Source organism: Schistocerca piceifrons, chromosome 8 (genome assembly GCF_021461385.2).
Source record: "Schistocerca piceifrons isolate TAMUIC-IGC-003096 chromosome 8, iqSchPice1.1, whole genome shotgun sequence".
Lineage (NCBI taxonomy): Eukaryota > Metazoa > Arthropoda > Insecta > Orthoptera > Acrididae > Schistocerca > Schistocerca piceifrons.
In genome coordinates, this window is record NC_060145.1 from 461,030,275 (window position 1) to 461,102,363 (window position 72,089).

Sequence of the window (72,089 nt, forward strand, 5' to 3'; positions counted from 1 at the left end):
TAAAGGATTCCCCTGCTGTGTCTTGTGAACCCTCAATATGTACATAATGAATTATTAGAGACTTTTATTCTGTCTGTGATACAAATTAGGTACTATCAAACATGATGCAAAAAAATTTAGTTTTAGAAAAGTTCTTAATATCTCTATTGTGAGATGATCGCCAAGTAGTTTGATTTCACTCATTTTCGCTTCATGGAGGAAGACAACATACAGCATAGCCGTCTGTCTGCTGAACTTTGTTAAGAGAAGGATTCGCAGCTCCTGTCACGGACTGCGTCGTGGCTCCTTCTGCCGGAGGTTCGAGTCCTCCCTCGGGCATGGGCGTGTGTGTTGTGTGTTGTTCTTAGCAGAAGTAAGTAGTGTGTAAGTCTAGGGACCGATGACCTCAGAAGTTTGGTCCCTTAGGAATTCACACACATTTGAACAACTGGATCACATTTGGCAAGTAGGTTGAAAGTTTCAAGGAAATTTCCACAGTTATTACTTCCACAAAGAACTCCGAGGGGGGGGGGGGGGGAGAGATTATCTGGCTAAATACAACACATAATCAAGAATCCTCGTTAATAGAGCTTTCCATTTCTCAAATGACTTACGTTGTTGTAAATGAGCACCGTCACCGATTGTTTCACATTACTTTAGTCGCATTTCAGGCTCTTTCCAGTTTTCAAATGATTCATCACAATGACAACTTTTTTCATGATCTAATACTCTCGGGCTAAGCATTTTCCATGTTTTAAAGCCATATGGTTGTACAAAAAGAACTTTCCCATTTTTTCTTTTAAGAGTGCAAGGAAAGAAATATATACACATTTCACAGGAGAATACAACGACCGTGTCCTCAAAATTCGCTCTCCATTTTCTAACTTCATATAAAACGAATGTTTACAAAAAGGCTCTGCCAATAATATCTGTTGGACAAAAAAGTATATTTATTCTGTAGTTCACAAGTTGCTCTCTTAACAAATTCATTTTTCAAAGTCTCCCTTACATTTTCTGGCCAATAACTGATATCACTGAAAACTTTCAAAACAACCTGCTCTGAGAGAGTGGTTTTCTGCACAGGCCTTGAAGCATTTCCAGGTCTCTGCTTCTACCGTAGAGGGAGAACAGCGTACTCACACACCTGGTGCCATTATTAGTTTTCACAATAAATCTGTCGAGTTCTCCAGCTAGTTTAGAAAGCTCTTCCTGTTCTAATTTTCGCCTTTCTCTGCATTAGGCACCAGATTCCGTTCTTAAAGACATTATCGATGAGGAAAAATGTGAAGAAACATTAAATAATTTTAAAAAATGCACGTAAAAAGCTAATAAATAAGCAAAGCTAATAGGTAACTGTTGTAACCAGATGAAACTAATTTCGTCCGGCCACAACTATGGGTTCTGTGACTGCTGTGAGAGAAGGCTCATCAAATCAGAAATAATGAAAAATTAGTTTGCTTTATTAAATACATGAATAAAATATTTACTTAACTTTAACACAGTTCTTTGCCACAGGATTGTTTGATAATTTACAACTGTCTTTAACGCACTAGGTAGCAGACTGTTTTCTTGAGTTAGGACTACAATGTTCGCCATTTACAACAGCACAATTTAACGTCTAGTTAGCCCCACATTAACGTGGACTGCCGTAGCTGAGGTTTCGATCTGTGGTTGAACTCCTGCATGCGCGACACGTGGGGGCGCTGCCATGCTGTGTCTTCAGGAGTGCCTCCCGTACGTCGTCGTAGATTGCGGCGAGCCTTCGCTAATGTCTGTGGTCTCGATTCACATTATGGACTTTGGTGTGGCACCCCTGTCTCTGGATGATGCCACAGTAAATACTGTAGAAACTTTTTAGTCGTCATAGTGGCACTACTGAAGGCAAAGAGGTAACCGATGCTACAGAAGTACGCGGTACACATGTACGAATCAGGATAGGAATGGCAAACAGGACAAGATGTGCATAATAAGACCTGTAGCTAGCCAGAAATCATTGTTTGCAGGAATACTCAGTGGGGTATTTACGCTACTACAGCTTACTTCTTTAGATTATTTATTTTTCTGGTCTACATAGCCGTAAATTCAACAAAATACCTAGGTAGTACAATTACGAACAATTTAAATTGGAAGGAACACACAGAAAATGTTGTGGCGAAGGCTAACCAAAGACTGCGTTTCATTGGCAGGACACTCAGAAAATATAACAGACCTACTAAGGAGACTGCCTACACTACGCTTGTCCGTCCTGTTTTACAATACTGTTGCGTGGTGTCGGATCCTTACCAGATACGACTGACTGAGTGCATCGAAAAAGTTCAAAGAAAGGCAGCACGTTTTGTATTATCGCGAAATAAGGGAGAGAGTGTCACAGAGATAATACAGGATCTGGTATGGACATGATTAAAAGAAAGGCGTTTTTCGTTGCGACGGAATCTTCTCACGAAATTCCAATTACCAACTTTCTCCTCCGAATGCGGAAATATTTTGTTGACACCGACTTACATTGGGAGGAACGATCACAAAGATAAAATAAGGGAAATCAGAGCTCGTACGGAAAGATATAGGTGTTCATTCTTTCCGCGCGCTATACGAGATTGGAATAATATAGAATTGTGAAGGTGGTTCGATGAACCCTCTGCCAGGCACTTAAATGTGATTTGCAGAGTATCCATGTAGATGTAGATGTATATAAAATTACAGAAAAAAGTCTCTTAACAAACATTCAATGGACAAATACAAAAAATGCAGTCCATTATCTGCAAAAACTAATTAATTACTAACAAAAGAACTTGCTTCAGGTAACTCGTATACCCCTCTCAGCTACATTGACAATTAAAAAAGCTGCTGTTTCCACAATTCAGAATCAAATTTATCAACAAACGATTTCTCTTCTGTATCGTTCTGTAATACAGAAATATTGTTTACCTGTGTCTTGTATCTAAAACCCACATTTTCTGACGTCTTTTAGGTCCTTATGTAGGCTGCTAGGCAGAATCTTTATTTCAGAACACAAAGAAAACTTAGGGTCGTGTAGCTATGAAGAATTCTTGTTTTGCACGTGCATCATGAGCGAAAGCGAGCCACTCCAGACGCGCCCACGCATCCCCCGATCGGACTACGGCTGTGGCTGCCCGGGATACTGCCCACATTGAGGCTGGCCCCTCACCTGTGGTAGAGTGGGAGGTCGTCTCGAGGTGTGGCAGGGGGCGGAAGACGTTCCGGAGGGCTGAACGGAAGGCCTCTCCAGTTTGTCTGCCGAACCGGTTTCAGGCTCTGTCTCCGGCTGATTCTGATCTTCGGCCGGACATGGCTGCTTGTCCTGTTCCAAGGGTTGCCCCTCAGATCCAGGCGGTCGCAGAGGGTGGGCTTACTGGTAGTTGGGAGCTCCAACGTCAGGCGCGTAATGGGGCCCCTTAGGGATATGGCAGCAAGATAGGGGAAGAAAACCAATGTGCACTCCGTGTGCATACCGGGGGGAGTCATTCCAGATGTGGAAAGGGTCCTTCCGGATGCCATGAAGGGTACAGGGTGCACCCATCTGCAGGTGGTCGCTCATGTTGGCACCAATGATGTGTGTCGCTATGAATCGGAGGAAATCCTCTCTGATTTGGTGAAGACTGCCAGTCTCGCTAGCGGGATGAAAGCAGAGCTCACCATCTGCAGCATCGTCGACAGGACTGACTGCGAACCTTTGGTACAGAGGCGAGTGGAGGGTCTGAATCAGAGGCTGAGACGATTCTGCGACCGTGTGGGGTGCAAATTCATCGACTTGCGCCATAGGATGGTGGGGTTTCGGGTTCCGCTGGATAGGTCAGGAGACCACTACACGCAGCAGGCGGCTACACGAGTAGCAGGGGTTGTGTGGCGTGGACTGGGCGGCTTTTTAGGTTAGATGGCCTCGGGCAAGTACAGAAAGGGCAACAGCCTCAAAGGGTGCGGGGCAAAGTCAGGACATGCGGGGACCAAGCAGCAATCGGTATTGTAATTGTAAACTGTCGAAGCTGCATTGGTAAAGTACCGAAACTTCAAGCGCTGATAGAAAGCACCGAAGCTGAAATCGTTATAGGTACGGGAAGCTGGTTGAAGCCAGAGATAAATTCTGCCGAAATTTTTACAAGGGCACAGACGGTGTTCAGAAAGGATAGATTGCATGCAACCGGTGGTGGCGTATTTGTCGCTGTTAATAGTAGTTCATCCTGTAGTGAAGTAGAAGTGGATAGTTCCTGTGAATTATTATGGGTGGAGGTTACACTCAACAACCGAGCTAGGTTAATAATTGGCTCCTTTTACCGATCTCCCGACTCAGCAGCATTAGTGGCAGAACAACTGAGAGAAAATCTGGAATACATTTCACATAAATTTTCTCAGCATGTTATAGTCTTAGGTGGAGATTTCAATTTACCAGATATAGACCAGGACACTCAGATGTTTACTACGGGTGGTAGGGACAGAGCATCGAGTGACATTATACTGAGTGCACTATCCGAAAATTACCTCGAGCAATTATACAGAGAACCGACTCGTGGAGATAACATCTTGGACCTACTGATAACAAACATACCCGAACTTTTCGACTCTATAAGCGTAGAACAGGGAATCAGTGATCACAAGGTGGTTGCAGCATCCCTTAATGTGGAAGTAAATAGGAATATAAAAAAAGGGAGGAAGGTTTACCTATTTAGCAAGAGTAATAGAAGGCAGATGTCAGACTGCCTAACAGATCAAAACGAAAATTTCTGTTCCGACACTGACAATGTTGAAAAAGGTCAAGGCAATCGTAAAATACGTTTTAGACAGGTACGTGCCGAGTAAAACTGTGAGGGACGGGAAAAACCCACCGTGGTTCAACAACAAAATTAGGAAACTACTGCGAAAGCAAAGAGAGCTTCACTGCAAGTTTAAACGCAGCCAAAACATCTCAGACAAACAGAAGCTAAACGATGTCAAAGTTAGCGTATGGAGGGCTATGCGTGAAGCGTTCACTGAATTCGAAAGTAAAATTCTATGTACCGACTTGACAGAAAATCCTAGGAAGTTCTGGTCTTACGTTAAATCAGTAAGTGGCTCGAAACAGCATATCCAGACACTCCGGGATGATGATGGCATTGAAACGGAGGATGACACGCGTAAAGCTGAAATACTAAACACCTTTTTCCAAAGCTGTTTCACAGAGGAAGACCGCACTGCAGTTCCTTCTCTAAATCCTCGCACAAACGAAAAAATGGCTGACATCGAAATAAGTGCCCAAGAAATAGAAAGGCAACTGGAATCATCAACAGAGGAAAGTCCACTGGATCTGACGGGATACCAATTCGATTCTACACTGAGTTCGCGAAAGAACTTGCCCCCTTCTAACAGCCGTGTACCGCAAGTCTCTAGAGGAACGGAAGATTCCAAATGATTGGAAAAGAGCACAGGTAGTCCCAGTCTTCAAGAAGGGTCGTCGAGCAGATGCTCAAAACTATAGACCTATATCTCTGACGGATCTGTTGTAGAATTTTAGAACATGTTTTTTACTCGCGTATCATGTCGTTTCTGGAAACCCAGAATCTACTCTGTAGGAATCAACATGGATTCCGGAAACAGCGATCGTGTGAGACCGAACTCGCTTTATTTGTTCATGAGACCCAGAAAATATTAGATACAGGCTCCCAGGTAGATGCTATTTTCCTTGACTTCCGGAAGGCGTTCGATACAGTTCCGCACTGGCGCCTGATAAAGTAAGAGCCTACGGAATATCAGACCAACTGTGTGGCTGGATTGAAGACTTTTTAGCAAACAGAACACAGCATGTTGTTATCAATGGAGAGACGTCTACAGACAAAGTAAGCTCTGGCGTGCCACAGGGGAGTGTTATGGGACCATTGCTTTTCACAATATATATAAATGACCTAGTAGATAGTGTCGGAAGTTCCATGCGGCTTTTGGCGGATGATGCTGTAGTATACAGAGAAGTTGCAGCATTAGAAAATTGCAGCGAAATGCAGGAAGATCTGCAGCGGATAGGCACTTGGTGCAGGGAGTGGCAACTGATCCTTAACATGGACAAATGTAATGTATTGCGAATACATAGAAAGAAGCATCCTTTATTGTATGATTATATGATAGCGGAACAAACACTGGTAGCAGTTACTTCTGTAAATATATCTGGGAATATGCGTGCGGAACGATTTGAAGTAGAATGATCATATAAAATTAATTGTTGGTAAGGCGGGTACCAGGTTGAGATTCATTGGGAGAGTCCTTAGAAAATGTAGTCCATCAACAAAGGAGGTGGCTTACAAAACACCCGTTCGACCTATACTTGAGTATTGCGCATCAGTGTGGGATCCGCACCAGATCGGGTTGACGGAGGAGATAGAGAAGATCCAAAGAAGAGCGGCGCGTTTCGTCACAGGGTTATTTGGTAACCGTGATAGCGTTACGGAGATGTTTAGCAAACTCAAGTGGCAGACTCTGCAAGAGAGGCCCTCTGCATCGCGGTGTAGCTTGCTGTCCAGGTTTCGAGAGGGTGCGTTTCTGGATGAGGTATCGAATATATTGTTTCCCCCTACTTATACCTCCGAAGGAGATCACGAATGTAAAATTAGAGAGATTCGAGCGCGCACGGAGGCTTTCCAGCAGTCGTTCTTCCCGCGAGCCATACGCAACTGGAACAGAAAAGGGAGGTAATGACAGTGGCACGTAAAGTGCCCTCCGCCACACACCGTTGGGTGGCTTGCGGAGTATAAATGTAGATGTAGATGTAGATGTAGATTGCAGAGCGATATGAAGTGGGACAAGCATGTAATGGCAGTTGTGGGGAAGGCGGATAGTCGTCTTCTGTTCATTGGTAGAACGTAGATGTAGATTTAGATGTAGAGATCTCACAATCCGCCTTTTAGAGGGCTGGGACGACCCCACTACCAACGCTGAACATGTAAAGTAACTGTTGGTATAACATTCATATAGGACATCAGTTATGATGCGGACTATATGTAAGTCCTGAAATATCGTATTTCATTGTATGATAAAAACTTTTATCTTACAAGTTTTTGCGCCCCTATAAATTTTACGCCACAGGCATACGCCCCACAGCCCCCCCTCCCCCCCTTATTGTATACTGTATGCCACTGGATGTACCTTCCTTGCAATGTATCCGCTCATAACTCCATATGACTTTCTTCGATCCTTATCTACAGATGGCAGTTATCAGCGGAACAACGAGTTTTCGATTCCACCGGTTCTTTACTTCTCCAGTTAAACCTGAGTGTTAAAACAGCTCGCCGGCCTGGGTGGTCGAGCGGTTCTAGGCGCTACATCTGGAACCGCGCGACCGCTAAGGTCGTAGGTTCGAATCCTTCCTCGGGCATGGATGTGTGTGATGTCCTTAGGTTAGTTTAATTAGTTCTAAGTTCTAGGGGACTGATGACCTAAGAAGTTAAGCCCCATAGTGCTCAGAGCCATTAAAACAGCTCAAAATAACCGGTTTCTGAAATAATCGATTTTCCGTTTTTTATAGCTATTACTTACAGTAACAAATATGAACTTCGAACAAAGGCTGAAAAATTCTGATCAAGGTGAAGGAGTAAGAAATATGGCGTTGAGGTTATGCCAGAAATCGGTCTCATTTTTTCCAGCAAAGATTTCGAAGGTGAAGGAGTGGTGACAGCGAGAGCGAAAGTTGCAGGCTGATGACTTCTTGCATCGTCAGTTTTGGATGGTATCAATTTTTCACTCTGAAGGTACCACAAAATTAACGGTTCAGTAATTATTACCAGTTTCTAGCTCATCAGTAAAATAATAGACATATCAAAAATACCTTCTCTGCCAAGGAACAGAACGAAACTACCGGTAATAGTTTTGACCGGTCGGTTCTCCCCGCCCCCAGGTGACGGCCACTGTGGAGGTGCACCGGCCCCGCGAATGCGCACAGGGTATGGCGTGCTCCGACTCGCCGGCCGCCTTGTCCCTGCCGACGCCCGCCAGGTGTTTGCAGCCTTCACCGCTGCCACCAGCCGGCGCCACCGTCGCCAGGATCGCCTCCGCCGCTGACGTCACGGCGCCCAACTCTGTCAAACAGGTCAGTTTCCGGTTCCTCTCCCTAGTCCGGCTGCAGTTATAGACACATCACCGACGTGTCATTATCTTCTGCACAGTCACCCAATCCATCGTTTTCAAGAATCTCGTTCATTTCCCAGGTGTATTCATTGCTTGCTCCCCGTCCCAAACCACCACCTGCTCCTGGCCATAGTCCAGGTAGAGAATTCGAAAATTATGGCGGAGGAAGTTGTGCGGGAAATAAATTCTGACCCTGATCAGGAGATCTGTACTGTCCTCTGTATCTGCAACAGTGTTCCCACCTACACAACCGGCCATTAAATTTGCCACACCAACAAGAGATGCAGATGATAAACGGGTATTCATTGGACAAATATACTAGCACTGACATGTGATTACATTTTCACCAAATTTGGGTGCATAGATACTGAGAAAACACTACCCAGAACAACCACCTCTGGCCATAATAACGGCCGTCATATGCCTGGATATTGAGTCAAACAGAGCTTGGATGGTGTGTACAGATACAGCTGCCCATGCAGCTTCAACACGATACCACAGTTCATCAAGAGGAGTGACTGGCGTATTGTGATGAGCCAGTTGCTCGCCCACCATTGACCAGACGTTTTCAGTTGGTGAGAGATCTGGAGAATGTGCTGCCCAGGACAGCAGTCGAACATTTTCTGTATCCAAAAAGGCCTGTACAGGACCTTCAACATGCGGTCGTGCATTATCCTGCTGAAATGTAGGGTTTCGCAGGGATCAAATGAAGGGTAGAGCCACGGGTCGTAACACATCTGAAATGTAACGTCCACTGTTCAAAGTGCCGTCAATGCGAACAAGAGGTGCCCGAGACGTGTAACCAGTGGCACCCCATACCATCACGCCGGGTGACACATTTGTATGGTGATGACGAATACTCGCTTCCAATGTGCTTTCACCGCGATGTCGCCAAACACGGATGCGACCATCGTGATGCTGTAAACACAACCTTGATTAATCCTAAAAAATGACGTTTTGCCATTCATCCATCCAGGTTCGTCATTGAGTACACCATCGCAGGCGCTCCTGTCTGTGATGCATCGTCAAGGGTAACCGCAGCCATGGTCTCCGAGCTGATAGTCCATGCTCCTGCAAACGTCGTCGAACTGTTCGTGCAGATGGTTGTTGTCTTGCAAACGTCCCCATCTGTTGACTCAGGGATCGAGACGTGGCTGCACGATCAGTTACAGCCATGCGGATAAGATGCCTGTCATCTCGACTGCTAGTGATACGAGGCCATTGGGATCCAGCACAGCGTTCCGTATTACCCTCCTAAACCCACCGATTCCATATTCTGCTAACAGTCATTGGATCTCGACCAACGCGAGCAGCAATGTCGCGATACGATAAAGTGCAATCGCGATAGGCTACAATCCTGCCTTTATCAAAGTCTGAAACGTGATGGTACGCATTCCTCTAACTCTAACGAGGCATCACAACAACGTTTCACCAGGCAACGTCGGTCAACTGCTATTTGTGAATGAGAAATCGGTTGGAAACTTTCCTCATGTCAGCACGTTGAAGGTGTCGCCACCGGCGCCAACCTTCTGTGAATGGTCTGAAAAGCTAATCATTTGCATATCACATCATCTTCTTCCCGTCGGTTAAATTTCGCGTCTGTAGCACGTTATCTTCGTGGTGTAGCAATGTTAATGGCCAATAGGTTCCCACCTACATTCTCCACCTGTTTACCTAATGAACTTCCACCATCGAACACCTTGTTCGAGAAGAGGGAATTTATTTATCTCCAACGCCATAATGTTGAAGTCTCGAAATCTGAACCCCAAGTCACGCGATGCCTCTGCCTCCTCCGGTACAAGGAGGACCAAATGCATGAGTGAAACGATCCACCCATCTGCCATAGCGAGGATCACTGTCTCCATAGGCACTGCTCGAGTCTCAAATCCGTTGCTGCGTCTAATGTTCCTCACTCCACATATTCCCACAGATGCAAGCCATACTCCCACCAATAAAGCAAGTACTCACCTTCTAGTCCAACCAGTCGACAGCCCAATCCATTCCAAAAATTCTTTCCACCCACATTTTAAAAAGAAGATATCCTCCACTTGTCAGTTTTGTCACAGTAGTCCTCGAAAACGTCAGTTCTTCCCAACATCCTCATTCTCTCCAATAAATTTCCATAGATGCCTTCCACCTCAACATAACACCAGCCCACTATCAGGGAACATCTTCTTCTACCATATATCCATCCTACTCTAACCTACTGACCCTCACACTCTACTCTCCCAATGCTACTAATGCAGCAACAGCTATTTCTTTCCTCCCAACCTCTCAGATTCTAAACTACCTCTGGAACCCAGTCAGTCTATTACACTTATCTTTCACATCCAATGTAGGTTCCAACTTTCCCTCTACTCAATCACATTACCAACCACAATTTTGATTTCCAATATCCTATCCATTAGGTCCCTTCTCCTTGCATGTCTACCAACACTAAACATTAAGCTAACCACAATGAAGATGAGTTTAGGTTCTGAAGAAATTTAGAAACACATGAGGCACTTAGGTTGTGCAGATATTATTCGAAGTTTTTAAAGTATAAAGAAACTGATCACCTATCATAAACATTTTGATACAAACACAAAGAATGTAAGTACCAATAAAGCCACATTTATAGCATTTGTAGATTTAGAGAAAACGTTTGACAATGTTCACTGGAGTATACTCGTCGAATCTATGAAGGCGGCTGGCATAAAATAAAGAGAACGAAAGCTTATCTACAATGTGTACATAAACTAGACACAACTCTGTAGCTGAGTGGTCAGTGTGTCCAGCTTCTATGCAGAGGACTAGAGTTCGATTCCTTGTACTTCCAGGGAGTTTTACCTACTGCACCAGCTCACTCAGTATCGTGATGCTAATTAAGGAGCGACTTGAGCCAGTAGTAGTGGTTGTAAGGTCAACAAAAATGACAGCGGCCAGCAGTGCTGAGTGATGATCCTATGTCTCTCCATACTGCATCCGAATGACGGCACTAGCAGAGGATGACACGGCAGTCGATCGGTCCCGACTGGCCCGTCTAGGCCAAAATGTGCAGAGTTTACTTTGCTTTGTATGGTGTTATAAGAATCAATGGACATGAAAGGGAAGCAGTAGTTGAGAATGGAGTGAGGCATGCTTGTAGCCTAATCCAGATATTAACACATCTCTACACTGAGGAAGCCGTGAAGGAAATAAAATGAAAATCTGGTAAGGAAATTAAAGTTCGACGAGAACACACAAAGAATCTGAGGTTTGCTGGTGACACAGTAATTCTTTCATGGACTTTCTAGGACTTGGAAGAGCAGCTGAATGGAATGGATTTTACCTTGGAAAGAGATTATAAAAGAACATTACCAAAAAACAAAGGTAACGGAATGTAGTTGAAACAAATCGGGCAATGCTGAGGCAATCAAATCGGGAAATAAGACGCTAAAAGTAGCAGGTGAGTTTCGCCATTTGGGCAAAGAATTAACTGTCGATGGCCAAAGAAGAGAGGATATAAAATTCAGAATACCAACAGAAAGAAAGAAAAGCGTTTCTGAAAAAGACACATTTGTTAACATTGAATATAAGTTTAAGTGAAAATGTGAACCATAAATAGTTGGGACAAAAAGTTCTGGGAATCGGAGTGATTCAAAACATTTTTTGGTTTGTGTATATTCCTGAGGCCACGAGTATATTTGTTTTTAGAGTGTTTATGCAAGTATCAGCCAAGTAGTTGTTCGAACCAAAGTGAGGACATGCGACAGAGTGAAAGAGACGTTTGAGACGACCCGGAGTACAATTGTAATTCTTTACTAATCAAAGTCATCTGAGAATTTGATTTCCGTAACTTGTAATTATTCCTTATTGTTTTACGTACCTTACTCACCCTTCTGTTCCTTTTAAATTAGAATTGGGAAAAAAATTCTTCTAGAAAAATATGCGTTTGCTGATCACATATATTACGATGACAAATTCTCAGTTTTCGATTACCTATCGATCCCGTCAATATTGAGTCGATTGCGCGTCATGAAATTTAGAGTGGTTCTCACAAAAACGATAGGATGATGAGTCAAAATATCTTACGAGTCTTTCATTTTAGGCTGCACACGAGCGAGCTGTGATATACACAGATGGAAAAGAAAATCGAAACACCAAAAGAAATTAATGTGGGCTAATGAAATTTCGCGAATGCATTTATCTAGGTAACATATTTAGGTGATTAACTTTGCAAGATCGCAGGTTTATGTAAATGCGAGACAAGCCTTTGCAGGTGTACTGGTATATTAATAACAGGTGTAGCCGCCAGAGAGCCGGCCGATGTGGCCGAGTGGTTCTAGGCGCTACAGTCTGGAACCGCGCTACCGCTACGGTCGCAGGTTCGAATCCGGCCTCGGGCATGGATGTGTATGATGTCCTTAGGTTAGTTAGGTTTAAGTAGTTCTAAGTTCTAGGGGACTGATGAACCATTGTTTAACCGTCAGAATGCTAGCATGCATGGATTGTGTTGTACTCGGGCAGGATGCCAGTTTGTGGGCTGGAGTTCCACGCCTGCTGCACCGTACATTCTGGTAACCACCGCTACCAGCAATCGTGTACCGTAGTTACGTTCCTGGCAAGTCTTTCTGCAGTATCGCAGAAGAAACATCCAACTTCTCGTAGGCGTATTACACGACCGTGTTCAAACTCAATGAGGTGTTGACAATGGCGTCTTTCTCGCGATAAATGTATTCTTAATTAACATCAGCTCGGTACGTCCAATCTGAAAGGTAACTAATGCTCACGACCGTTACAGCGTGTATTTAAAGCAACCTGATTCGCATACTCATAATGGAGCTACCAGCGTCAGTCTTATGCGACTGGAGCAGAAATTTCAATAGACATGATCTTTTAGATGAAGAAACATGCATATCAACTTTCGTTTATGCCGCACAAGTCCTTCTTCGTGTTGCGTTTTTTTTCACCGTCAGTGTAACAGCCGAAGGCGTTCCCTTTGCCCACATTCTGATTCTGTTCATAGAGTTTCAACAAAATAGTTGGTTCTTAACTGGTTTCTTTCGCTTTGTTTCTAGCACGTTTCATGATCTTACAGTACAACTCCCTGCTTTAAGATCGACAACCTTCAGATCTGTTCGCCGGACGTCCTCCGTGTGAAATCGACGTTCATCCCAACAATGTTTCCGACACGCAAAAGTTTCTTACAAGTCTACACAAGTCCTTATTATAGATGCAAAATATTGTTCCGCTGGTTCTTTAGATATTTATTAACACACAACAATTTTTACACAGTGTATATCTCCAACAATTCATAATCCTTCTTATTACATTTACGTTGATTACAGTTCCTCGTTGTTCTATGGAATTTGAGACTGCCGACTACTGAAATCCGTTCTGGACATTCCAGTTATCGGAGATGCTGTCGCTTTATAGCATCTCCAAGAAAACTAATCCTTCAGCTATGGTTGTCCTACCCGAAGGAAACGCTATTAGAATTTTCTTGTTTATTTGTCAACTTTGTTAGTTCGTCAGACACCTTTATAGATTTCAGTTCCCAAAATGCGCAGCCTTGTTACGCAAAAGGACAAGAAGGTAATGTGCCGCAGATGAGAGCATATAATAAAAGGAACACGTGAAAGAACGTAGAAACAGTGCAGAGCTGAATTTGCTGTCTAAGTATAGTGTTTAGTTCCACGGGAAAGAAAAAAACATAAAAATCGTACGAAATAGTTTTAATTATTTTCCACTAAAATTTTATCATCTTAGCAAAGCAATTTTTCAAACCCTTAAAAAGTAATTACGACACTCATCATAGCTATGTTTTAATGTTAAATGTACCTTCCGTACTTTTAGATTTCAAAGATGCTGTAAGATCGTTATCTTTTCCATGTCTATGCAGGATTCACTCATATTTCTAAACTATGTATGCTGTAGACAAAATCTGCACAATTTATTTGTCCATGGATGGATATCGACTTCCTAAGGGGTACCGAGATTTGCTCTAAGCCATTTACAGAAAGTTTCTTCCTCCTCCAGCTTTTGCGAGAGCGTAAAATCGTCATTTAAGCGTAGACAGCTTTCTGAAACGCTCTACATTTTTGTTAGCTGATTCACTTTCTAAACAAATGTAGTTTATCATTGTCACATCCTTAACGCCGTATGCCAAACACAGAACGGCGGCGCGCTGTCCAGCTCGATAGGCGTGTCTGTATCGCTATTGGGCGGTGAGCCGTGGCGTCATGTGACGCGATGCGCCGAGTCAACCAACTAGCGTTGCAATACGATATCGCCGTCCCTGGTCGCAGACTCGGCGCGAATCGAGTTCAGCGGCCACAATCGATACATCGACTGCAACAGCTACGAGATGTCGAGAAACAAAAGCGGCAGAACAGCTGTGGTTCGGTGTAGTCATGGCCGGACCGAAGCTGTGCGTGCTTGCCTTCGCGTTAGCAGCGTGTGTTTCCGGAGGTTTGTCGACATGTTCGCAGTCGTCCTGCCCAAGGGATGAGACGTGTTGCACACTACCAGAAGGCGGGGAGGGCTGCTGTCCTTACAAAAACGCCATCTGCTGCCTCGATGGCATCCATTGCTGCCCTTTCGGTACCGTGTGTGACGAAGAACATCGCCGCTGCATAAGTGTTCTAGAGGAAGGGGACAGGGAGACCGCTCTCCTCGAGTTAATCGCCGCCCCAAACATCAGTGTGTCGTCCAACGAGCACTGCCCCGACGGAAGTACCTGTCCTGACGTTTCGACGTGCTGTATGACGACAACGAAACACTACGGCTGCTGCCCGTTCCAGCAGGGAGTCTGCTGCAGGGACTTGATCCACTGCTGCCCCTACGGAACCCACTGCATCGGGGGCGGTCTGTGCCGTCGCCAACAAACAGAGAACGACATTGAGGGAGCGGAAGCTGCACACACAAAGCAGGCTGTAATCGAAACGACAGCACGTCGCGGGGGCGTGTCTACCTGCACAGACACGACCTGCCCGCAGGATCAGACGTGCTGCGAACTGTCAGGGGGCGGAGAGGGCTGTTGCCCGTACCGGAACGCCATTTGCTGCCTCGATGGCATCCACTGCTGCCCCTTCGGCACTGTTTGCGACGAGGAGCACGGACGATGCATTGACGTTCTACAAGAGAAGAAAGAGCGTGTCGTTTTCGTCGAGCTGACCCCCGCCACCTCAACGAACGTCAGTGAGTCAAACGAGCACTGTCCGGACGGAAGCACCTGCCCCGGCGTCACGACATGCTGCATGATGCCGACGAAACATTACGGCTGCTGTCCGTACCAGCACGGAGTCTGCTGCAGGGACATGACCCACTGCTGCCCCTACGGAACACACTGCATCGGGGCTGGTCTTTGCAGTCGCCAAGAAAGCGAGAGCACCTTGGAAGCAGCCCGTGTGCAAGAGAAGGAGCAAGTTGTCGTCGCTGAAGGATGCAGTGGAAGACAACAGAGATGCGGAAGTGACCAAACGTGCTGCGTGAAGAGAGATGGTTCAGCAGGATGTTGTCCAATGAAAAATGCCGTGTGTTGTCACGGGATCGATTCTTGCTGTCCAGAAGGATTCGTATGTAGCATCTTCGGGTGCCTGAAAGTGTAGGCTATCCGGGCTTTCATATTTCTGTATTAATTTTTGTATATACAATTTACACAGAAAGCTCTATTTCGCCTCATACAGTGCCGAATTTTGAATTAACTTGAAAAGGAGTGCGAAAAATATATGCGAGAGAGGCTGCTGCAGACGAAATTGCGTGTGTAATAATGATACACAAAGTCAGGACCTTTAGGCACGTTTTCAGTGTATAAGTTATCCTATAATTCTTGTGATTATTGTATCACAAACTGTTTTTTGAAATTGTTAATCCAAGCCATATCAGCTTTATACATTCAGAATAGAAATAAAATGTTTTCTACAAACTGAGTTTTTTTCTGAGCGTTATCCTCTCATTTAGACAACTAACTCCGTCATTCTGTGGCAACATGAAGTTGAAATTCGGTTTATATATTTTTTTCTCATACTGGTTAGGGTTATATTTTAGTAGTCTACAATTTAAATGGAGTACCGAAAAAATTTAGCCACATTGGAACGTCTAAAAATAGATTATAATCGTCATTTAAAGTATCCCAGCATATCACAATACGAGAAATTATTCAATGTTATTTATTTAATGCAATTCGGTAATAAACTGTCAGTTGCACTATAAAAAAAATTGTGAGGAAAGAATGTGATAACCAGAAAAAATAATAAGTACATTCACCTAGAGGGCAGTTGTTCATATTTAACACAATATGTAGGAGAGTAATTTTTTTGGTATAGTTTTAATGAAACGGAAAATACAATAGCTTTTAGTTGTTTACAGGTGCACATGGTAGTCCAGTTTGGTGCAGTGCTGTACACTTTTTTTATTCCTTAGTGGACAAAATTCATTCTCATGGGCCACATACACTATACACATTTATAGTACATGTACAACTTCACTCATTGATGTCATTTCATTGTGCAGTTGCCATTATTGTGAAGTGCATCTCTGAAATGGCAGTTTTTTTTTTTGCTTCTGTTTCTTTTACTACATAACAATGCATATCCTAGTTAGACAATACAATGTCACTTTCATTCCATTCTTGTGTCTATAGTAATCACATTACAAATACATATGTAGAATTAATCAAATATTTTATAATCAAGACATGTTAATATGTATGTAGCGATCTGTTGGAAAGAAGCAGTTGCTCGAAAGCCAGTTAAGTCTGTGCTGTTATGTTTTGTGTGCTGCATGTCTGCTATTAGTGAGTGGTTAATTCCTCATTCTTATAGTTTGACCTGGAGTTTTAGGTATGCTGAATCCATAATGATTTACCTTGCTGTATTTTCTTACATCTTCATTTAATCTGTAGCTTTATGTGCTGAAAAGAACTTTGAAACTGTGTGAATCAGTTTGTACAAAGAGAATCAAGATATGAAAATGTCACAGTTTAATATATTTTATGCTCAAGTCTTCCACAGCAGATCACTTCCTGTCAGTTTACTAGTAGCAGGACTTCATCCAGACCTGTACGTTCATCATAACATGTTACATAGAAATGGTTCAAATGAAGTATGCAATAATGTTTCTCTACATACAAAAGGCATAATATAAAATTTAATGTTATTTTTACAGAAGAGCATATAACCACCAATTTTCAGAACAAATAAATGGGATCACTGTAATCAACCAAGCAGAAAAAGAACACTGAAAGTATTGATTCTGGAATATTACTCAGTAACCAATTAGTTCCTAATCTGCAGTTCTAATGGGCCAAAAGCAAGAAGTAATGTGGAACTGTAGTTGCTTGTTGGTGACCTTGTCTGTCTTCTTTTACACATTCTGCTGTTTGATAGCAGGACAGTCTTGTAGTAGTGCTTAGATACTTTCCAATGCAATTGACCAGCTTTTGCCCTAGAACTGTCTCATGATATCACAGGTAACTAGTGTTTTTTTCTTTTATAAGGTAGTGCATTCTGTGTTGGTGAATTACGATGAACAAATATTTATGAATTTGTTTGTTTGACATTTCTTGTGCTTGAGATATATTATCAGATGATAAACACCTGTCAGCTTGGTACTAGTCCTATGAGGTTTTAACACAAGATTCACCATTTAGGATGGTTCTCTGTAGCAGGAAACCTTGTGTGGTGTGTCCTTCATGAATGGGGTTAGGACGGGCAATTACATTCTACTGACAAATCAGCACACCCATTAAGTGTGATAATGCACAATGTTCTTTAGAATTATTTATCAAATGGTGTTTGTAGGCTATAAAAAATTGAAACCAAGTTGTAACTACCAGAAAAAAACATGCTTAAGTGAAACAAACAGTAATACTAAAAAGCTTAGGATGGTCTTCTTGCAGGGCTACCATTCTTGTTTTGGTCACATATATTTCCTTGTTTAGTTTCATGTGTTAACAGTTCATAGTGTATTCCTCATGTTGGCAGATCTGCATCTGCATTTCTTTTTGTAGCTTCCAGCATTTTTACTTCTGATCAAGTACATCAAAAATACTAAAATAATAGCCAAAACAAAGGTAAGAAAGATAATTGCATTAAGTTTAATTTCTTAACCTTTAAATTGAAATGCATGTGTTGGCAAATAAAGCAAAAAAATTGGTTTTGTGATTATTAATAAATGAAATACACACAAACTCAAAATACAACATACTACAGACTTTATTCACTTGATTAAATAATTAAGTATGACTTCTATAGTAACACCATAAAACATAATTAGGGGAAAATATGAATTTATTTCAACAAATTAATGTAAACCTAAAACAGAACAGTTTTATGAACTACAAGGTGGAGTCATGGGATGGTGAGGTTAGGTTTCCTGAAGAGAGATGTAGTGAATAAGACGACTTATTTATCAATTTATTTAGCTCTCATATTATCACATTCATTATATTGGACTTGTCATTGTACAGAACAGTATAAAATTATATATTAAATATTTACATCATGTACAAAATCTTATTGGTATCAACGCATCTCTATAACAAGAACATTATTCTGCTTATGTACACACAGATAGAATAAAAGCTTGCAAAACCCCTTGGTCGATTTTACTAAAACTATTAAATACCAGTTCTTTAGTTAACTGGGCATAGTAACACAGAGCACAAAAGTGAGGTGCTGGATTACATACATACATGGATGAAAGAAGTTTGGTTTTATCTTGGAATGGTTGATAATTATGAATTTTTGTTTGGAGAGTTATGAAAGACCTACAGATTTGAGAAAAATTCCAGGTATTCATTAATGCTGTAGAAGCTGTTGTTTATTAGTAGATTTTCCAACTTTAATAGTGATGTACGATTTATATTTGTGTAATCACAGATTAAAGTATTAGTAATCAAGTAGTTCATTATTAGTCATTGCCTGTTGTTGGCACAGATATAGGGGTTGTTTTTGAAAATTATGCATAATTAAGTAATGAACATGATCTGTTGGTTAAATTATGCTCAGTGGAATGTCTCTGAATAACATAATAAAATGATCTGAAAGAATTACACGAGTTTCATTAATTATGGGATAAATTACAGACTTTGCTTTGTTGACAGAATAAAGACAGTTTAAAGTTCTTATACATTGTACATAACAGTCCCAGTAAGAAGTATTTCATCATGAGTATTGCTCAAAATATGGTGAATATGGATTGGCTGCAGCAGATTGTACTGGCTGGGGACTGGACTGACTCACTAACGTGCAGCCTTTACAAAAATGTTGGATAAACTAATTCGGAGACAGAGTAATGGTTAGTTGGAACACCTTAAGAACAAATCATCAATGAAAGATTTTGAAATACTTTTTCATTTTATGTGTGGCAGATTTTTACCCTGATGACGAGCTGCAATTATTCATAGCATACATGGAAGCAAGTGAAAAGCTGTTTTTTCGTCAACTAATGAAATTTTATTTTATATGACCCTGTGTTTTGACATCATTGTATTTAATATGTTGTTGTATGGGAATGACTGTGTTTGTCAGTAACAAACTATGCTTTTGATGGGGTAAATAATGACTTTTTTGACACAAAAATTACTGGAGTCAGTTTGTTGTATTTACTTTGTCCTTACCTCAGCTGTCAGGCACACGCAGTTCACAGTGTGATGCAAGGAATGGAAAATTGTACTGTAGACACATCGCCTGTTAGTACTATCTGGCACGGGTCCCACATATTAGAGCAATATTCTGGAACCAGTTTCATGAGTGATTTGTAAGCAATCTCCTTTGTAGACTGTTGTCAACTGCTGACATGTATGTGATTCTGAGTCTATTTTATGAATAATGCAGTTTTGTTAACTAGTGAAACAGTTTCTAGTTGTAATAGCTTACACTGTTCAAAATCAGTGTATTAGTTAAACTTCCTAAACTGGAATGATTGTCACAATTATCACAACTAACTATTGTTACATTAGGGTTCCTCATGCCAGTATTGTTGTACAAAATTTATCTGAAGTTGAAACTGTACCACATTTGAGTAGAAACTCAAATTTTCAAAGTTAATCTCCATGGTCATCATCTGGAAATGATTGTGTGCTGAGAGTGAAGGGAGCCTCTCACACAGTTCTGGTCTGTAACTGAAATGTATCTCGTACGCAAAGAGGCGTCACATGAAAATTATGAAAGCAAATGCAGGGAATTGGGAGTGACAGTGGCACTGTTCTCCTCTCCCCATGTGGACTGGAATCACAATGTGACAGGGGGGAACAGAGACCATCATCAGTCCTGTCGTTCCCTACTGAATGCCTGGTGAAATCAGATAGGAAACTGAAAATATACAGATATTCAAAACCAGACTAAAAGAATAACTTTTTAGCCCCTCCTATAGTCATAACATTTTTAACATTTAGAGCCACAGATGTAAAGTCCACACAACTCTAATGCTTGTACTAGACAGATCCTACTTTGTCAACATAAAGATAGCTAAACATGGTCTGTGTGTAGTTACATAAATGTTTTGTTTCAAGTATTAGTTACAAACAGCAGTCAAATGGTACAATAGAGGTAGCGGTGGCTTATTTTTAAAAAAAAATGTTTTGTTCTAATATACATATAATGAGTACTCTAGAAGTGATGCCAATAATTATCTCTGTAAGTAGATTAGCACTTGCCAGAATTTGTTAGGATGCTTTACAGAAGTAGGCAGCAGTGGCCTCAGCATCTGCCTGTTAATGTATGACTTCAGGTGATCCATATCCACCTACAGTGAGTCACATCTTTACTCTAAAAAGACTTACATTTTGGTTTTTATCAGTTAAAACACTGATTATGGTGTATGTATGGTGTCAACCATACCTCATACAAAGAATTTAGTGGAACTCAAGAATTTTGACTCAAACATGTTACTAACATACAAGAGAGAAGAAAAGGTATGACTTTTAGCTGACATCCACTGATGAGACCATGTTAACAGAGGCAAAACGTGCCTATGAGTTTAAGCATATCCAGTTGCAGCATGCAAAATGTGTTTTGTTTGATACATCTTATGTAGCTGCTGTGGAAAAGGTCACTAAAATTCCAATATTCAGTCACCACCTAACAGTAAAGAGGGTGTTAATCTTAAAAACTGGCGTTTCTACTGAAGTATGATGTATGAATTCTGAAAGAATTTATACAGTAATTAACTACTGGCAAACTTGACTTAATTTCTTGGTGGAATGCTGAATTCTTCATCATAAGTTGTCTGATGTCTTCCTTTAAAAATATTCCATTAATAGATCAATCCTTGTTTTTTGTTTGCTGTCATTGTATTCAATGCACTTTGTTATCTAGTGGAAGATAGCTTACAAATCTCCTGAGCTGCTGTGCAATATTACGAGTATGAAATGTATTATAAGGTTTTCGTGTGACAGGGTCTCGTACCCAGGCTGTTGAGAAAAGAACATAATGTGTTCATGGAGTAGCCAACTCATCAGCAAATTTTAAGCAATTCACCATTTATGTTGAATTTTTAACAATAATGGAAATTCCTGGGTGGCACAGTATGTAAAGTAGGGGAAAGGCAACCACTAATATACAGCAATTTGGTGCATTAGCACAGTAACAAAACAGAAAACAGAATTCACACTAGCTTCTGAACACTTAACTCTTTTTCCAGTGCTGGTTCCACATTCACACACACAGATACCCAAATGCACATTCCTGTGGCCACAGATAGACTAATTATTGATACTCAATTATTGAAAACAATTTACTGAGCTTTTTCAAGCCAATAAATTTTACCAACTGCCATACACTTTAAGATATTTTATTTTAGTTTGAAAGCAACCAGTTTTGGCAATTAATTTTGCCATCTTCAGGCAAAATGAATTGCAGCACATCACAGAAACCACCAGCAAAACACTAGTCTGTGTTCACAGTCCACCACAGCTCTTGGACAGGGTTGAAACTAAATGGATGCTCGCAGTCATCCCTCAAAACCTCCCAGACTAACTGATGAGTGGCCCCCATGTCATGTCCAACCACTCGAGTACTTGTCATAGGTGCTTCATCAAAGCACTCAAGAACAGTCTCTTGAAATGCAGCATCCTGTTGTGTTCGAGGTCTTCCAGCATTACCATGATATCCCGCTATCGAGCCTATTTCACAAAGTCGCTGGTGAATGCTGTAAACGTTTGTGGGTGTAGATGGTGTCTTTCTGCATAATATCTCATTGTTCTTCAAATGAATACTGTGCTGCCATGCTTACTGTACGACTAAATTGCAGGTGACTTTGTGCGCTCTGAAGCGAAGCTTATGTATGAATGCATGTGATGTAAGGTGGAGACAAACAGCAAGATGTATTTGACACATGTGCATATCACGTTGAGCCAGTGATGGGGCGAGGGATGTTTGTATGTGTGAACCAACAGCCATAGTGCTGCCCATCAACAGACAAACGGCAACAGGGTAATCCTATGGCCAATCGGAGTGTGTGGCACCAAGTTTCTGTAGTTTCAAAATGGTGCATTGTCAACCTACACAACATTGGTAATTTTTGTTCCTACTAGCATCAGCTATCCAGGGTTAAAATTTCGTGACCCAATTTTTCTCCACACTGTATATAATGCATTTTAGAAGTAATTACAAAAATTATTCGTTTGAGTAGGTTAGCACTAAATGTAATTTGTTGTTAGTAGGGCTGACATGTAGTCAGCAGTGGTTACTTCAGATTGTTAGTGTATGACTCTGTTTCTTAATGGAATTTATGGAACACAGTGTGTAAACAAATGACTGAAAAGGACATTATTTTCTAGCTTTGACCATTACTTTCTCCTGTGAGAATATGGGACACTTTTTACAAAGTTCTTGTATATGAATGACTGCTGATAACTTTGAGGTTGAATTCTCAAATGCCAATAAACTTCGTTGCACTGTAAACATAGGCCCAGAGTGACGCCATCTGTGAACATTCCATTTCATGCACTGTTTGCCCCTTTTTCCATTATTAATAACAAAATAAAAAGCTAACACTCACATATACTGTCAAAGCACTTACGCAAAATGAATACATCAGTCATTACTGATGGAACTTGATAATTAGCAGTAAAAAATGTTGACTACAGAAAATGATTGTCAGTATAGTAAAACAAATTAAATACAGAGATTCCTGTAGGCCAATATCTAAAAGTCAGTGTAGTGTCCTTGCTTGTTTATATGGCTACAGAATATTAATATTCACAAAAAGAAATACCTTAAAAGAAGAAAATATCTTAAAGCATATCTGTGATATTCACTCTTATGATTGTAGGCGGAAGTGTAACCTACATGACTATACAGTAAGTACAAATATTTGTAAAGGATGAGTATACTGTGCTGCAATTGTGCAGTAGAACTACATGCCATACTATTTAAAATAGCTGTTAAGTTTATATAAGTTTAAAGTGACCATTGCTTCTATTCTGTTTCTGAGTTTTGCAGCACCATAAAAATTAGTGTAATTGATCAAATATTTTTAGCCATTTCCAGACTCAGTTTTCACTCCGCAGTGAATTGTACACTGACTTGAAACTGTGTGCCAGACTGAAACTCAAACCTGGGATCTTATTGTCAAGTGATCTTTCACAGAACCTAAATAAAATCTGGTCATATGTAAAGGCTGTTAGTGGCACTAAAGTTAGTGTCCAGTACGAAGCAAATGAGACAGGAACTTAAACTGAAAGTAGCAAAACAAAAGCTGAAATGCTTAACTCCATTTTCAAATGTTCCTTTACAAAGGAAACCCCAGGAGAATTGCCCCAATTTAATCCTCATATAGCTGAAAAGATGAATGAAATAAGTATCAGTGTCAGTGGTGTTGAGAAACAGCAGAAATTGTTAAAACTGATCAAAGCTCCAGGATCCAATGGAATCCCTGTCAGATTCTCTTCTGAATTTGTGGCTGAGTTAGCCCCTCTCCTAACTACAATCTATTGTAGATCACTCAAACAAAAAATCGTATCCAGTTCTTGGATAAAGGCCGAAGTCAAACTACTATCCAATATCCTTGACATTGATTTGCTGTAGAATTGTAGGACATATTCTGAGCTCAAACGTAATGAGGTATCTTGAACAGAATGACCTCCTCAATGCCAACCAGCATGCATTTCGGAAACATCGATCATGTGAAACCCAACTCACGCTTTTCTCACATGACATACTGAAAGCTTTGGATCAAGGCAACCAGGTAGATGCTGTACTTCTTTATTTCCAACAAGTGTTTTACTCAGTACTGCATGTACACTTATTGCCAAAAGTACAGTTATATGGGGTATCAAGTGAAATTTGTGACTGTATTGAGAACTTTTTGGTAGGGAGGAAAGAGCATGTTATCTTGGATGGAAAGTCATCATCAGATGTAGAAGTAAATTTGAGTGTGCCCCAAGGAAGTGTGTTGGGACCCTTGTTGTACATGTATATTAATGACCTTGCAGATAATGTTAATAGTAAAACCAGGCTTTTTGCAGATGATGCAGTTATCTATAGTGAAGTACTATCTGAAAGAAGCTGCATAAATACTCAGATTTTGATAAGATTTCAGTGTGGTGCAGAAATTGGCAACTTTCTCTAAATGTTGAGAAATGTAAAATTTTGAATTTCACAAAATGAAAAATGGTAGTATCCTATGAGTGTAATATCAATGAATCACTATTTAAATCGACCAACTCAAACAAATACCTGGGTGTAACATTTTGTAGGGATATGAAATGGAATGATCACATAGGTTCAGTTGTGGGTAAAGCAGTTTATGAACTTTGATTTATTGGTAGAACACTGGCAAAGAGCAATCAGTCTGCAAAGGAGATTGCTTATAAATCACTCATGCAACTGGTTCTATAATATTGCTCTAGTGTGTGGGAGCTGTGCCAGATAGGACTAAAAGGAGATATCGAATGTATACAGAGAAGGACAGGGCAAATTGTCACTGGTTTGTTTAATCCATGGGACAATGTCACAGAGGATACTGAAGGAACTGAACTGGAAGATGCTTGAAGATAGATGTAAACTATCCTGAGAAGGTCTGATAAACTAGTTTCAGGAACTGGCTTTAAATGATTACAGTAGGAATATGCTACAACCCACTATGTATCACTCACACAGGGATCTTAAGAATAAGATTAGAATAATTATTGCACATCAATGGAGCAGGATGAAAGCCTAATAACTGGTACAATGGTATGTACCCTCTGCAATGCGCCTTATGGCAGTTTACAGAAAATAGATGTAGATGGGACCTTTGTTGTTTGTAAATAAGTGCTTTACTGATTGAGCTGTATGACCATGACCCATGAGTTTTCTTCACAGCTATACTTCCACAGCACCTCTCCCCCACCTTCTGAACTTCCCAGAAGTTGTGCTGCATACCTTATACACTCCACTGCAGCGTAAAATTCATTCTGGAAAGAATCACCTAGACAGGAGCTAAACCATTTCTCCTCTATATGTTAGGGCCACAAAGTATACAGGAGAAGTCGTGTTAAGCTTGGAAGGTACGAGATGAGGCACTAGTGGCATAAAATTTTGAGGTGAGGTTGTAAGTACTGCTGTGACAGCTAAGTCAGTGAAGCACTTGCCTGCAAAAACCAAAGGCCCCAAGTTTGAGTCCTGGGCCAAAACACAGTTTTAATCTTGTAGGAAGTTTCATACTTAACTACAATTATTACTTTCAGCCATGTTACTTATTCTTACAATGATGTTACAAATATGCAAGAAATACTGAATTATTATTTCGTAGTTGTACTACTTACTAATTGTATTTGGTATCTTAGACCTGTTTCATCTTATACCATACATACAAACAATGTAACATATTGAGATTCACAGGACTGATAAAGCACTACAAAAACAAATGAGGAAAGCACATTCACACAAGTGTTCCATGTGGATGATTTCACTGTGTTTGCTAATTGCTATGCCTACAGGTGAAATTTACCCACAAGCACAGAGGGAGCACCATGACTGCCAGCGCTGTGAGGCAGGCCGTCAACTGCGACCAGGCGGCGCGGGGCGACCGGCTCCCTGGCAGTAGCGCCACGGATTTCTCACGGGCAGAGACTCTCGACAATGACCCCTGCCGCTCGGAGAGCAATAACAATGATGACAGTGGGAAGGTGGTAGGCAGCCGCCACGCGCAGCAGAACTCGGCAAGGTCGACACCAGCAGTGGTGCGGTCGCGGCGCGACTGCCGGTCCGACCGTCAGGCTCTCGAGTCGCTGCCATTGCTGTCTGGCATCGCCGCCGGATCGGACGGGGTTCCCCCCTACCCGCGCAAGAAGTACACGTACCCCATTACCGCCATCGGCAAGGGCGAGAGCAGCGTCTGAGGCCTCCTGCCGACACTGCACATCGAGTGTTTACGCTTTCTCCTTTGACCTCGTGAACTGAACTGGAATGCCTGTCGAGCAGTGTTTCTCACTTCATCATTGCAAAAGTAATTGGAGATAAGATGAAACGATATCATTTATCTCTTGAGACTGAGTAATTCTGATCTTAATATAGATGATAACTGAAATCTGTAAAATACAGAGTGCTGCTGTATGTCAAAATAAGTGCAGTGAGGTGCTTTGTGACATTCTTGTTGACATGTGAATTGTATCAGTATTTTTACCCTGTTCTGTTATTAGCAGTCTTTGTGTATTTCTCTGCTTGTGATGTCAAACAGTGTGTGGTTGTTCCCCTCAGAGAAGCAGAAATGTTTTTAATAAAAACTAACAAGAATTGTCTTATTTAGTGTGACACTATATCAGATGTATTTTTAGATATTTGACTGAAAATAATGGTTTCTCAAGATAAAGCAAGTCTAAGATACTGCTGGTGCATTAAAAAGTGAGATTTTGGCTTCATACTTATAATCACTCTCACTTTAAAAAATGGCTTATTTGGAGGACTTTTCTATTATTTCTTTCAGAATAATATGCATGATTACTTCCAATTTGTGACTATGTGACTGTGATGGAATGAGAGATAGGTTGAGCTCTAGGTACACAATTGAATGAATATGCCTGGAGACATCTGTACCATGCAAAAATGGTTTTTGTAACTGTTAGAAAACATAAGAATGATGAATCTGTTAGAACCAATTAAAAGAGTGTGTTGTGCCCAGTAAGAAAATAAGTGAAATGACTTGACAATTTTCAGAAATCTGTAACCAGCACCGCTCATCTGTGAAGAAATCTGAAAAAGTGAACACAAATTTTTAAGAAAGCAAATGCGTGTAAGAAATGTAAGTATATTACTAGACATGTCTTTTGAACCAACTATAAGACTCCATGTTTCGACAACTATCCCCTATTAATTTTAGAGCAGAGACCCTGTTAATTGGTCTTATAAACTGTCTTGTATAAAGGATACTCTTTTTTTATAACCTATTCCTCATTTTCTTTTAAGAAAAGTTGCACTTTGTCCAAGCCATGATAAATCATCATTTGTATCTTGTAGCAAGTGTACACTAACATCACCTTGTCTCTTCAACCACTCTTATTTTCAAATTTCTGCAGAGCATGTCACTGATAGAAACCTGATTTCCATTTTCTTCTAATCTATTTCATTGTTTTAGTAACTGATTTTTGTGAGATATTGTCCTTTGAACTGGCAAGATTTTTTCTCTGAGTCTGATCCCATTATTGTATCTTGTTTGTCTTACCATTTGCCTTTAATTTACTTTATTTATCTCCCTGACAGAAGGAAGCTTTGAATTAAGATGTACAGTGTTCTCAGATGGTCCATTTAGATAATTCCTTGCAAAAGGCAAGGATCGGGTTCTGTCATATAATCTGTCTGCAGGTTTCATTTCAATATGCAGTCCAATGAGTGTGGAAGATTCATTCTGCAAACTACCACTAGGCTATAGTTAAACCATTCTTCACCATAACTTCTATCAAAGTGGAGCTAGTCTCTAGTTTAGCAGGGTATGCAGGAGGGTTCAGTGACTGCACAATGTGTACCTAACTACCCTGTTTGCTTAAAGTAATGGCCATGAAAGCTGAGGCTCTGTGCTTGAGTGCCAGCCTAACATAGTTTTAACCGATCATTAATCTGCTGCATTGTATACATCCTGCAGTATGGTGAAAAACTGCTTCTGGAATTTATATGCTACTTTTTTAATGTGATTCCAATTAGTTCTAGCTATTCTACAAGCTTCACATGCTTCTTCTTCGTTTCTCTGTATACCTAGCTTTTGAGAAAGTAATTTATTATTTACATTGAATGCATTATTTAATAAAATGTTATAGGAGTTTGAACTAAATGAAGTAAAAAAAATTTAAAAAACATGAGCTTCTAGCTGAATACTCCTCTGCCATTTTCAGTTTGTAAACATAATTAACTTTTTCTTATTCTCTACTAGTAATTTTCATATAAGTCCTTCTAATGTCAGAGGAAAATAAACATGTGGAGCCATAATTAAGTAATCTATGCTGGGGTAAGTCCATAAAGTGTGTGTACATGCAATAGGCTTGTCTTTGGGAGACAAGGCAGGCAGTTCCAGTTAAGGAAAAGTGATGAAATGGAAATGAGAACTGTTCTTCCAGTTGCAATAGCTATGCCAGTATACACCAACTTCATCATAAGTATTTTGTGTACATTCATACTTACAAGGTAATTTTGTTCCTTATAATAAGGGTATATTAAGTATTGACATATAATGAATGGTCGGTAAATGTCAGTTCAATGTCCCATACCTTTAAGCATGTAAACAAGTTCTGTCAATACTGTATATGTTTAGTTGCTATTGATGTACCTATCAATATTTTATGATATGGCTCTATTCCTTAACTTCCTACCTATTTACAATAATAATGGGAATTACTGTCTGGAGCAGTACATAAAATAAGGGAAAGGCAACCACTCACCTACAACAGATTGATGCGTGGAGCACAGTAACACATAACAGAAAACAGCATTCACACTAGCTTTTGAATGCTAGCTCTTTTTCAAGCAATAGTGCAACACATTCATGCACACAGACACTCAAACACACAGTTCTGTGATCGTGGGCATGCGCATTTGGGTGTTTGTGTGGTTCTGTGTGTGAATGTGTGTACTATTGCTAGAAAAAGAGCTAGGTCTTGAAAGCTAGTGTGAATGCTGTTTTCTGTTATGTGTTGCTGCACTCCATTCATTGATCCACTGTAGGTGAGTGGTTGCCTTACCCCTATTTTACATATTCTACATACTTAATTGTGTGCAATCTGACATTTCATATTGCTATAGGTCAGTGTCACATGTGGGAAGGATTAAGTAGAGTTTACAAACAGACGTTAATTCTCAATGTTATGATGAATCAAACTTTGAAGACTTTGATTAACATGATGATGAGAAGACAAGTGACTCAAATAGATACAAGATATAAATTTAAACATTCAAGATTGTTGTTTTTAATAGTGAAGCAAATATAAACCTGATCATGTATGTTTAAAACAAATTTCCATTCTAGTACTATTCTGAAATGGAAGCATTTGTGCAAATCTTAAGATGGAAATATTCCATACAAAAATGGAAATGTGAACTGTTCTTCCAGTTGCAATAGCTATGCCAGTATACACCAACTTCATCATAAGTATTTTGTGTACATTCATACTTACAAGGTAATTTTGTTCCTTATAATAAGGGTATCTTAAGTATTGACATATAATGAATGGTCGGTAAATGTCAGTTCAATGTCCCATACCTTTAAGCATGAAAACAAGTTCTGTCAATACTGTATATATTTAGTTGCTATTGATGTACCTATTAATATGGATAACATTATCTCCAGTGTTTTTTAATCCCCCAGCATACATTAAATCCTTATTCAAAATGGAAAATCTATGTCAATATTAATTCAAGTTGCTATCAGAAGCTTTTGGACATGAAAATACCACCCATGATGTAAACAATATAGCAAGCTGAACGTGTTTAAAGAATAAATGTAACTCCCTATGGCAGCATTTTCCTTGTAGAGGGAATCCACATAATTAATTAATTTTGAAAATGTGAGAAATTTTAGTTTATTATGGATACAGCTGTAGAATTCAATTGTTGAACTATTACGTTATTTTACTGGTCACTACAAAGAAAACGCTTGAGAATTTATCCTATGCAAATGAGAACACTATTGTTCCTTTACCTTATTTAATTTTTTTCTGTTGTGTGTTTATGTCAAGAGTTTACTCATCCTATGGATAGATCATTTTTATCATTAAATTGGTAATTCATAAGAATTCTAGTTTATGATATGTAAGTCAGTCAATGTTAATTACTGTTGTTTCTGCTCTAAAGAATGATGATTCTGTTATGTCAATACAGTTTTAAACTGTTAATATGGATGTCTCGAACATTGTGTAAAAATGGAACATAGAGTGCCGCTGTTGTCAGCAGCATGCACGTGGCCTTTTGATATAGGGAAAGTTGACTGCAGATATTCATTTTTCTTTGACACAACAAAAATGTAAGGATACATATAGGACATATGATGTCAATGTTTTGTACAGCAGCTTTCTGTGATATAGATCAAATCAGTACAAGTGGAATCAGAAAAGAGAATTTAAGATATTATTATGTAGTTCATCTGTATAATATCTGCTGTAGATCAAATGTTCAGTTGCTATAGAGAGGAAACTGATGCATATTATTTTCTGCTAATTTAAATTTGTGTACTCATGATTCAATTTTGTTACTGATATGTTTTTTTATTTTTTTGTGAAATTAATTTTTCTGTTTTAAGTGAACAGTTGTTCCCAGATGATAAAGTACAGATCATTGCCTCAGAATTTGTGCTGCAGAAGTTTTGTGCGTTCACATTGTATGATATGTGAAATGTTCAGTTCCTGTTTCTTATACATCATAAGGCAACCTCCTGGATAATTTTCGTAATAACACATAATTTATAAATATATAAGTTGTCTCTGTTCCCAAGACTGCTGCAGTCTCCAAAAAAAATTAGTTTCTGAAGAAGGTGTAAGCAAGCATAATTTCTTTCAAGAGATTTTATGTAACCCTGGAGCAATATCAGTAAAGATTTTCTCTTGATATGATACTCTTTGATAAAGTAAACATTTTGTACTATGCCAAACATTTAATCAACAGTGTATGGGTTTGCACATTGTGTTGAAACAGGCTGCTTCCAGGCAAATAATTTCATTACACCACCTCAGCCATGGTTTGAAACTTTTGTTTCCCATCTGCACTGTCTCTGTAACACTTCTTTATTTTGAGTTCAAAACCTTGGGCTACCTAATAATGGTCTGTTGTCAGTAATAAATACATTACAACTATTATGCCGGTAAAATTTATAACATTATTATAAAAAGTAAAATTTCACTATGTATGCTCACAATCTGATGACTATGTCACATTCACTCTGTATTTTGTAGTATACCTCATTACAAGATTCCATAATTAGTGCCAAAGTCATGTTTAGCAAAATGTTAGAGAGAAAAGTATTTTTAACTTGTATTTGAAACAACACCAATACACTCTTAGGAGATACCTAAGAAATATACACATAACTCAAAAATTTCAAAGAAGAATTTGTTGCTACGCATCTACAATACAAGACATAAAGTACTGATATAACATATATCACATAGAGCTAAGGTATAATCCTGAATTTCTGAACTGAAGTGATGAATTTTTTATGTAGTACAATGATAGGCATTCTTGGATAAGCTGGTATGGCCATAATTAAGTAATCTATGCTGGGATAAGTCCATAAAGTGTGTGTACATGCAGTAGGCTTGTCTTTGGGAGACAAGGCAGGCAGTTCCAGTTAAGGAAAAGTGATGAAAATTAAACATCTGCTTGAAGCAATAAAAGGGAAAATGTAAAAGTGGCAGAAGGTAACAAAACAGATCTCACAGAGGTGCCTGAGTGGCAACATGGTCAAGAATGTGACATTATTAAAAAAAATAGCTGAAAGACCACCTCTAGAAAATGGAGTATGTTTACTAATTTATGTATACCCATGGGGGTGTCATAAACCCATGCTTTTTGCTGGGTTTTTTTCTGTATATCGGAGTAAGGAATGGGGCTTGATAAAGAAAGAAGTAGTATGGGAGTCAGTTCCAATCCAATATAAAATGAAAATTTTCAAATGCTAGATGATTTACCATGAAAATGACCATTTTTAATTTAGTGTATAGGCAGTTCCTATAAGGTAACAATAAAGTTTGTGGTCTTAGCTTGTGCACCTTCTTCAGAGATTTTAAGCATATTAAATGAAACAAGAATGAAATTACGTTAAGCAATTCTGTTTCATATTTTAATGGCAGAGCTATTTATATACAGTTGATTTAAAAAAGTCTATTTAAATATGTAGCTCTATACAAATTTGTAAAGCTGTAGTGTTTTTAAAGAATATAACTAACTATGTGCTACTAAATTTAGAACTGTAGTATTTTGAAAGTTATATACAATTAGATAAATGACAGAGTCTTTATTACTTTATATGCAGTATCCTAGTCAAATAAAATGTGACCAGATAATAAACATCTTACGATGAATTTATGAAGCAAGATGCTTTTCTATTTCTCAGTATTCGTGTCATGTATTAACTGTATTTTTTAGATCTCTGTTGAAGTGATAACAGAGGAAGAAGATAATGAGATTAGAAACATGACTTACTTCACTAAGTCATCTTTGTTGAAATGATGATAGTTTCTGCTCTCTAACATGTGGAATACAATATGTTTGTAAGGAATTATATAAACATTTGTTTAGTTTATCAGTCAGTTTAGAAAACTTTGTTGTACAAGTGGAAATTTATTACCTACAAACTTTGCACATTGAAAAGCATATGTATATAGTATATGTATTTATAGTTATTTGGTGCCATAGTTTAATAAGCCTTTACAAATGTGGAACACTGTTATATTTCATAGTTTTCTACACATATAATGAAGTCATATTCTGAAAATATGTGACCAATATTTCAACAATGTGTAAAGTATCAAAGCCCTTGTTTAAAACTGGCATCAGTTTTATAGTATTCTTTGAGCAGCATGCTCTTAAAATAATAATTATAGTACTTTGTTGTGTAATATATTTTTTATAAAATTATTCAGCTATGTTTCTGTTCTTGCCTGTACCTCACAGATACTAAAGAGCAGACATTCAGAAGTATTAAAAGTAGTATTTCCAGTTCCTACATTTATTTTTGTGTGTTCTTTTCTGTTCTTCAAGGCATTGCCCATTGGGCTGGATGGCTTGTACTTACTAAAACATTTGTGAGTTGTTTATTCAAAAGCAACAAATGAAAAATAAAATAAAAATTCAACTTAGGGAACCAATGGCATCAAGATTAGAGACTACCCAGAAATCAGAAACCTCAAAAATCTGTCTTCTCACACCAACACAAACTGATTAAACTGTCTCAGACTTCAGATTTGTCATGTGCTTGCTCTGTTATTAAAACTCTATGGGCTATCACCTAGTGCCAATTTCCTGTAGACTGTCACACGCAGTGTCTTTTGCTGAACATGTAAGTATTATAGTTTTGTCCACTTGAAACCCATCAGAACTGTATCATGCCTGCTGATCAACTAGAAGCCTACATACTTATTTATGACTACTGTATCACGTGCATCTTGATTATATTACTCCAGAAAAGTGTAGTGAACTTATCAGGAGATGGACAACTTACAACTTTGTATTTTGAAGAATTGCTATGAAATATACTTGAATCATATGATGAATTGGTAAGAACTCAAATACGAGTGTCACCTGAGGCTGAAAAAATGCTATAAAATTTTGGTGTTCAATGTTACTCCAGTTAATTGCCATACCCAACTGAGAACAAAGATGATGATAAAAAGAATGACCTATATAAAAGATTGGTACACATTGCATCCTCTTTGCTCAGGAACATATTTATTAGTGACTTTAATGTTAAATTGGGGAAAAAAGAAAAACAGTATGCAGTGGGAAACAAGTGCAGCTCATTAGCTTAGCAACTGAACTTATCATGTCAGGTCATTCATGTTCATAGACAAGAAGATTCGTCAAAGAATGAGGATCTTATTAGATGGCAAGATAATAAAAGAAAGTAATGGAGTTCTTGTTAACAAAAATTTTAGAACTGTACAAAAGATGTGAGACCGTATTGCTGATAGGATTGCAACATGCCTGCTTTTGAAAAATAAATCGTCCATGAATCAAAACAACTTTTCATTTGAGACATGTCAGAATCTTCATTTTGAAAACTGTTATTTACTTTGCCAAAAGCACCACAGGTCATTTTGACTCTTCTGCTTATTTCTTTTGGTGCCCATTCAGTCACTGTCTCTGACAGACAGAAATAGACACACACACAATTTCAGTGTTAGTTGGCACTATTTTATTTTCAGCTGTTGATTCCATATTATTTTAGTCTTACTACAATTGATCTTGAGGCCTACTTTCAAATTGCACTATTGAGATTTTCCTTTACTTATATAAATTGATACACAGTAGGGACAAACAGACAAACAGTGCATTGCCACAAAAACATGTACTGGTTGGTTCCATGAAATGTATTCCTTCTTAATTTTTCCAGTGTAAGTACCTGAAACGTCATCAAGAACTGCTGATAACAGTCCTGGTGGTATGGAATCTCCTTGCTTGACTCTTATTTCAGTGCTGAATTTCCCACTAACCAAATGGAAGTTGTAATACAGAATCGAAATCTTCCAGGTTTTTCTGATATAATAACTGTCTGAAAGATTCTCAGGTGTTGTGTCAGATCATGATGTGGAAACTGCACAATATTTTGATATGGTAGCTGCTCATCATCTTCAGGTATGATGATGACAAGTAGTTGTCTTAGAGAATTAGTATACAGTTTCCACAAACCTGTCCAACAGAGCATCTGAGGATCTTTCAGGCAAATGTCCGAATGTTATTCTGGAAAGTTCACCAAGTGGTATGGCAGAAGGAGTGATGTACAGATTATACAGTGATGAAGTGATTGTGGTGATTCTTTTCTGTGCATAAATTAGTGAGCAATGCCAGCAGACCTCTTGATTTGGGATAATGTGAATAGCCTGGTTGCTTAAATATGATGATGCCCTGATACACTTGTAATTGAAGCAGTCAGTGGAAGAAGATGTTAATCCATAAGGTGTATTTTGAGTTGTATTGTACTCCTGTACTACTGTGATATGTGACATAGTTTGTAAATATAATTTTTGTCATATTATTATGTCTGACATTTGCAAAAGTCATCATTGTGCTGACTCCATGCAAAAATATGTAAATAAATAAATTGTAGCAAGTTACATGTCTGATAAAGTTCGAAGACAGGAACATAAATATAATAAGACAGTACAATTACATAGATGATAGTTCTTCCTGGTTTAGATACGGGACTACTTGTTACCGGCAATTGATGCATTCAAAAGTCACAATAGGTTAGCATGACCACACTAATCCTTACTATTTATTATTAATATTTAACCTGATCTGATTAGGGTCATCAGGCCATCTCTTACATCAGATCAGGGTTTAACATATACAGTACATTTTGTACATAATAGTTATCTATTATTAATATGACAAATAGTATTAAAATAATTTGAGTACCTATGGAGACAATGAGAATAACAAAGTTAATACTGGCAGTACTTCCACTATTGCTGCTCCTGCCACTAATGACAATGATGATGACAATGATAGTGGCATATGTAAAAGTAATTTACAGGTGTACAAAATAAATATTTTCCAATATAGTGAGTTCTGGGGTAAGGAAATTTAAGGAAACAGCACCAGCTAAGAATACTGAGAAATGAGGAAGATCCAGTTGCAAAGAAGGACATGCAGGGGTAAAAAGTGCATACAGGGACAATGATACTCATTATTGTTCTTCAGTAGACATGTCATTAACTGCCTTCTGAAGCTGGAGACATTATTCAGTTCTCTAATATAATGTGAGAGGTTATTCCAGAGTCAGGATTCTGCTACTGAGAAAGACTTCGATAAACTGGCTGAATAATGGCATGGGACTGGAAGCATTTTGTTCTGATGGAAAAAGCTATATCTGTCATGTTGTTCAGACAAGAGTGTTAAGTTTGAGGAGAGAAATGGGGAACAGTGTATGTTGAAACCACAATAGAGAAGAGTGAGGATATTCAAATCTCTGCACTTCTCTGCACACATCCACGATAGTTGTGCATATGATGGTGAAACATGATCAAAGAGCTGAATATCACAGATATAATGAAAACAGGCATTCATGAGCAGTTCCAGGCACTGTGACCTTGCAAGACAACATTGCTGTAAGCAATAACTGGAGGTGTAAGTGTTTATACAAGTTTCTGTTTCAAGTCAAGAGGGAAGAGCTTTTTATACCATATGTTGTAGGGCTTAGAGAGATGCTGATCCCTTCTTGCACATTACAGTTATGTGTTCAGTCCAATTTAGATTTTCATTTATTGCTCCTAAGCTATTTCCTGAGGAAGAGAAGTTGAAATTTGCCCCATTTAGAATTAAAGCTGGTAGAGATTCCTGATATTTTGTGTAATGAGCCAAGGAAGACCAAAAAACATCATTTCAGTTTTTGATCAGATGAGTTTTAACCCTACACTCTGTGCCCATTTTGATAGTGCACACAGAACAGTCATGAATTCTCAATAGCTGCCTTCAGGTTTCTTGGTTTTGCACTTAGATACAAGTGGTGGTCAACGTATCTGTGGTATTCACAGTAGGACAAAACTGATGACACTTCATTGATATACAATGAAAAGAGTATAGGACCTAATACCAAAGCCTGTGGGATGTGTTATACTATTTGCTCCCATTATGACTTTATGGTGCAAGACATGACACCTTGCTGGAGAGATCAGGTACGAGTGAAATCATTGCACTCCATTTGCTGAGAAATTTAGGCTGCTGAGTTTGGCAAGTGAAATGTCAAAGTAGACAGTGTCACAGGCTTTACTGCAGTTCAAGAAGCATGTGCCAGTCTCCTCCTGTGCATCCATGGCAAGCTTCAGTTCATCTCTTGCCTTTATTAAGGCAGATGTGGCACTGTGATGTTTATGGAAACCTGATTCTCCGCAGCTCGTGGTCGTGCGGTAGCGTTCTCGCTTCCTGCACCCGGGTTCGATTCCCGGCGGGGGTCAGGGATTTTCTCTGCTTCGTGATGACTGGGTGCTGTGTGCTGTCCTTAGGTTAGTTAGGTTTAAGAAGTTCTAAGTTCTAGGGGACTGATGACCACAGATGTTAAGTCCCATAGTGCTCAGAACCATTTGAAACCTGATTGGTATATGTCTAGTAGGTTGTTTGTGGTTAGACAGTTTGTAAGCTGATCATGACTAAGTATTCTAAGTCCTTGGACAGCACTGGAAAAATGCAAATATGTTGGCAAACAGAGGATGCTGTGGCAACATCATTTTCAGGTATTGGTTTAACTCATCCCTGTTTCCAAGCCTCAGGGGAAACACTTGAGGTTAATGAGTGGTTGAAGATTTCTGTTATAGTGGGCAGCCATAGGTCAATAATAAACTTCATCATGTGGACTTTGATGCCATCATGTCTAGCAGATGCTGACCTGATATGCATGATAGCATTTTTGATGGCATTGCAATTTGCAAGTAAAATGCTTTAAATAGAATTTTTGTGGTTACAATTGTTTACCCCCTTGACAAAATCACAAGTTTCTGTTTTGTTTACAGTTCAGTTGTCATTGTAGGTAATGTGAGGTTCTTCAGGTGGGACAATGCATCATCTGCAGATTTTACTTTGCCTATACCAAGACCATGTAGATTTTTCCACAGGACAGCTGGTCTGTTTCTCTTGTTGGTTAATGTACAGTCATGCCTGCATTTTGCATTTATCACACATTGAGTGACTCTCACTTCTGCTGGTATGCAGTATGATTTTCAGGCATAGGGCATAGTCTGTATGCCCAGTGTGCAGCATCTCGGAGATCCAAGGTTATTTAGTTCTTCAGTTAACCAAGGTGCACGTTTTTTCCAATCTGAAGGTGAGTGTATTTGTCATATAATTTAGAACATTTGTTGGTAAGTCCATGAAGTTTTTTTATTTATGTATGAGAGGAAATAGAAGCCATCTCCCAAATTACATCTTTTGCCACAGTTGCAAGTTCAAATAAATTAATGAGAATGAAGTCATGGCATGTAGGCAGTTGTGGTTTGTTTCTGGGACATTCTGGTAAGTACATCATGAAAATTATGTCATGGGCAGACAAGCCAGGTGCAGATATTTGAGAGATACAAATTTCTTTGTTTGGTAATTTTGTTGCAAATACATCTGTGAGTGTGTGACTACTGATAGGTAGAAACAGTTAACATCTTAGTTAAGTTAAGGCTAAGTATAATCTTCAATAATGATGTAAACACACAAATTAGCAGCAGCAAGAGCTAAAATGTTTTTAGCTCCCAAAGCACAGGCTTTGAAGTTCATTTGCCTTGCAAACTGATCTTTTTCTACTTTTGTTCTTCACCATAATCCTGCCATCTTGTATCGATACATTTTCTAAACAAAATCTGGAAAATGCATTGTTCAAAATGTTTAATCTTTCAGAGGTGAGTTCACTTGTATTGTCAGACCTGACTTCATGAGTTTCTTCTTCGCTCTTAAGATTTCAGATCTTTTCCTCTATGACACTGGCTTGACTATTATTGCTGTAGGTTCTGTAGATCCTGGAATACTATATCCCCCACTATGACTTCTGTCAGTGTTATTCAGTGTCACCTGCAGGCCTACCGTCTCACAGACAAGATTATGGAGTGGCTGTGCAGTTTGAGGCACCATGTCACAGATCGCGGCCCCTCCCACTGAAGGTTCAAGTCCCCCCTCGGGCATGAGTGTGTGTGTTGTTCTTAGCATAAATTGGTGTAAGTAGCGTGTAAGTCTAGGGACCAATTATCTCGGCAGTTTGGTCCCTAAGGAATTCACACACACAGACAAGATTTGTCACTCTAATTTATCAGTATTCTGTCTGCTATTCTTATCTCCAATTTTTACATAAACTTGTGAGCTGAAATAGTGCATGTCACTCATTCACCACCCTCTTTGATGTCTGAGGGTTAGCTCTTTTTTCTGTTGGCCCCTTCAGTTGATGTTAGGGGTCACCAGGGCATATAGTTTGGACAATGGTGGGCTGATTTTGATGGTCTTGTTCTGTCTCTATCTCAGTCAGCAATCCCAGAATACTTCTTATTCTGGGTCACAGGATGAGCTTAGCTATGAAATTCCAGTCAACATCTGAATAACCTGTCTGATAGGATATTGCTGTCAAACCATCAGCAAGTCAGGAAGTGAGTGTAAGTGTTGCACTAAATAACATTCATTTTTCTTCATGGCATATTTACATTTGACACAAACGTATAGAGATAAATAATTGCCTATCAAATAGTTGTTTCAGGAGTAGAAATTAAAGATTTACAGGTGTTTACTATTAAGAATGATATTCCAGAAAAAGTAATGTCATCCTAGAAAATAATTTTCTAAGAGCAAAAATGAAGACAGAATTAAATAACATCAAAAACTGAGAATCATAATGATTTAGGGGCTTCAATTGTTCATACATGTAAATGTTTCGCAGTAGCACCTACATATAAGACATTCTTAGGCCCAATCTAGGTTTCAGTATCACTTCTGATGTTACTTCTTGACACTTTAGGTATGAGTCAGCATCCAACACTTTTTCATCAGTAATAAGATGTTGAACTAAGGAAAATAGAATGAAAGCTAACAAACCAGAATTAAGTTATGAAAGTCCAAAATCAGCATGAAGTTAAAAAAACTGAAAATAATAGCAAGTAAGTTACACATGTCTTTTTAAATATGATATAGAGAGACAGATTTTACACAGAAACTCACTATTTATTTATATCTGATTAATTATGTATTTATCAGTTGGCTATCAGAATATTCTTTAATGATTTTGCTGCATGGAATAGCAGTGCGGTCAGAGGCACCTTGTCACGATCCGTGCGGCTCCCCCCCCCCCCCCCCCCCCCCCCCCCCCCCCCCCCCCCCCCGTTGGAGGTTCAAGTCCTCACTTGGGCGTGTGTGTGTGTGTTGTATGTAGCGTAAGTTAGTTTAAGTTAGATTAAATAGGATGTAGGCTTAGGGACCAATGACCTCAGCAGTTTGGTCCTGTAAGACCTTACCACAAATTTCTAAATTTTAATGATTTTGTTTTTGAACTGCAACAGTTGTAGCAGTCATTTGATGTTTTGAGGCAAAACATTGAATAAAATCTTCCAATAATATAAAGCAACACACTTTTCTTATCCAAGGGTATTTTTTACATTTCTGTGTGAAAATAATTTTTGTTTCTCGTTTCATTATTGTTAATATGGCTGATTTGTGCTGATTGTTCCCTATGTGATTTTTGAAAAAAGATACATCTTAGTTAACATATTGATATCTGAAAGTGTCAGGGTTTGAAATTCTTCAAGAATTTCCTTGCATGACATTGTCCATCTAAATGTTTTTATGACTCTTATAGCCATCTTCTGAATTAAACTGTCACCTAGTTTCCATAATCACATATTAAATACAAGAGTAGTGTTGTCTATGAAAAGAAGTTTCTTTTGTGCACCCAACAAGACAAGACAATCCTTCAGCAAGGGGTTTGTTTGGTCAGTGTGAAAGCATCTCACAAATGCTCAATATACTCATATGGAAGGAGATACTCTCAAAGTTCTGGGAACTAACATTCCAATACAAGTCAAGATAATAATGAGGCTAAAGCCACATAAATTTTGGTGTAAAGAGGGTGCAACAACTACCTTCTACCTCACATGATTGATGTACGGAATAAGAAGAGGGGAAAACAATTCCATCACATCATGTATCCTTCTAAACATTCTGTACTCTAGCTTGAGGATGACAGATGTAGGTGTATAATATGAAGGTAATCCCAAAAGTAAGGTCTCCTATTTTTTTACAAGTACAGAACTCTGTTTGAGTGGCAGTTGGTCACACTGTTATGAAGAGTGCTTCAGGTGCTGTGTGTAAATGTGGACACGTCACGCTCAGGTGCTCAATCTTGGCTTGGCAGCCACTGAGAATGGAGCTCCCATTGGATGTTACCACCAAGTGCAAAATGCATGCAGTTGTTCAGTTTTTGAATGCAAAGGACACTGCGCCAATTGAAATCCATTGCCAATTGTATGGTGAGTTGTGCATGGGTGTCAAAAATGTTCATAAGTGGTGTAGAGTTTGCAGTTGGTCGGACCGAAATTCATGACGAACAAAGGAGCAAGAGACCATCAATTTCTGAGGAAACAGTGTTGAAGGTTGAGCAAAGCATGTGTGAAGATAAGCGGATCACCCTCGATGATCTCTGCATGTTGGTTCCTGAGGTTTCCCAAGCACCACTCACAGAATTTTAACGGAAACACTGAACTACCTGAAGATGTGGGCAAGATGGGTGGCATGCATGCTGACTGAGGACTACATGTGGCAACAAGTTGATGCTTCCCGCGCATTTATTCAAGCCTTGCAGCCAAACAGGACAACTTTCTGGACTCAATTGTCACGGGTGACGAAACCTGAGTGCACCACTTTACACCTGAGACCAAGCAACAGTCACACTAGTGGCAGCATCCTTCTTTGCCAAAGCCGTGGAAATTCAACAAACACAGTCTGCCGGTAAAGTCATGACAACCGTTTTTTGGGATCAGAAAGGGGTATCATTGGTCAACTTTAGGCCCACTGAGGCCACAATTAATGCTGACAGGTACCGTGAGACTCTGAAAAAACTCAAACGGTCAATTCAGAACTGGAACAGAGGAATGGTGAGGAAGGGCATACACATTCTCCATGACAACGTTCCCCCACACATCACTTGGCAAACGGTTGCTCTCCTGCAAGTTTCAGTGGAACATAAATAGCCACCCACCCTATAGTCCTGACGTGGCACCCAGTGACTATCCACCTGTTCCTTAAGTTAAAAGAACATTTGGCCAGAAAGCGATTCAGCTCCGATGATGAGGTGAAAGAAGAGGTTCATAACTTTCTGAACAGCATGGCGGCAAGCTGGTATGACATGGGCATACAAAAACTGCCACAGCATTTACAAAAATGCATCAACAGAAACAGTGATTATGTCCAAAAATAGCTAAATGTTCAAGCTGTAAACTGATGTAAACCATTGTAGAAATAAAAAAAGTCCATGTACATATAAAAATATAGGAGACCTTACTTTTGGGATGACCGTCATATTAAGAAACATATAAACATAAAAATAAATACTTTCATTTCTTCATTCAAGGAATGCACACCTCAATTTCATGCATAGTAACTTCCTATTGTCCAATGATCAATAGCTGCAGATAGACATGTGCCATTATTTAACTCCATAGAAAACAGACAAGAAAGCAATCACAGATAAATTTTGTAAACATTTTCATGCAACATAGGTTTTCATTGCTGGTATTCCAACCCTTTATGAATTTTGTTTTAAGGGTGTTAGGCCATGGTTAAAGACAACTTTCCATGCCTAACACTGTAAACATTGCATTAGAATGGCACAATCTGAATGGGCAGAGAGATCTGAAAGTTCTTATAAAGTTGTAAGCACTGTCAGCCACAGGGAAGCTGTTGACAGCACCACCAAATCTGGAATGAGTACATTTGTTTCCATAAAAAAGGTAAATGTCACCAAATAATGGTACCTTTATATTTTATGTTAAAACAACTTTGATAATTTCGAAACAGTACATGAATTTTTATACAGGATGAGAAACAGCTCATAACATAGTTGCTCTGATTAGCACATGGTGTCATGGCGAAGTGCTACAGTGCATGTGCACTCACCACCCATCTGCTTCAACAGATGACAACAGCAGTAAGCATCTTTTGAGTTGTGTGGACGTGAAGATGGGACTTGCCACAAGTGCAGTGACCCTATCCTGGACATGTACAATTGCAAATAAGATGACGTTAATGAGCCTGCATCACACGTTTTGGCTGAGCAATGTTTGCAGACATCTGCAAAAAACCTTGCTGAGCACTAGTGGCAGAGCATCAGAATTTTGTTGATATGGACCAATTTTATACTGATGTTTTTAACTATGTCCCTCGCCATTTCACAGGATGGAATTTTCAGTAATGGGTGTATCACAGTGGAGAGTGTAGATCCCTCAAACAAAAACAAAAAAACCAAGCCCAGTTCTTGCAGAAAGATGTAAGTCACATCCGTCTACAAGAAGGGTAGTATAAATGAGCCACAAAACTACCACCCATATCCTTGACATTGATTTGTTGTAGAACTGTAGAATATATTCTGAAGTCAAACATAATGAGGTATTTTGAACAGAATGACCACCTCAGTGACAACCAGCATTGATTTTGAAAATATTGATTACGTGAAGCCCAACTTGCACTTTTCTTGCATAACATACTGAAAGCTTTGGATCAAGGCAATCAGGTAGATACTGTATTTCTTGATTTACAAAAATCATTTGTCTCAGTACCACATTTACACTTATTGTCAAAAGTACAATCAAATGAGTATGGGATATCAAGTAAGATTTGTGACTGGAGTAAGGACATTTTTGGTAGGGAGAACACAATATGTTATATTAAATGGAGAGTCATTGTCAGACATACAAGTAATTATGGGTGTGCCCCTGGGAAGTGTGTTGGGGCGCTTGCTGTTCATGTTGTATATTAATCACCTTGCAGACAATATTACTTGTAAAATCAGGCTTTTTGCAAACAATACAGTTATGAAGTACTATCTGAAATAAGCTGCATAAATATTCAGTCAGATTTTGATAAGATTTCAAAGTGGTCCAGAGATTGGCAACTTGCTCTAAATGTTAAGAAATGTAAAACTTCGCACTTCACAAAATGAAGAAACGTAGTATCCTATGACTATAACACCAATGAGTCACTGTCAGAATTGGCCATCTCATACAAATACCTGAGTGTAACACTTTGTAGGGTTATAAAATGAAATGATCAAATAGGTTCAGTTATGGGGAAAGCAGTTGGTAGACTTCAGTTTATTGGTAAAATACTGCAATCAGTCTACAAAGGAGATTGCTTACAAATCACTTGTGTGACAAGTTCTAAAATACTGCTCATGCGTATGGGACCTGCACAACATAGGACTAACGGGGATATTGAACACATACAGAGAAGAGCAACACAAATGGTCACAGGTTTATTTAACCCATGGGAGAATGTCACAGAGGTAGTGAAGGAACTGAGTGGGAAGACTCCTGAAGAAAGCCAGAAGCTATCCTGAAAAAGTCTGTTAATGAAGATCTAAGAACCAGCTTTAAATGATTACTCTAGGAATTACTACAACCCCCTATGTATTACTCAAATAGGGATCATGAGAATAAGATTAGAATAATTACTGCACACACAGAGCCATTCAAAGAATTATTCTTCCCACACTCCATACATGAATGGAACAGGAAAAAACCCTAATAACTGGGAGAATGGAATATACCATCTGCCTTGCAGCTCTTGGTGGTTTGCAGAGTACAGATGTAGATGTAGAGTGTGCCATGTGTCACCTAATTGCCATAGTCCACCACATATGTACCTGCAAGTTTTCTTTTCTTATATTTGCTAGATATAGAACAACTGTGTATAATTTTCAGCATTTATGATTTATTACTTGCCACTCACTGAAACCTTCAATGCTGTGAGGCTACTGTGTGCTATGGGAATTATTCCCACTGTATCCAGTTTTACTGCTATGTAATTTCACTGTGTTAATGTACCATATTAATTTTTGTGTGATTTTGGCCTGTTCCAATAAAGAAACTAAAAATTCAAGAGTACTGTTCACTTTCTTTTTCACTAATACCTGTATGTACTAGGCCATAGGGCCATGTGCAGAAGGTTAGGGAGAAAGGGATTTCCCACAGTGCATGAGGTCTGTTCAAAAAATTCTGAAACATTTATAATTTCACACTAGTGGTGTGCTGGAGTGAAATGCAGTTGGTATTCCCACACACACTTGCATTTAGTGTATAACTGCCAAAAGTTTCATTGTTTTATGTCTGTCAGTTATTGTTCAGTACTGTATTGAGTACAACATTGTGTTGCACAGTTTGTGAATTTCTTGATGACAGACTTAAAAGAGCAACACATCTGCATTAAATTTTTTGCGAAACTCAAGAAAATCTTCATAGAGACACACCAGATGATGCTAGAAGCCTATGGCAATGAGTGCTTCAGCTGCAGTCAGTGTTATGAATGGTTCACACAGTTTGCTGGACAGAAGTTAAAGGCGACTCCCATTCTGGACATCCTTCTACATCTACCAATCATGCTCATGTCAGGAACATCAACAAAGTCATTAGCGCACAATCAAAGACTGACTGTACAAGAGATTGCAGAAGAATGCAACATTTCAGTTGGATCATGTCATGAAATCTTTACACAGCATTTTGGAATACATCATGTTGGCACCAAGTTCATCCCATAAATTATGATTCAAGCCTAAAAGACTTTTGCCTCATGATCTGTGAGGAGCTTTTGGATCATGCAAATAGGGATGAGATGTTCCTTAAGAGAATCACAACTGGTGATGAGATGTGGGTCTACAATATGATGTTGATACCAAGGTTCAGTCTCCACAATGGGTTCGGAAAGGTTCTCCAAGACCAGAAAAAGGCCATCACGTCAGGTAAAATGTGAAAGCTAAACTGATAGTATTCTTTGATTTTGAAGGATTAGTTCATTATGAATTCATGCCACAGGGATAAACTGTTAATTGATGATACTATCGGGACATATTGCGAAGCCTGCAAGAAGACATCAGAAGGAAATGGCCTGAAATGTGGCAAGACAGTTCATGGCTCTTGCATCACAATAATGCGCCTGCATATTCATCCCTGTCGATGGATGACTATTGCACAAAAAACTTAATCACTGTGTTGCCTCATCCTCTGTGCTCTCCAGACCTGACTCCTGCAGAGTTTCTTTGTTTCCAAAGATGAATACCCTATTGAAAGGATAAAGATTTTCAATGATAGATGAGATAAAAGAAAATTTGCAGGTGCCACTTCATGCATTCCAAGAAGAGGTGTACCAAGATTGCTTCCAGAAGTGGAAATAGCATTGGGAGCAGTGCATCAATTGTGGAGGAGAGTATTTCAATGCATCATATGTAAAACGTAAGTGCCGAAGTTCCAGAACTTGCTAAACAGACATTGTAAATTACTTTTATTACCACCACTAAAACTGTAATGATGCATTTTTATGTTCAAACACAGATGTTGTGTAATGTTGATGACAGTTTTGTTGTTCATTGTTTGTCCACTTTTTTATATCACTTCTCTCATTCTGTGTAAGATATTCCTATCTTTCCTTGTTAATGGTAAAGGAATTCCTGTGAGAGTGCTTAGGATCTTCATGTACACTTGAATTTATCTATGTATGAAGATGAATTCTGATGACCATCATAGGCCACAACTTCAAAATGGACAATACTAGAAATTTCTAAAGACTTTCAAAAGAAACTTCACCCGACTTTTGCTTTGAAGACCAAAATTGGAAAGTAGCACATAATAACCAAGAAAACTGCCATTTTAGCAAAATATTTTGAAAATTTGCTGAATTAGGAATGCCCTAAATCAAGATTTAATCTTAAACAAGCACACACTCAGTACTCAGATTCGCATCCTGCAATGAAATAAGAAATCAAGGACATTATCAAATCTGTCAAAAACAGTAAAACACCTGTGGAGGATTCCAAAATTGCATAACTCGGGAAATATTCAAATAATAAATTTTTAGAGTAGAGAATCAAAATCACCCAAAATATTTGGCTAACAGAAGGCATTCACAAAGACAGGAAGACAGTCTTTCTCCACCCACTGTACAAAGCAGGTGATAGAACCAACATCAACAATTATAAAGGCATTTCTCTGCTACCAGTTACCTGCAAAATCTCATCAAAAGACATTTCTTAGGGCATAACAACAACTCAAGCATCAAATTAGTAAATGTTAACATGGAAAGAATAGATCATGTTCACAGCCAATTCTCAATTTAAAGTCAAAAATAATGTATCTGAAAGAAACATCTAAAAAATTTGATACTACTGTTGTTGACTTCAGGAAAGCCTAAGAGTAGACTTAGTTCTTAGGAAATCACTGTTTCAAATTCGCAATTGATTAGGTTTATATAGTAAAACCACAGCTTTAATTAAGCAAATACTATCAAATGCCCATTCTAAAGTGAAATTTCTACAAAGTTTTGGATCAAAACTGGAGTCAGAAATGCAGATTGTCCTTTCTTGCTGCTTTTTAATTGAGTTCTAGAAGAAAGCCATAAAGCAATGGAGAATGTTATCAAGAGAAAGCGAAATCAATGAGGGAGGTAGATTAGGTTATGAAACAGAAAACCTAGAAATAGACTGTCTTAACATTTCCAGATGACCTAGCTATTTTTTGGGACTCGATGTAAATAGTTATTGGACAGACAGAATTGTTGAAAGAACAAGCTACATAAGTAGGGTTACAAATATCCTTTGCGAAGATCAAATTTATGACAAAGATTAAGGCAGCTCACAAGATAATGAAAATTAAATGTAGAAAAATTAAAAGAACAAACAAGATGAAGTATCTATAAGGTTGTATAAAATATGAAATCACAAGTACCTGTAAAGTTGTATATAATACAAAATCACTATCCCTCAATGCTAACCTTAGACACTATCATGCAGTAATTCCTGAAAAAGCACTTTATGGAGCAGAATATCTGTTATACACTATATGTAAGGTAGAGAGTATGTACATGTATATGTCTGCGATCTCCTCCCAAACCCCTGGATCGATTTCAACCAAATTTGGCAAAGAAACAACAGGCCTCATGAGTATCAGCACTGTGGGGTTTATAGCCTCCTAGCTTCAATAGGAGTAGAAGTAAGGGCAGAAATATGTTCTTATTCAGCCCCTGAAACCCTGCACGAATTGCATGTTGTGTATGAACAGTATCGGATTGCCAAATCAACCCTGCTTTGAAGGTCAGCCTACACGTACATGAAACTCTTTTCTGGACCCCAACATGCAGGCTGCTCTGGATGACAGACTTGTTGTTTTGGGATAGTATTGCCCTGCTTTATTGACCTTATTTGCATGGTGACCTGTACATCAGGGGCAAATAAATGATTGTTAAGCCCCCACTGCTTAGTCTGTCCTGCATGAAATGCACATTATTTGAGTAGTATGAGCCTGCTTAATTGAACTGTATTTCATGGGCCACACACATCTATGAGCGCAGCTGGTGACATGTCAAGATGGATAGAGGGAGGATGAACAGACTGAGGAGGAGGAGAAAATGGACAGAGAGAGGGAAGGAGGGGAAAATGCATGAGGCAGGTGGAAGATTTTGGAGGGTTGTGGGCAGGGTGAAAAGGAAGAGAGAGAGGCAGAGATAGGAACAGGAGTAGGAAGATATGATCAGAGAGAAGGGGAAAAGGCACAGTCTGAGAGAGGGGGTGGAGGAAATGCACAAAGAGGGAGGGAGGGGGATGCAATTGTTCCTATCCTATCTCTGTTACACAGAATTTAGTTTTAACTTAGGACAAGTGAACTCAAAACTTAGGTGTCCGAGGGTCAATTGTTTTAACTTCAAACAAGAGAACTGTAACATTACAAGATTGGGGAAAACCAATGTTGTTTTTAGTTTCCTGTCAATTTAAACTTAGTACAGGATTATAAACATAGAATACACGAAATCTGATAACCATGCAGGCTGTGCCAGTATCCCAGAATCCACTATCTTGCGTTTTGACATCACAAGGCTGGAGAAAACCCAAGGAAATCTGACATCCACGCAGACTTCACCAGTATGCCTGAATGTAGGCCTAACTCTTCTATCTATACGATGTACCACTCGGAGGTGATTGTAATATATATTATTTTTGTAACAACATGCTGTAAATTCAGATACCTATACTATGTAACAACTGTATGTTGCATTATGAAGTACTGTACCATATATTGCCAAGTGTGTAACCCTTAAGTGGCTTCTTGTAAATGTGAATTTCAAATTCCTACTGTTTGTACAAAAATTGTATAAAAATGCTGACGTTTGCAAAAGTCAGAAACTGGCAACAATATGCAAAAAAAAGACAATAAATCAAATCAAATCAACCATCCTAATTTCCCAGCTCAGATTTTTTAATTACCCACTGTGTTTTCGAATTCCCCCTATTTTAGACATAGGGAAGTTGTCCAACATCAGAGGGGCTGGGGAATTTGGCAGTAGAGCATGATGTCATAGAAAGGATGATGGAGGAGGTGGAAATCTGGCAAGAATCCAGCCTGTGCCACTGTCTCTTTACTACTGTCACAAGAGGCAAAAAGTTCATTGATTGAGTATAGCAGGCGTTCTTTTACACCTTTTATGATTTTTCTTATACTTCTCCAGCAGTAAGATCTTCATATCTAAGGGTGTGGACTGAATGTTATGATGGCATTTGTCAGAAAATTATCTGTCATTTTCGACAGTGAATGCTTGGTAAGTTTACAGTCTTTTTGTTTTGAGTGTTGTCACTGTGTATGTCACACTTCTTAGTTTTCTTGACATGGATGAGGATCAGTAATATATAATGGCTGTAAACAGTCAGCAGTTCTTCTGCTTACCTAACATTTGATCATTATTACTGCCTTCTTCTGCAGTAATAGCACATCCTTGCATCTTGATGGATGACCTCACAGCCATAGCCCATAGGCAGTATAGCTACCAGATGCGCGTGCTCCATCTTCAGGCCACAAGTGACCCATTGGGACCATCCGACCGCTGTGTCATCCTCAGATGAAGATGCGGATAGGAGGGGCGTGTGGTCAGCACACAGCTCTCCCAGTCGTTATGGTGGTTTTCTTTGACCGGAGCCACTACTATTTGGTCGAGTAGCTCCTCAATTGGCATCACGAGGCTGAGTGCACCCCGAAAAATGGCAACAGCACATGGCGGACCGAATGGTCACCCATCCAAGTGCCAGCCACGCCCGACAGCGCTTAACTTCAGTGATCTGATGGTAACCGGTGTATCCACGGCGGCAGGGCCATTGCCATAGCTACTAGATGCTGGCCAGTAATTACTCTTTTCCATCTCCTCTGGAGGTACACTAGACATGACACTTTCTTACATCCACTCTCAAGTATGTCTCGTTCATGAAAGTTTGTGGTCTGTTACAAAACTCAGTGCTTTCATAACTTCTTCGTGATCCTGGAATGTGTTTTTGCTGGGCCTCCGTACCATATATCGAGTTTTTCCTTCATTTCTTTTTATCTTGTTTGAGATGAACTACTCCTTGGTCTTTCTAAATAGCACATCTGATTCCAGGACTCTCTGGCTTGAATTATTTCCTTTGGCAATAAGTATAGTGTCTTCAGAAATTGTAATGTGTGGCTCTCCTCAACAGAAAACAGTTATGTTTCGAAAAAATCAGTTTCCTAGAGCTGACTATTTTCTCTCTGACATTCTAGAGTCAAACAATGATAAAATGTCATCTGTTGGAATCTTCTGTGACTTGTTAAAGGTTTTTCGGTGTGTAGACCACAACATTGTCCTAAGGAAGGCTGATTTTTATGGTTTGACTGTTAGCATCAATTGGTGGATTTTGTCATATCTGCACAACAGTGAGCCGTGCCGGCTCGTATTGATTGATCGATCAGGTCGGCATGGTGTGATCTTTGGGCTCAGCTGTTTGACACGGCTTTTGGCCGTGGCTGGCACGTGGCGCTAGAGAGGGACAGCTGGAGAGCTGTGTGGCACTGGGGAATCGGGGGGAGCATGGTTAAGCAGGCCAGGGCATGACACAGAGTTTGTGGTGTTTTTGACACATTTGCAAGACAGAACCTGGCTTGTAGCGTGGGAACTGGGCTCGGCCTCATTACCCGAACTGAGTCGTGCGGCTTTGATTTGGATCTGTTTGTACTTTATTAAAAAAAATTGTGATATCCATGATTGGTTAAACTTTACCTCACATTACTGTAGTCTCCTTTTGTGAGCTTTACTGTGTACAGAATTTAATTAACTTGTGAATCACTTAATGCCTGTTTAAAGATTAATGTTGTTTGAATAGGGTGCTTGCCTGTGCTTGTAAGGATTCTTTGCTAACTTACCTTACCACAAAAATTTTAAAGATAAAATTTTATTTCCTAAAGAAAAGTTTAATAAAAGCGTTGTTGTTATAAACTGTGAATGTTGCTTATGTGGCCCGGCCCTCCTGATCAAGAGCAATTGCCTGATTAGGGTGGATTGACGACCACAAACAGAAAACAGAAATTGATACTGAATCATACTAGTGACCATATTGTTTCATCTTACTGGAGCACATTAAAGTGTGGAGGGTCATAAGGATCCCTTCTGGGGCCTTTACTGTTTGTTAAGTTCATCAGTGATCTCCAACTTCATACAAACACTGACAGCAAATTTATTCTTTTTGCTGATGACACTACTATTCTTCTTGAAATTTGAACAAACAGTGAACTAGAAAACGAATTTAATACTGTACTTGGAGATATCTTACACTGATTTAAATCTAATGGATTAACACTAAATATCAAAATAGCTTAATATATACAGTTTCATGCACCTCAGCAAGAAACTGAAGTAATTCAGTTGAACTGTGATAATGAGAATATTTTTTGCAATGTTATGAAAAGGATAGATTTCTATTCACCATAAAGATGATACTCTGAGCTGCAGACAGGCATAGTGATAAGACTGTTACTGTCAGTATGGCTGAAGTGGCCAAAGTTAGAGGTCACATGGTGTGAGGTGTGATTCCTTTTGTGAATGTGTATGCATGTCTCTTTTCTGAAGAAGACTTTGGCCAATAGCTAATATGTAACAGTCTTGTCATAATGCTTGTCTGCAACTCAACATGTCATCTTTACTGTGATTACCAATCTGTCTTTTTTATAATATTGTTGATATGCCAATCTGGACTTTCCATTGTTCAAGAATATTTTTGGATTATTTAGTTACTACTGGTTCTTAAATTTTTGTAAGTAGGGTTTCACAGGACAATTTGTGTTTATTTTAAGGAGTCTGCCAATTCAAACTCTTACAACATAGTCCATCAGACACATTACCTACTACTGAGCCTATGTGCTCACTCCATTTCAGAGTCCTAAAACTTTTTATACACAGATGTTTACATGAGTTGACTGATTCTAAGTGTGAATCACTGATATTGTAGTCACACGATACTATTTTTTTCAGTATGTGAAGAGCATATTTTTACATTTCTGAATATATAAAGCAAGTTGCCAGTGTTAGCACTACTTTGAAATCTTTCCCACATCCGATTGAATAGTTGTGCAGCTTTTTTCAGATAGTAGTCCATTATAGACAACTTCATCATCCATGAAACGTTTGAGGTTGCTATTAATATATTCTGCAGGATCATTAATCAAAGTACTCAGTTTCAGAATCTCTACCATTTGTATAATTTTGACTCTTAAGTTTTAGGACAACTCCTGTTTAATTCACATTTGTCATTTGTAGACATTTAGATGACTTTTCCATCTTCCTAATTATTCTCACTCATCTCAGAGTTTGGAATATATAGGGACCCTAGGTTTTTTGGATGCTTTCCATTAGTAAACAGAAAATTGAAATTAATTCTCTGGTATATTTAACTTTTCTAAATCTGTTCCAATTTCCTTTCAGCACCTTTTCAGTTTTTTTTCTACTTACCTTTACATTATTTAAGTAAGCAATTTACGAATATAAGATGTCAAAGTGTAGATTTTATAGTTTGCAGTGATCTTGTCAAACATAACTGGCTCTTTATTCAGATGAAGTAATGAGGGCTATCGACAGGAGACATCTAGTCGATTGCATATGTTAACATTTCTGGAAGTTTCTTGACAAAGTTTCTCACAAGCAGCTTCTAATCAAATTGCATACCTAAAGAGTATGATTTCAGCCATATGGCTAGATTCATGATTTCCTGTCAGAAGGATCACAGTCCTTAGCAACTGATTGGAAGCCACTTAGTGAAATTGAAGTTATATCTGGTGACCCCCAATGAAGTGTTATAGGCACTAAACTGTTCTTAATTCACACTGCCTGACATCAACAGATTAGAGTAGCAGGTAGAATGGCTACCAGAGTGCATTAGTGTCGTTCACATTGTAATGGGACACCCTACACTAACATTAACTATCTTTTATAGAAATATGCGATAGCAAAAGGTATTTTAAATCTTGCGCAGGCTGTTTCACTGAAATAATTTCATATGATTTTATATACAATTATTCATATTTCAGGCTAAAATGTATAAAAAGAAATTCATTTGTCGCAATCAGTGTGTAACAACAGTTAAAATTACTCATTTTAGAAATATTTGAAATTGAGAAATATCTGGCATATTTAAAATTCTTATTATTAATTGTACAATCTAATGCTAACTATTAAATTTATTTCTGGATTGATTTACAAAATAATGATGTAATTTAGCAAAGATTCATCTTTTGCCAAGAAAGTATGTAAACCTTTGATTTGTAAACTCTCTGGAATATTGGGAGTACCACAGAGTGATAGTAGTGGTCGGCATGCCTCTGATGGAAACGTGTTTTTTAGTTGTGTCTACAATGATGTAATTTATGGTCTTATGAAAATGGAGATTGTGAAGTCAGTGTGTGATAAAGAAGAATGGGATAAAATAAAATCATGGCAACAGATAGTGCTTCATCAGTTATTTAGTCTTCTGGAACACACAATGTTATAAAAAATTGGCAGCCTCAAGAATGCATGCCTAGATGCAAGAACTGCAGCCAACATGAGAAAATGAAGATAAGTAAAAACTTTGTGTTTTGTATATCTTATTCCTCTCAAAGCTTTCAAAACTTGTGTAGAGACAGAGAAATTTACTGGCGATGTGTGAGAGGGTAAGATTACAATGTTTAGTGTTATCACCAGATGTATAAGAGGCACAAGCAGTGTCGGGCGTGGAGTGATTGTAGATTGTATTTTATTGGTCCTGTTGTCTACATAGCAGCTTATGCATAAGACAGTGGACAAGTCAAGTTATAAATATACAGTCTGAAAGTAATTTCAAGGCATACATATTTAAGCTTACAATAATACACTTTACACGTAAGTATTTATATAACACATTTCATAAATTTAAATATTCTTCAATGGAGTAAAAGCAGTGATGCTGTAAATATGACATTAGAGATTTTCCAAATGTATTGACCTCAGTGATAGCTTTTATGTTTTCAGGAAGTTTGTTATAAAGCTTAACTCCCATGCAAAAAGTACCTTTTTGGCACAGTGCTGTGCTGATTTGAGTCATATGTAAGTTTCTGTTTTGTCTGGTAAAGTGCTCATGTATATCACAGTTTTTTTGTAGTCTCTGGTACTTGCCTATTACATTTAATTTAAAGAACAAAAGGGTTTCCATAATGTATACACATGGTAATGGGGGAATACCAGATTTCTTAAACAGGGGTTTACAAGAGTCTCTAGGCTTGCACCCAAACAAGATTCTAATGGCCCTTTTTTGTAGTTTAAAAGTGCTATTAGCTATTTTAGAGTTTCCCCATATCTAAGACGAGAATGAAAGCATGCATGATATGCATTCAATACTGTTTTCTCACTACACCACGATTTTAATGAACAAAGAATATAACATGTTTTGCTCAGTTCTGCATTGAGATATTCAATATGCTTATTCCATCTGATGTTACTCTGCAGCCAAAGTCCTAAGAATTTGGTTTCAGTACTGTTACCAAATGGTTCGTCATTGATAGAGACTGATGGGATAAACATGTCCTTGTTAGGAACACTGTGGAATTTTAGAGCAACGGTTTTCTTACTGTTTATTACAAGCTGATTACTCTGTGCCCAGCTGCTAAGTTGTTTCGTGACCGTGTTTACTGCCTGCTGTAACTGTTCATCGTCGTCTCCTTTTAGTAGAATCGTGGTGTCATCTGCAAATATGATTGATTTGTGTGCATCAATATTTAAGGTTAGATCATTTATGTACAGAAGAAACAGAAGGGGTCCCAATACGGATCCTTGGGGTACACCACATTTTATTTGTTTATAGTCAGATAAGTGATTAGATACAGTTTTTAGTTCAATATTTGTGTGCTTGACGCATACTGCCTGCATACGATTTGTCAGGAAGGACCTGATCCACTTGTTGGACAGACCTCGAACACCATATCTTTCTAACTTTGATAGCAGAATTTTACGGTCCACCATGTCAAAAGCTTTTGACAAGTCAATAAAGACTCCTATTGTTTCCTGTTTTTTGTCCATCAGGTTTAGGATGGAATTGATGCACTCATAGACAGCAGTTGTCACTGACCTCTTATTTCTGAATCCATGTTGTTCATTACATAGGATGCTGTTTTTATTTATAAATTTCATAAGTTTCTCATACATAACTTTTTCCAGTACTTTAGAGATGCGGGAGGAAATTGTGATGGGTCTGTAGTTATTTACATTGTCTTTATCCCCTTTTTTATATACAGGAATACCTTTTGATGTTTTTAACACATCAGGGAAAGTGCCTGCCTGAAGTGAGCAGTCGCATAAAAATTTGTGAGTACTTCAATTAGGTTTGATGCGCTCTTCTTTAACATTGTTGCAGGTATACCATCAATACCTGCCGATTTGGAACTTTTTAGTCCTTTTATTGCTTTGGCTACTTCATCTTGTGAAACAGAACTGATGTACATTGATCCTCTACAAGCACTTATTTTATATTCATTTGCCTGGATGCTCTTAAAGTTTGATTGTAACATATTTTCAGCAACACCTGTGAAAAAGTTGTTAAATGTGTTGGCTACTTCTAAGGGGTTTGTTACTTTTTTATTTTTATGTGATAGTGTTATATTTTTCCAAGGTTGTCTGTATTCTCCACATTCTTTTTTTATAACACTCCACATAGCCTTTGATTTATTAGCTGAATTATAAATGATTTCATCATTATCCATTATTTTTGCTGCTTTTATTACTTTTCTTAATATTTTGGAGTATTTTTTATAGTATGCGCGTACTACAGGAGAGGAATTTTTTGAGTTACATATTTCATGAAGTAGTCTTTTCTTCTGGCATGAAACCCTTATCCCCTTTGTGATCCAGCTGTTTGTTCTAGAGTTTCCCCGTATGGTTAATGTTTTCAGTGGGAATGCAAGTTCAAAGAAATGGGTTAGTGTATCAATGAAAGTGTTGAATTTTTCATTTATATCGTTCATTTTGTACACTCCTAGCCATTTTTCTTTCTGTAATAAGTTGTTGAAGTAGTTCACATTATGCTGATTATAGCTTCGATATGCTGTTCTAAAAGACATGTTGTTAATAATACTGCCTTGTACTTTTATGCTTAATATTTGAGCAAGATGATCACTAAAACCTGCACTGAAAATTTTTAGTGAGGTGTTGTGTAAACTCTTCCTTACTAGAAACTGATCAAGAGCTGTTTGACAAGTTTCTGATACTCGGGTAGCTGCTTTTACTTCAGCCTTTAAATTGTAGGACGTTGCAAGGTTCAAAATGGTCTCCCTATTTCCACTATTCGTGAGGAAGTCAATATTGAAGTCACCACAGATTATCGATTCACAATCCATTTTATTTACTTTATTTAGCAATGACTCCATTTTGTTTAAGAAAAGTTCAAAATTCCCGGACGGTGATCGGTAAACTGTAGCAATAACCAGGTTGAACTGAGTAATTTTTATAGCTGCAATTTCATAATCCTTTTCGACATTTGCCCTAGTTAAGTCAGGTAGTGTAATAAAATCTACATTATTCATTGTGTAAATTGCTACCCCACCCTGCTTGCTGTTTTTCCTGCAGTAGTAAGCAGCCAAGACAAATTTGTTTATTTTCGTATTCTGGATTAATTCTGGGTTAAGCCAGTGCTCAGAAATGCATAACACTGAGATATCATTAAGTTCATGTGTTAATAGAATGTTAATTTCATCGATCTTATTACGCAGGGATTGCACATTATGGTGATACATTTTTGGTTCGGGCGTATTCACGATTTGGTAATTGGGAATCATATTTACAGCACCACATACCTCTAGTTTAAATTAGGAACGTCAGCAGTGTTGTATTTTCGTTCTTCTTTCTTCTTTATTTTGTTTTCCTCGCTGTTGGAAGGATGTTCAGGAAGCTGATAAATTGTTCTATCCCTTACAAGTCTTTCTTTGATTATTTCACTAACACGATCACAAACAAATCTTTTCCCTTCATAGTTCAAATGCATTCCATGCTTCGTGTGCAGATTTCCATGCAGCTTGCTTATATCCAGTACATCGCACTTAGTGTATTGAGAACAACAGAACACAGTTTCCTTATTTTAATGTTTGTTTTCCGAATTTCTTTGTTTACACACGAACTATAAATCAGATCATGCCTATGAGGAAGTGTGGCAACTACTGTGTTTCTGCATTTATTAGCTTGTAAAAAATTCTGTAGCGTTTTCACGCAAACCTCTGCTTCATTTTTTGCCACATCGTTTGAACCCATTATACAGACGATAAAGTCATTTTCTTGCAATAATTTCGTCTGAGAGTTAATGTCTACAACATTTTTACATCCCGCTCCCGGTTTCACTACACTAGTCACTGCTATGTCGCGATTTTTCTCACGGAGCATGCTGGATAGATTCCTGCCATGACTGTCTGTTAGTAATAGTACACTACTCTTTTTCCCTGATGATCTGTGTTTGTTGTTGACATTATTTGAAAAAACGCTATTCATTTTCAATTCACTGACTTTTTCAAGTTCACAATCATTTGGAGAGTCGTTATCACAGTCACTTGTTTGCAAAACATGATATTTGTTTTTCTCCGAAAATGTGACAGTTTTAGCAGACTTTGTTGTTCTTTTTGTAGTTGGAACACTATTTTTGTACGGCACTTTTACCCACTCGGACGATATATTACTTTTATCTTGCATCACTTCACTTAGTGTTGGCTTCGATCGCAGATCCCGATTTTCTTTCTTGAGTGAGTCAATATCGCTTCTTAAGGAACTGACTATGAATTGTAAGCTAGCAATTCGTTCTTTTAGCGTTGTTATTTCAGTGTTACAATTCTTACAAGCTCCCTTTTTAACAGCATAACTATAACTATTTCTCAAGTTAGATTCACACACTTCTACACTCGCAGCCATATTGTCGAGAAGGACACAGAGATGCAACATATGCTCATCAGACAGTGCTATTGGCACCTGACCGAGTTTGAAAGGGCTCCTAAATGGGTCTACATTGGGCAGCTGCTCAAATTGTGCAATATCTCGTTTTTTGGGACATTCGGGCATTACAGTAGCCTGATGTCACAATGCACGGGAACATGAGGATAAGCATACCCACTATCGACGTCCTGGTCTACACTTCTGACCACCACGAGGGAGGTTTGCCGTACCGTGCATAGAGCACACTCTCATCCCTTTCCGTCTATGCCTGCCATATGAGAACAAATAATGTAATACCCATGACACTCTATGTCTTTCCACAGCATCGGCTGGAGACTAGTAGCAGCCAGACCAGGGAATTACTGTCCTGTGCATGGGATGACATTAACACCACAACACAAAAGGCTGCATTCGCAGCGGTTTTGTGACTGGGAAACGTGGACTGCTGAGGAATAGGGATGCACATTGCTTCAGTAACGAATCGCAGTTCTGCACTACCCCAGATGACCACTGTTGGTGATTATTGTGGCAATCTGTGGAGAGCTCTCATCCTTACAATATTTTGAAGAGACACAGTGGTGTTACACCCAATGTCACGGTGTGATGGCCAGTAGCTACTGACAGAACTCTGATTCCATAATGAAATGTCACAGATGTCCCACATCTTTATGTCTTACATCATATGTTACAGTATAGTGTGGCCATTTCTCTACCAATATAATGCTCGTACACACACGGCATATGTCTCTACGAACTGTCTGCCCAATGACGGTGGACTCCGACGGTGAGCGAGATCCGAAGGTCTGTCCCTGATAGAACACATGTGGGTCCAACTCAGATGTCAACTGTGTCACAGCACCAGTATCTGGGATATTGAGGACCAGGTACACCAGTTGTGGGTCAGCTTGCACCAGGAGAAGAGACAACAGGTTTATGACACCATTTGCAAAGAAATCAGTGCATCCATCCAGGCCAGAGGGAATGAATTGTCATACTGAGCAGAGAGCTCATACTGTCAAGTTCTCTTTCAAATTTGACTCAATTTTGTAAACATCACATCCTCTCTCAACACATTAAGTTTCTTTTCGTTTACTCCTCCTCTTCTGGGCTGTTCACATTTTTGGTCATACAATTTGAGGAGCTCTCAGATTCTTTACAGATGATGCTGTCATTTATTGTCTAGTGAACTCATCAGAAGACCAAAACGGACGCATCAGAAGACCAAAATGGACGCACAATGAATTACATAAGTTATGAAAAAGATTCAACTGATTGTAAACAATAAAATGTGTTAGGTCCTCCACATGACTACTACATAAATCCATTACATTCCACTTACACACTAACTGACAGAAATTTAAAGGCTGTCGATTCAACTAAACACCTAGGGATTATGGAGAACTTGAACTGGAACCATAATATTAAAAAAAAAATGTGAGGAAGGGAAAACAAAGACTGTGTTTTATTGGTGGAACACGCGGAAGTAGTGTATATAAACAGGAATACCAGTATAGATTATTAAAACTGCTCAATTTTATTAAAAATTCTACAAAAATTTGAACAAAATCTAAAAATATCAAAAATTACAAAACTGCTCTATTTCTTAATAAAACTGTCGAGAATATTAATTAAAAAGTGCCATTCACTGGATTAATGCACTAATTTCTAAAACGTTATATCACACTGATTACATCTGTTCCTGAGAGCATTGTAATGGAATAGTAATGAGTATCTGAAATAAAATGTGTGATATCACGAGGACCATTACCATCATATTAAATTGAATGCTTTTTGGCTTCTATATAAACAGGAATACCAGCACAGATTATTAAAACAGCTGAATTTTATTAGAAATACTAGGAAAATATCTAAAAATATTGAAATTACTAAAAGTGCAAAACACTCCCTAACATATACCTTCCACTCGCTTCCCAGCTTCAGGCCTCTGACCTGTACACAGCAGTGCACAGAGACCTGCCTCTGAATCAACATTTTTTGGGTTCAAACACGGCACCTCTCTTTAGGACAGGTTCCAGACCCATCTGTGATGGTGATGAGTCATACAGAAGAGAGAGTAGAAACTGTTTAGCCAAATGGCTAGCTCTCTCTGCGCATAACGCTTTAACGACCTGCAGTGATGGCCACTCCATTCAGTCAGTACACTACACAAGTTGGGTTGATGCAGGTTCTCTCAGAACTTGTACATATAGTTGGTATTCACTGTACAAAGATGGTTTGAGAACATTTAAGAAAACATAAAATAATTAGTATGTTGTCATAAATAACAGAAGAAAATATATAACAACATTCTTCTTCTTCTTAGTGCCATACACTTGTAGTGCGTTGGCTGCTCAGAGGCAGCAGTCCCTTGCTTCTTGAACCAGGTCTTCCAAGTTGTTGATGCCAGTCCATGTCTTGATATTCTGTGACCATGATTGCTTCCTTCTACCTGGTGGGTGCTTTCCCTCTATTCTGCCTTCTAGATTTAATTGTAGGAGTTCATATTTCTTTCCTCTCATAGTGTGCCCCAGGTACAATGTCTTTTAATTGTCCTCATTAGTTCTCTGTCCATCCTGGCTCTATGCAGCAGTTCAGCATTGCTCACTTACAAATTCTTCTTATTTCATCACAGGAAACAAAATACAAAAAATATTGAAAATTTTACAAATTTAGAGAAAATTGAAAATTTAATTACATAATTAGCTACAAAATATCACTAACACATGTTAATTCATACTACAGTTCATAGATGAACAGCATTAGAACATGCTGTTACAGTCAAAGTTTTCACAAGTTAGACATGTGATGTGGGTTGCATACTTTAAGGTGCACAAAATTATTTTCTAATAACTTTTTTATTTTTAGAAAAAACAAATTCTGACTGCATTTTTAGACAGCACCATTGCCCCTTAAAAACTGCTACCCGCAATATACAGAAATAAGTCGGGTTGCTTTACTCACAGGGGCAAGGGTCAAAATACTTTTACTTGATTTCTCAGCCAAATATTAACAGATTTTAAAAATTCAAAATGCCATCATAATCTACATGAAAAGACCTGTCCAGAAATATAGTACATATTAAAATCAGATATGATATTTTAAGCAACGTACTAAATATTTCCGTTTTTACTGTTTCTATCTTCCATAAAAGAATAGAGAATGAAATGTAAACATGCTGTTAACATTTCTATAGTTTTTTCTAATTTTTTATTGATTTATTCTACCTAAAAAGTTTCAGTGAATACTCTGTGTAGTGATTCACATTGTGATGTTACAAAATAAAAGTGATGTTGTTATTCAATGGAAAGTAGGAAATTGAGATTTCGCTTACTGTTTTGTCAATCACAATTGGAGTAAGAATCATGGATTGACCATTGTCATAAAATATTGCATTATGAAATGTGAATAGTTTTTTACTTGCAGTTTCGCGTGGCTTGAAGCAACCACAGCTAGCGTGCTATTGATTAAGAAATTGCGTTATCGTCTTTCTAATTACTTCATGATCATAGGTATGATCATACCTGGTTGTGAAGTTAGTGTTATGACAAAACAATTTCCTAAGGGACCAGAAAGTTCTTAAGGGCTCCAAAACAACTGTAACATCACACAAAAGGGAAATTCAATATTAAAGCTGATGCAAGGAGTCGATAAAACAGTTTTCTTTTTATCAATGTAACATGCACATTGGACTGCTGATCTTGGTGTCTGTAATCTTAGCAAAATGCACAATTAAAAAGAAAATAATACTGAGGAGATGATAGGAATGAGCACTGCTAAATTATCCAGTATTCCCAGAACAAATATTTATTATAATTAAAACATATATCGTACCTTAAGCTTAGTACTACAATGACAGTAGATTTTTATGTCCGTTTCATGTCCATTGAGCGCTCTTTTATACACACATTGTCCTCTTGAGTCGCTCGTGCGTCGTCACGATAAGTTATAACAGTTCTTCTTTCTACACTTCACTCAAACTTAGACATAACACGTTTTTATACATTTAGTAAAAATTAGATCAGACTGCCACAAATCTGCGTCCGTCTTACTTAAGAAAAACAGTACAAGTCTTTAGCGCTCAAGACTTCATTTGTTCTCCAGTGAACAAAATAGTGAAGGATCGCATATCTATCCGTATTTTTCTGGTTATATTGCCGCCCAAAGACGACGAATTACATTATTTAGTAAATTCCACTGTCGCTATGCGACATTAATCATTATTTATAAAAAAGTATTTGCCTTCTGGCTGAAAGTATTAACTACTCGAATTTGCTGTTTTAATGAAGCCAAAAACAGCGAATATCACAATATGTCAAGTTTCTCTTACCATACATAATTGTATAAGCTAATCTCTTACGAGGTAATTTATTGTTGAAGATAGCACACAATTTCATTGTTGTTTTCTTTCTGTGTGTTATGTATTCTTTCAATGTGTCATGTTTATGACGTAAATTGGGTAGGTAGTAATAAAATTATATGGATTATAAAATTATATGCATTCATATCAACATCTACTTTCAATTGTGTAATACATTTAAAATCACAGAAAGCACCATAAGCATTATGAAAGTTATTTGGTGGATCTAAATTTCACATTTCTTGTGGAAAAACTTCATTAAACCCTTCTTAACATGTATATTTTGTACTTTGAAATGGTCAAATAATGTTGAGTCTTTAAGCTGTTTATTCTCCCTATATGTCTGGAAAACTACAAAAATAAAATATCGTATATTAAATTGCAACAAATTATAATAACTTGTTATATCTAATTCAAGATTATAACTACCACTTAATCCAGCAACTTTGTGAGTCTGCAAGTCATAGAAAGATATTGGGTATTTAAGTGTTTCTTGTTCTAATTCAATTTCACATTCAGGATCGTATTTAACAATTGGTACACGAATTTCCATACTATTTACTACTATTTTAGCCTCTTTAGGTACTGTTCCAGCAACTTCTTTTCTATCTTTATATGTGCTAGCCCATCTAATGAGTGCACCAGCTGCAATGGACTACAAGTAAAAGATATAGCTGAATACCCTTCCCACCATGGAGGTATACCTCCATGCTTCCCACATCATTTCTTTGTAATCTCTGAAAAATCCTTCAAGTAATTCCAGTGGATATAGCACTTCATCATTCTTTCCAATTACCTTACTATTGTTTATGATAGTACCTGCCAAACATAGTTTATCAGAAATAGATGAACTTAATAGAAATAATACTGTTGGGGAAATGAAAGGATGTTCAATTCTGTAAAGAATATTATTTCCTTTTCTAATAGTCAGGAAATCAAAAAGCTTTAAAGGAAAATTAGCAACCAGTTTAATATTTGTTTTCCTCCTGTAAAATCAGTACTACCTTCATGAATTACATAAAAATTCGTATACAGCTGAGCTTTATTAGGGTGTAACCATCCATTTCCTATATTTATATTAATCTCCACATCTTTATTTCTACTATTCAAATTAGATTTACTCATTTCATTCGCATGGAATGTTTGAAATTGATATCTTTCTATTTTATTCATGTATGAGAATATGGGTGAAGGAATGCACACTGGTAATGGTATAATTGAAAAATACACGGAAAAAGCAATTGAATATATCTGGCTGAATGATGTTCATGACTTACTTGACTGATTAACTGTTATTCATGGGGAAGAAATGGCTGGCAAGAAAAATTGTTACAATGAAAGAGTTGACAAATAAATTTCATGACTTCCTTATTCATAACAACAAAGGTATAGCATATTAAAAAAAATTTTAAATAATACACAACACACATTTTGGGAATCAGAGAAATATGGAAAGGGGTTAGTCAAATGGGCTTTAAATAATTTACCAATGCCAGAAATGCATTTACCCAGGATATTCATACTGTGGACTTTTCACTAAACTAGAAGGAAGATTACCACACGGTGATCCAGGAATAAATAAAGTAGATGAAGTATGTAAAAAACATGATATTGCCTATCGCGATCATAAAGATTTAGAATCTAGACATCAAGCTGATAAAGAACTTCAGTTAGCAGCAAAAGAAAGAATACACAGTTCAGATGGTCGTCTGAAAGAGAAAACTGCAGCTACTGCAGTTACAGGAATAATGTATGGAAAGAGAAAATTGGGAATGGGTTTGGCTACTGATGAAAATGGGTTTGGTTTACAACTTGTTTTATTGTTTATAAATGACAACATTCAGTATTAATTATAGTGTTTGCCCTAGTGGTAAATATAAGGCTAAAGCTATTTCATTTAAAATTCCAAATGCAGAATTAAAAGGATATAGTTTTCTTGATTCATTTTTATCAGACACTCATAAGGAACTGAAGATGCTAAAATTAAAAAAGGTGGTAGTTGTAAAAAAAGTTGTATGATCATCTACTCAAAAAGAAAGGAAAGGTTCTGGATTGACAAAGTATGACGGTGGTATTCTTCCATTAATACTTGCTGCATCAGGAGCTTTAGGATCTTTAGTAGGTGGTACTGCAGCAATTGTAACTTTTGTTCATAAAAGCAGAAAGAAGATGGTGAATTAGCTGAACAAAAACGGCATAACTCGGAAATGGAAGGTATTGCAAAAAAAGAACTGGACTGCCTACAATTCTGAGTTGTTTGGATAAAACAATTGAAGTACTAAAGAAGAAAACTGGTGAAGGAACATTTTTAGAAAAAATTGTTAAAGAATACCCTCATCCACTAAGTAATTTTGACATAGAAAAGTTAATAAAAATATTAAAGATTAAAAATTTCAGAGGTGTGTTTATGATTGATGAATTACCTCTTAAACCCAAGAATACCGAATCACGAATTGTAAATTTAGATATATCTTTCTTTCAGAGATCAATGAAAAATTTGTATTCGATTCATTTGGAAGAAATATTCCTGAAGAGTTAGCTAAATATCTTTGCCCAAGTAATTCGTATTATAGTAATGAGCATATTCAAAACTTTGATGAATATGTTTGTGGGCATTTATGTCTGTTTGTAATAAAGCTGTTTTCTGATGGTCATAAGTTAAGTGAAATTATAACTGGACTTTTTTGGAAATAAATTAGCTGATAATACTGATATAAAGTTTCTATTGTCAACAGATAAGTTAGATAAGCACAATTTAGTCGAAAGATGAAATAATAAAATTGCTACAAAGTGATATTGAATCTCTGAAAAAGGAGATTAAATCTCTGAAAGACGCAAACGCAAAGTTGGCAAGTGAAACAGTTTCTTGTGTATGTGGAAATTCTTTGTCAAGTACAATACAAGACAAGGACGATTCTCATGTGCAAATTCCAGTGAAAAAAACGCAGAGGACTTACCAAGTGGAAAATCTGTAAACAAATACACTTGGAAAACAGTTACATACAAGAAAAAGAACAAACTCGAAAATACCGGTATCTCATCAAAACAGGTTGACGAAAATGAATTTCTCGTTATTGGCGACTCCATGCTGAAAAATGTGGTAGATCTGAACTGACATCGACGTTCGCCCTGGCATTGAACCTCAACAACTCGCAAAACTTTTTAAAAATATCAAAAAGCATGGTACTAACTCCAGAAATAATAGTTGTCCTAAGACAAATTTCAAAGCTGTTATAATACATGCACGGACAAATTCATTACGAAGTAACAGCCAGGAAGGAATAATAAATGAAACACGAAACGTAATTCACTGTGCTAAAACTGTTTATGCAAGCTCAAGACTGGTAATCAGTGGAATTTTACAAAGAAGATCAGTGAGTAATACTCACATAAACAATTTAAACAGTGGCATTAGAGAACAGTGCGATAAACTTGGTGCAATTTTCGTTGACCCAAACAAATTCCTGAGTGACAAATGTCTGGGTAGGGATGGTGTTCATTTAAATAGACTTGGTTCAATGACTTATAGTAAAATGTTCGTTGATATTTGTAAAATAATTAAAAATAAGGGAAACTGATGCTGTCTGTAGGGGGTGACAAATCAAAAATATCTTCTTTATATAAAAATCGTGAAAGTAATCGAAATGTAGAAGCTTCTCAAGGATTTTTGGAGCCTCACCAGGACACAGAACAGGACATGACACAGAATATGACTAAAAAACTTTCTCATATTAACAAAACATTTACTGTGATGCAAGTGAATTTATGTAGCATTAGGAATAAATTGTTGGAACTGGAGCATTTCTGCATTGATAAGAAAGTAGATGTTGTTTGTGTATCAGAACACTGGCTGAGGAGTAATGAAGTAGATTGCTTTATTCCTCAAGGATATACTGCTGCAGATGTGTCAGGAAGTAAAAAAATGGGGGGGGCAAGCATTTTTGCTAAAGAGGGGACAATATTCAGAAAAATTGATATTAGCTCATACTGTTCCGAAATGGATAGGGAATTCACCTGTGTAAATCTTGTCGATCATACCCTAATTATTGTAAGTCTCTACAGATCACCAAGTGGTGACATGTGCGTTTTCTTTGAGAAATTTGAATTAATAATGGAAAAGTTGTTAAAATCTAAATAAAAAATTGCTGTCTTTGGGGACTTCAATATAGAAATGGGAAATGATTGTGAGCAAGACACAAAGGATTTTTTTCAACCTCCTCAGAATGTTCAATCTATATTGTAGCAATAGAAATGCCACACATGATGGAGCATGTATAGATAACATCATTGTTAACTTTGATAGGGATTTGTACACTGTCAGTATTGTAGGTGGGGGATTTACAGACCATGATCCAATAATCCTCACACTCAACTAAAACAAAACAGAAGGACTCCCCTCCAACACATGTGCCAATGCTAAGGTAATGTGGGTTAGAGGGCAGAAGGAAGAAGTAGTGAACCAGTTCATTCAGAAACTCAGAGATATTAAATGGAACTGTATATATAAATGTCAAATGGGAATAAATAAAACTGAAACTGCTTTTGAGAACTTCATTAAAATTTATTTAGAATTGTGGTATTCTTGTTCTCCTCTTATAAAAATCAATCATAAAAGCCAACCTATAAAGAAAAACATTAAGTGGTACACAGAAGAACTTACCAATACGAGGGAAAATATGTTATTATTGTACCACATGTATAAAAATTCTCTTAAAGATGGAACGGAGCAGAAAGATGAATTGTACAAAGCATATCTTGAATGTAAGAGAACCTACAGAACTAAGCTTAGAATTGCAAAAAGAACAGCATGCGAAAGATACATTGAAGGGGCTGCATGGAATGTTGTTGCACAAGAGCATGGCAGGAATGATGAACATGGCATATCTCCTGACCCGGATAAAGTTAATCGTTTTTTCATGGACTCTGTAAGTGATATTAGGAACAAAATTGAAACAACGACCACTAATGCAAGTGATCTACTTAAGCAACAACAACCTGCAAAAAATACCTTAAATGGAGGACAATCGTACCCACTGAGATTACAAAGGTAGTGGCAAAGTTCTCAAACTCCAAGAGCATGGACTACTCTTGGTTGTCCAAGTATATAATTAAAAAAACAGTGCATATAATCAGTGAACCATTGGCCTTTCTGTTTAATAGGTGTCTAGAGTTTGGAGTCCATCCTACAACTCTAAAAATATCGAAAAATATCCCAGTGTATAAAAAAGGGGACTAACATGATCTCAGAAATTACCGACCAGTTTCAATAGTTCCCATTTTCTCGAAAATATTTGAATCTCTTATTTATAACCAACTAAACTACTACTTTGAGTCGCATAGCTTACTCTCTAATAGTCAATTTGCCTTCCACAAGGGAAGAAATACCACCACTGCTGTTCTTTCAATTGTGAATGAAGTAATAACAGCCTTCGAGAATAAAAATAAAGCCTCACTTCTTTTATGTGATTTAAGTAAGGCATTTGACTGCATTTTCATGATATCTTACTTGCTAAACTCAAATTCTATGGCGTACAAGACTCTGCATTGGCAGTAATTGAATCATACCTAAACAATAGGAATCAGTTTGCCTCTGTCAGAAACAGAAACTCACAATTGATAGAAGTTAAGACAGGAGTCCCACAAGGTTCCGTCCTTGGGCCCTTCTTTTTTATAATTGCAGTCAATGATTTACCCCATTGTATCCCCAATACTGTTATTTGTTATGCTGATGACACAACTTTGCTTGCTCAGCACGAGAACATATCAGTTCTGCAAGATATGATGCAAGATGGCCTGGAAGCAGCACTAAATTTGTTCTCATCAAATACACTGCTTTGCAATCCTAATAAAAACCATCAGATTATACTAGGATTGTCAAAAGAGGTAGAGGTGAAAGCAGTTAAAATTCTAGGAATTCACGTAGACTCTAAGTTAACGTGGGAAACACACATTAACCATACCTGCGCAAAATTGTCTCGAGTTACATATTTAATGTAGAAACTGAGGAGCCTGGTGACAAAAGAATATTTAAGAGATATTTATTTTGGACTGTTTCAGTCACATATAGAGTATGGACTGCTGATATGGGGACACTCTCTTCACATCACTGAAGTTCTAAAAATTCAGAAGAAAGTGATAAGGGCAATGAGCAATTCTGGTAGATCAGAGTACTGCCGGCCACTGTTCATTCAGTTGAAAATATTAACAGTTATTCATCTTTATATATACACCTCAGCATTGTATGCAAAAAACAATATACCAGATTTTGAAATGAGGGAAAACATACACCAGCATAATACCAGAGGCAAAACAAAATTAGACATACCTAGGCACAGGCTGACAACAGCAGGGTATTCCCATCTAATCAATAGTCTAAAAATATTTAATAAACTTCCATTTTCCTCTCGGTCGTCTCACATAAGTAGCTTCAGGAGCAAGCTACTAATTTGGTTACTAATCAATACTTTTTAAAACATAGCAGAATTTATGAATATAAAATCAATTGACATTAATTTTTAAGGACTTCATTATCTGATGTCACTGAAAGTATTTAGCTTATGTTATGGTGTATGTTATCATCTATGGGCACTATTTGCAATGCTCATTTAGCTTTAAGGTACTATTCAAGGAAAATGTTATATGATATCCATGTAAATTGCCTATTCCACCTCAGGTGGTCAATGGTGAATAAAGAATCAGAACCTGAATCTGAATGTGAGAACATATTTAAAAAGTACTTTTCTGACCTTATGAAGAAATCAAAATATTACAACAATTTTCTTGGTAGAAGATTAGTTAACATAAATGATCCACTTGATGTTATGGATGCAGTTGCTGAGAGATATTTGGAAACAAGACTTTTAGAGCCTAAACAACAAGATGTAAATGTGTTAACTATGTTTCAAAACTATTATTCGAGGAAAGAGGTTTATTCCAAGAAAGATGTTGAGAAAGTTTTGTCAGATTATTTTACAAAAGCGGATTTGACACCTTAAATTTACTAATAGACAAACTTCAAAACAGGGAATATGATAAGCAAATTCTTGCATTCACTTTTCTTACAGGAGGTGAACAACAGATGTATAAGCTAAAAAGAATAACAGATTAAATAGAAACATGAATTTATCTATAATTTAATGATCACTTTATGATTTTGATATATCTGTAAGTATATCTGACAAACTAAATTTAATAATATCAGAAAGTCAGCGACTAACAATATATAAATGAAATTTTCTTACTATCAGGTTAAAAGAATCTGATAAAACAGTTCATGTAGATGTTAGAATTGCTATTTATGGTGAATTATCCTAAATTATTTCTTTATAAATGAATGATCATAGTTGATGTTTGAAATGTAAGACATATACAGAAACATATCATCCAAAAAGAGTGAGAACTAAAATCAATCATGAAAGAATTGAAGGTATTTGTGTAGTATGCAAAAATAAAAACCACATGTTTGTTAAAAAATTTTTTGTAAATGTCTCAGGGAGTTGTAAATATTTATGAAGAAATTATGAATGTGTTATATAAACCAATGAGGAAAAATTATCCAATAATAAATGTCATAGTGTATGGCATTCATGACCTGTATTGAGCTGATTTGGTTGAAATGGATCCTGGGAATTTAATAGGAATTTCTAAAATAAATAAGGGATGCAAATTCATATTGACTGTTACATATGTCTTTTCTAAACTAGCTTGGGCTATATGATTGAAGAATAAAACAGGTAAAGAAATTGCAAATGCATTTAAACATATTTCCTAGGTAACTGGATATATCCCTAAAAATTTGTAAACAGATCAAGGTAAAGAATACTACAATAAATATTTTAAAAATATTATAAAGGAATATAATATCAACCATTATTCAACATATACAAATACTAAGGCATCAGTTGTTGAATGTTCTAACAGAATTGAGGCGTAGTAAAATTTGCTGTTTTGAAGAGTGCGCCGCAGTGCGTACTGTAAAGCAGTCACTCTTCGTTTCTAGTGGTGGCGCCGCTGTTGCTATCACAGCTTTGGTGTCTGCCCCTGGTGGGAAAGGTGAAAGGTTGCCTGTTCACGTGCATTTAAGGGCCACTGTAGGCTCGCCAAGAAGTCAATTCGAGCCAAGGAGGCAGTCTGAGTCTGTCAGACTCGGCGAGTCTAGTCAGTCAGTCGGTCAGTCAGTCAGTCAGTCGGAGTGAGTCTGGGGGCAGTCTGTCAGTCTGAGTCTGGTCAGTTGGTTAGCCAAGTTAGTCTGGGTCTGTCTCTCGTCTGCATTTGTGAGGCTTAACTCGGTGCTATCTACTGTGTAGAGATGTCGGATTGCCTGGGGCATGTTTCCTTTGCACGGTTGAAGTCCGAGCGGGTATCTCGCTAGTTTTCGTTGCTGGCTTAGCAATGGCTGTGAGTTGGTCGTCTTGTCGGTCTTAAGGTACGTTTACACTGGGATACATGTATCGCGACATGTATGAGCGACATGTCAATTTGACATGTCGCGATACATCACCTCATACAAAAATTCACGGAACTTGTATGCGGACCCTCGAGCTCATACATGTCGCGTATACATTTTGTATATCGCTTTTTGGCCATATACGCGACATGTATGAGCGACATTTGAAGAACTCGCGCATGCGCAGTACTATCATTTCCTGTCGCCTTGTCGACTGCCGCTTATTTCGACGATTAGCGTATGCGTAGTACCAGGCTCTTTGGCGGCTGTTTCAGTTTTGAAGGTGCCGACTGTCGTTTCGACGTTAATGTATCTGCATAGAATATCAAAAAGTGCCATATGCAACATTATTCTTCGTGTTTGCGAGGCCATTGTTCAAGTTTTATCCCAATAAGTGAAGGTAAAAGTTTTATATATATCAGAGTATGTAATACATTATATAATTTTTTCATGCATCTGGCACGTATATCAATGTTTTGCTGTTATTCCGGCGGCCTCGCGTGATAATGTTGACAACGGATGCCGACAATCGTGTGTGAGACGTTGGCATTAGCTATCGCGCGACAATGCAAATGTTTTGTCATGAAATCTTCGTTTTACGAGGAATCCCCAGTGGCTAAAAAACGGATTGTTACTGCCAACTGATCCTCTGGTGGAATCGCTTCCCGAAAGTTTGTGTTGGTTTTGGACACAAGAGGAGCCAAAAGTGATAACAAACCGCGGAAATCCTCCATACTCATCCTAACATAATTTCTAAAATATGCGCCATCCTCTAGCGTTAATTCGCGAGAAACTCTCTGTGCCACCATCTACGCTTCCTCCGCCTTTTCTTCTTATCATCTTCCAAAAGAGCAAGTGTATCAGCACATAAAAATGTGAAAACTTCCAAATCGTCGTCGGAAGCTATCGCACAGTGATACATATCAACCAGTGTAAACGGACGCTCATACATGTATGAGGTTGATACTTGTCAACTCATACAAGTCGCGATACATGTCGCAAAGTCGCATATACATGTATCTCATACATGTGCCGATACAAATCGCAGTGTAAACGCACCTTTAGGTCGGACCCTTCCCGGGGCAGGGCATGTTTCCTTTGCAGGGGCTGGTCTAACCGAGTGTACGCTTGCGGCTTTTCACGGCCATTGTCTCGT

At 38.1% G+C, this 72,089-nt stretch overlaps 2 protein-coding genes across 2 annotated transcripts; both read left to right on the plus strand.

The window, feature by feature from the left end:
* Window positions 1–7,874: 7,874 nt before the first annotated feature.
* Window positions 7,875–26,858, plus strand: LOC124711297. Its single transcript, XM_047241301.1, has 2 exons — window positions 7,875–8,041; window positions 25,970–26,858. The coding sequence occupies exons 1-2, from the start codon at window positions 7,898–7,900 to the stop codon at window positions 26,369–26,371; spliced, it is 546 nt and encodes a 181-aa protein (XP_047097257.1). The 5' UTR covers window positions 7,875–7,897; the 3' UTR covers window positions 26,372–26,858.
* On the plus strand, window positions 14,428–15,967 carry LOC124711296 (progranulin-like). Its single transcript, XM_047241300.1, has one exon. It carries the CDS (start codon window positions 14,454–14,456, stop codon window positions 15,648–15,650), a length of 1,197 nt encoding a protein of 398 aa, XP_047097256.1. The 5' UTR covers window positions 14,428–14,453; the 3' UTR covers window positions 15,651–15,967.
* Window positions 26,859–72,089: the final 45,231 nt, after the last annotated feature.

Coding starts and splice junctions, on each gene's coding strand:
- LOC124711297 (XM_047241301.1), top strand. CDS start 7,898: ATGGCGTGCTCCGACTCGCCGGCCGCCTTGTCCCTGCCGACGCCCGCC. Junction 8,042..25,969: donor CGCCCAACTCTGTCAAACAG/GTCAGTTTCCGG, acceptor CTATGCCTACAG/GTGAAATTTACCCACAAGCA.
- LOC124711296 (XM_047241300.1), top strand. CDS start 14,454: ATGGCCGGACCGAAGCTGTGCGTGCTTGCCTTCGCGTTAGCAGCGTGT.